This window comes from Anabrus simplex, chromosome 4, assembly GCF_040414725.1.
Source record: "Anabrus simplex isolate iqAnaSimp1 chromosome 4, ASM4041472v1, whole genome shotgun sequence".
NCBI classification, from domain to species: domain Eukaryota; kingdom Metazoa; phylum Arthropoda; class Insecta; order Orthoptera; family Tettigoniidae; genus Anabrus; species Anabrus simplex.
Window position 1 is genome coordinate 457,333,537 of NC_090268.1, and position 71,873 is coordinate 457,405,409.

The following is a 71,873-nucleotide window of genomic DNA, read 5'->3' on the forward strand; positions in this document are numbered from 1 at the left end:
CGAGGTAAAATTCCTTTGCCTGGCCGGGAATTGAACCCGGGCCCCCCAGCTACGAGGCAGGCACGCTGCCCCTGCGCTACAGCGCCGGCCCCTTCACAACCACCTTCAGTAATTATTATTATTATTATTATTATTATTATTATTATTATTATTATTATTATTATTATTATTATTATTACAACCCTAGACACTTCCCGTGTGTGTGTGCGCGCGCGCGCCAGCGCGCGCGTTTTTTTGGGGTTAGGTTACGAGAAGTGGGGTTAAGTCGAGTTAGGTTACGTTTCGCCGCGGAGCGCGACAACCACCCGCGCCCGCTCCGCGACGGCGACCTCCGAGCACACCCCTGCACCATTGCCAACGCCCCCGCGCCACAAAGACCTCCAGGAAACTCGCTTTGCGGTTCGTATGGACGTTTCAAGCTCCGTTCTCTCGCCAACGGCCATACCATGTTGAATACACCGGTTCTCGTCCGATCACCGCAGTTAAGCAACATTGGGCGTGGTCAGTACTTGGATGGGTGACCGCTTGGGAACACCACGTGCCGTTGGCTCAATTCCCTTTTTACCAAGTTTCCCAGTCCCAGTACGACAACTTACTTTCAACTTTTGCCTCAGGCCAGCAGAAATTGCTTAAATCACGTTTTTTGTTACGTCTGAAACTAGCTAGACCTTTTGCTGCTCTTCGACCCCGTGTGGCTATACAGGAACGAAGCTTAGCGTAGTATTGCATTTCCTCCTAGGTGACCGGCCTAACCTGGCGGCGGCGACATCATTATTATTATTATTATTATTATTATTATTATTATTATTATTATTATTATTATTATTATTATTATTATTATTATTCGTGTCTCTCTCTCTCTCTCTCTCTCTCTCTCTCTCTCTCTGTGTGTGTGTGTGTGTGTGTGTGTGTGTGTGTGTGTGTGTGTGTGTGTGTGTGTGTGTGTGTGTGTGTGTGTGTCGACCTAGGGGACCCTTGCTGAGCCTAGCACCGCTTCCAATTACTCGTGCCAGGATTTTAACTTTCGTACCTCCTATCGTACGTCCCTATGTCTAAACTTGCTGTTCTTATTCTTTTAGGTTAGTGTAGCTTATCCTGCAGGCCTCTTATGGCACATAACATCATTCTACGTCCTATTTCTCCCAATATTAAGATTATTAAAGGGCGGAACGAGGCTTCCAAACTCCCCGCCCACCTTGAAAATCGCGAGGAAGGTGGTTTCCATGCAACGTCATCGACACTGTCGTGATTACAATGAAAGCCATGTCCTAGCAACCGACCGCGGCATTTAGCAGCCCCTCAAAGAGTCGAACAATTTCCTTTTATGTTCTTCCAGGTAAGTAGCTATTCAAATTACGACACGGTTCGGCAATAAGTTACAAGTTTGTAGTACGCTCGTGTCTCTCCCGGGCTTCCTTACGAACGGTAGGGCACCAGTGCAGTACAGTGGCCTACACACAGCCCGCTATCTTCGAAGTGCGTGTGTTGCGATGTAACGTAGTTTTGAAGCCTAGGAACTTGTAAAACTCTTTCATTTCTATCAAAGACGAGACGCCCTTCAAATAAGACTGAGAAGGTAACCTTTTGACGACAAGGGTTAGTTCAAAGAGTCGTGACGTTTTAGGTTAGGTGAAGGGAGGAAAGCACTCGTTTTTGTTGTTTGTACGTCAGCTGACCGATCTTTTGGCAAGTGATAAATTGAGTAGAACGAATCGGAACTCCGGATAGTTACTGTTACCGTCCTAGAATTAAAATTAGACCATTCTGAGCCCTACTTGACAGGTTCGACACCGGCTCACTCGCGTGATATTTCGATGGTCTGTAGATATGGGCGCATAAAAAGAACTCCTGCGGGACAAACTTCCGGCACCTCGGCATCTACGAAAGGCGTAAGATAATAGTGAACATAACCTTACTAGTAGTACCACCACCACCATTACTGCTACTAATACGACTATTACTTAAGGCAGTGGACAATTTCGAACTCAAGCAATAATGTGTCCATTTGCTGACCACCTGATCACTGCCTCTTGCCTTACTACTACAGGCTAGCGTTCAAGGAAAGAAAGAAAGAAAGAAAGAAAGAAAGAAAGAAAGAAAGAAAGAAAGAAAGAAAGAAATAAGTTACCGTTCTTCCCAAGTCAGGTTAGGATTTCTGCATCAGACACGGCTAGGGCTGATCGTGGATCTACTAATACCTAACATGCTCAATTGTGCACCGTTATATCATCACCAGTCGTGAAGTCACAGCTGCATCTTCTAATTACAGGGTAGATGCTACATATTTTGGGCAATATATAACCCAGGTTTGGCTTGGATAACCTAAAAATATTCAGGTACTGGGTCTGGCCTGGTTATATCAAGTGTCACCCTAGATCAGCAGGGCTAAGAATCATCAGGTCTCTGTCATGAATTTAAATGGCTTAGTACCCCTCATTATGGTGTACCTCTCTTCATATTTGAGGGAAGAGGAGTAAAACTTAAAACTTTATTGCCTGTCTTAAACCAACTGCTTTCTTTGGGGTATTGTCTAGCACAAACTTCTAAGGCGACCACATCACCCAGCCCGATGCTCGAATACTGCTTGGGCAGGGGTGTAGGTGGTGGTTAGTGGTTGCAAGAAGGGTCCTGGAAGGGAGGGATAATAAGCCAGTACGCCACTTGCTCTTAAGTCTGTACCTTTCATTATACGGTTTCATTAACTATTTTTTACACCTGCCCTGTAGTATGGTACCATTTAGTAAGAGGTCTCTAGAGTTTGGCCTAGTACAACCTTCAATGAAAGTAGTTTTCAGGAGTGGTTAGGTACCCCTATACTTACTTTCTTTCTTTCTTTCTTTCTTTCTTTCTTTCTTTCTTTCTTAGATTACAAGGTGTCGGTAAAACAGCTGATCGTTGCTTATGTACAAAAAAATGTTCATACATGGGCTTTCATTCGCTGAGGTAAATGATAATGATAATAATAATAATAATAATAATAATAATAATAATAATAATAATAATAATAATGGCAAGAACACAAAGGGTCCTTTTCTCTGCAGCTGATTTTTAGCATGAAGGACAGAGGCTGTCATGATGATGATGATTACCGAGTGATACCGTTAAGCTAAAACCCAGTAGGGGATTAATATTAACAGCAGGGAACGTTGTGCAGAATCATTCAGTAAAGATGTAATGGCAGGGGGGGGGGGGAAGAGGGCGTTCAGTATAATACACCATCAACCCAAGTACAGTGCATATTTAGCTCTATGTTATGTTATGCTCTCTCTGCTCTCTGTACCTTTATTTGGCCCTACAACTTGTCTCACCAAGTGAAGGAGATCTTACACATAGTTACTGTACTGTACTTAATTTCACGCTGACTTCAACTGCTAGTAGGATACGCACGTCGAACCATGCAGAAACCTGCACGATTTCAAACGACTGCCGACTAGATAGCGACTAGGCCGAAGAAAGAAAGGGCATCTTATAAATCGAGAGCGACAATTCATTTTCGAGGTTAGGGTTACCGCATGGTTCTCTTAGCCAAAGAAATCATGAAACCATTTTGCGAGTAAAAACTGATGTTACCTGAATTTTGGATACAGTTATTACTACCATCATCATCATCATCATCATCATCATCATCATCATCATCATCATACGCTACTCTGTATGATGAAGGTGGGTAGCAAGATCGAGTCTCGGCGCGATCAGTTGGCTTCAAATTCTGCTTCACCTCGTTCAGAGTATACATATTCAAGGTAAAAACAAGAGCTTCTCTCAAAAAATAAACTCCTATTGAAGGGTCATTAAACACAACTTCTTCTTCTTCTTCTTCTTCTTCTTCTTCTTCTTCTTCTTCTTCTTCTTCTTATTATTATTATTATTATTATTATTATTATTATTATTATTATTATTATTATTATTATTATTATTATTATTATTATTTTCCTTTCTTTCTTTCTTTCTTTCTTTCTTTCTTTCTTTCTTTCTTTCTTTCTTTCAGGACCATTTAAGTGAGATGTTAGCTGTATGAGTGTTGCAGCACCTCAAACCTTTACATTTTTTCCTTGTAAGTTGTGGCAATGTCTTGCAGAGAAGTTTGTTGGGAAACCATGGTCCTTCCTTCCTTCCTTCCTTCCTTCCTTCCTTCCTTCCTTCCTTCTTTCCTTCCTTCCTTCCTTCCTTCCATCCATCCAATAAATCTGCTGAGTTGCTGTCTCAAAGGGTCTCTCATCCTAAAGAAATTTGACCGAAGGTAAGGGATGTTGCCAGGTCTATCAAACTGACAGACTTATCATCTCCTGGTACAGGAAATCTGTTCTTTGAAGAGTCTGGACTGACTGCCCCTTCCTCCGTCACGGTGTTCTCAATCCTGCCTTCGCAGCCCACTGGAGGCAGTAAGATACGACTCACAATGCCTCCATCCAGCAGGCGAGGGGTGAAGCCTCTCCTGAGGCGGTACAGGCTCTGTAGCGAACTGGAAATTTAATTATGCCCTAAGAAACATCTAGAGGTTCCCTTGGGCAGGCTGTCCCTTTTCCCAACCTGAGCTTTCGACCCCCGACAGGGGCTGAAAGCTGCTGGATGTGAGAGACTGTACAGAGTTGAGAGCCTTATAAATAGAGGCCTAAAGGCTAGGACTTTACGAGATTGGCGCTACCTGCAGGAAAGCAGGAGTCGAACGAGTCATGGAGGCTAGCTTCTAACTTATGTCCTTTATCCTGTAGGTCCTTTCAAGCAAAGCTACAAGAGGCAGATTACAGCAGGTCTGCTTCACTCTGTGGAAAACTACCTAAAGGCTGACTTGCCTTTGCTCTCACTCGGAAGGGGTTAGAGCCTGAGGATGGCCGTTCAGCTCCATTGCTAGAGGAAGGATTGGGCTTCCTTCAGGTAAGAGGGGGTCACTCCCGGGGGCGTCGCGACGACGACGGCCGCCCCTAAACGTCGGCATGGAGAGGCGGCTGGTGAAATGCTGCCCATCGAACGCACCTCCATCAGGACGCCCGAAGCAAGGTGACGAGTACTTCTGCCACCTGAGGAGCAGCGTCAAACCTTTGACTATCCCTTCCTAACCGAACCCTGATTGTAACCCACCCCTTAAAGACGCAGGGAGCACGAGAAAGGAGCTAGGAAGCACGTCCCCAACTTGTCGCCGCGCAACCCACCCGACAGCCAGCCACTGCTGTTTCCTGCGCGGTCCGAGTAGCCTGATACACTCAGATAACCAGGGGAGAGCGCGAACACATTCTGATCGTGACCATGGCTGACACAGCAACAGCATCGGCAGCATCTGCACCCGCCTCGGCTCCGGCCCAGGCGTCGCCCAAGAAGAGCAAGGCTTCTGCATCGAAGAAACCTCGCACCAAGCCTGCCCATCCGAAAACCTCCGAGATGGTGGGCAGTGCCATCAAGAGCCTAAAGGAACGAGGTGGATCTTCTCTGCAGGCTATCAAGAAGTACATCTCTGCCAACTACAAGGTGGACTCTGAGAAGCTGGCCCCTTTCATCAAGAAGTACCTGAAATCTGCCGTGGCTTCCGGAGAGCTGGTCCAGACCAAGGGGAAGGGAGCTTCAGGTTCCTTCAAGCTCGCTTCGGCTGCCAAGCCGGAGAAGGCCAGCGCAGCCCCTGTCAAGCGGTCCGCTGCCCCCAAGGAGAAGCGCATCCCCAAGGCGAAGAAGGCTGGTGGAGCCAAGGCTGCAGCCAAGAAAGCCATTTCCAAAAAGCCTGCTGAGAAGAAGAAGGCCGCTCCTGCTCCCAAACCCAAGCAGAAGGCTCCTTCCAAGGCTAAGAAGGCCGCCAAGGTGCCCACTAAGAAGCCTAAGGCACCTAAGCCTAAAAAGGCCGCTAAGCCCAAGGCCTCGCCTAAAAAGGCTCCAGCAAAAAGGAAGTGAGGACATTTCGTGTTCTTGCTTCCTTCTACACGCACCTCTTGCTCTCGTAAGAGCAGAGGAAAAACGGCCCTTATCAGGGCCATCAATTTTATTCCCCAAGAGAGCATATTATGTCAGTCACTGTCCAAGGCTGGAACCCTGGCCTCTCCTATCTCTGCCTCCTAAACAGGCTAGTTTGTCTCATTGCGGGGCGACTCACTCTTCGAATTTCATTATTATTGTACTTGACTACATTTTTCTTTATCCTTACTTACTGCACTTTTGCTGTTGCTGTTGTTGTTGTTATTATTATTATTATTATTATTATTATTATTATTATTATTATTATAACTATCACCTCCTAGATATTAATTAATGAATTATTGTACTCAGTACTCAAGATTATTATTATTATTATTATTATTATTATTATTATTATTATTATTATTATTATTTTCTGTTACTCTTAGATTTTTCCTTGAACCTAGAGGAACCACTAGCTTTTTTTTTTCTTTTCGTTTTCCTTCTATCCTAGACCAGAGAGACAATAACTACTCTTCTAGGAAATTTTGGTGGCCCTGAAAAGGGCCGTTTGGTAAAGCTCCAGCCATAAGACAAGCACCGGACTTAGGCACGTTCGCCACGGATGCGGCGGGCGAGCTGGATGTCCTTAGGCATGATGGTGACACGCTTGGCGTGGATGGCACACAAGTTGGTGTCTTCAAAAAGACCCACCAGGTAGGCCTCACTGGCCTCCTGCAAGGCCATGACAGCCGAGCTCTGGAAGCGCAGGTCGGTCTTGAAGTCCTGAGCTATCTCTCTCACCAGCCGCTGGAAGGGCAGCTTGCGGATCAGAAGCTCAGTGCTCTTCTGGTAGCGCCTGATCTCACGCAGGGCCACGGTGCCGGGCCTGTAACGATGAGGCTTCTTCACTCCTCCGGTGGCAGGCGCGCTCTTACGGGCAGCCTTGGTGGCCAGTTGCTTGCGCGGGGCCTTGCCTCCGGTAGATTTACGTGCAGTCTGCTTAGTACGGGCCATCACGTGCTCACTGTCGACTCGTCCCAGGAAGAATGGTGCGGGGGCTTGCTGCCCGGCTGTTTTATTGCTTCGCTTCCCCCACCCTCGGTAGCAGCTGCACTCCCATTGGCCGGGCGGTGCTGACGTCACCGGGGCCAGGCACTTTCAACAAAAGCGAGGGGTCGCGAGTGCCAGCCGCAGGCATTCTGCTTTTTGACTTGGAAGAGAACGCACGCATAGAACTTCGTTTTCACGGCAATTTCAGAAGGCCTTGAATCCGACTCCAGCATCCAGATCCTCGGCTACTACGGTCTCCCTTGCCGTCAGTCCAGCTGAATCCTGATTGGTCGACGTCATCGCCGGCTGTCCAATCACCATCATCCCTCTCTCACCAGCGTATAGATCTACAATTGTGCTTCTTGCCGGGGAGACACCCCTTAAAAAACTGTTGCCTGAGGCAAGTTGTATTTTTATACGCTATCATTCCTTTTCCTATTGATCTACCTTTCGGTATTTGATCCCCTCCTTCATCTATCCCCATGGCTCGAAATCCGAGAAAGACCCACCACTCTTTGGAGCACTCAACTGCCTCTTCTTCTAACTCTTCCTCCTGTACTAATTTACTTTCCTTTTCCTCTACACCTGGTGTCTTACACCCACCTGAACAGCTAGGTACAGCCTTATCTAGCCCTCACCAGACCAACACAGCCAGCACCCCTTATACGGCTGGGGTGAACCGAGTAGCTTCAGTCGGTAAGGGCTCTGTTGGTACCACACCAACACCAGGTTCACACTTAGCCTACAAACTTCAAGTTCGACAGCAGTTATTAGGTCAATTACCTAAAGATTCAAATTTAACCCCTCCTACCTCTTCTAACCAACCAAAATCTACTCCTGTTTATAAACCTAAACAAAAACCCAAACTGATTGCTTCCAAATTTGGTCCTTATAGTGCCAATAGGGCTGAACAAATTCTTGAGCACGCCAAGAGACAGACCCCTGACGAAGAAGAATTTGTGTACCCGCCTACCAAGAAAACTATTAAAAATGTCTCCCAGACTCATCAACCTTCACCTCTACCTACTACCAATGTATTTTCTCCACTACAAGCTAGTATGGAAACTGAGACTATAAATTCATCAGAAACTATTGAAGATTCAATCCCTGTATCTTCTCAAAACACCAATAGGAAAATCCCAGCCATTACTATCAGAAATGATACTGTTTCCTATCTAGAAAGAAGACAGTTTGTCAAAAATACCATCAAAGGAACATTTTCTGCGAAAATGTTACGCAATCATGTCATCCAGTTTAAAGTAAACACTATTGAAGACCATCGAGCATTAATTACAGCCTTGAAACAAAATGATGTTCAATTCTACACTTTGAGCACCGAAAAGCCTGATATCCTAACCATTATCCTTAGACAGCTACCCCTAGATACCAAAATTGAAGACATTCATTCCTCTCTTCAAGAAAAGGGCTACCATGTTCTGAAGGTTGTCCAGTTGACTAAGTCCTACCGTTCCACCACTGTTAATGAAAATGGGGAATCAACTATCACCTTTGAAAGAAGAAAAATACCGCTCTTTGCAGTGACTCTGAAAGATAATGAAATAACCCGTCAAATCTTCAAGAAGCAACTATTTCTTTTTGATCTTGAAGTCAAAATCGAAAAACCCCGAAGAACCTTAAATCCTCCCCAATGTAAGAGATGTCAGAGAACAGGGCACTCTGCCAAAAATTGTAATCTAGCACCTAGGTGCGTGAAATGCCCTGGCCCTCACGCAACCTCGGAGTGTACCGTCCTAGACGTCACCAAATTTACCTGTGTGAACTGCGGTGCTAATCACACCGCTAATTATAAAGGATGCCCTTCTATCAAGAGCGCCAAGCTGAAGAACAAAGTTTCAAGAAATGTAGAAAATGATATTTTTCAACTATATGCAAAGGACTTTCCTCCTTTACCCACTCCGAAGAAAGCCCTTCCTTTTACCGCTGTCAGTCAACCTAATTCTCAATCTTGTTCCTCTACTAAACCTCTAACCATTAACCCTATTCACAAACCAACCAACATACCTACTCAAACTTCTTCTAGTATCGATCGAAAACATGACACTTCCACTCTCTCTGTTTCTACTCTTCCTGCCACCAGAGAGGAAGCTGAAAGCTATCTTGCCACTCTACCTTTTCAACTGCAACATCAAGCTCTCATTTCTCATATCAGTTCTACTGGTATTCGCGAACATATTCTTAACATGCTTTTAGATCTTATTTACCCACCTACAACTTTAGGACAAGTTGTCTACAGCCACCTTTTTTCCAATTCTTTTATTAATTAAATTTACTTTCAATTATCTGTTGAAAATAATTCACCACCAATCAGAATAATCCTCTCCCCTTAGACATAGGCATCCTGCATCCAGGTTGCCTATGTAGCCCCTGCAGAAATACTCGCCCCCTTAGATGTAGGCAAACTGCATCCAGGTTGCCTATATTACCCCTGTAGAACTTAACATTTTCCAATCGAACATGCCGTTTACTTCATTTAAATACTGCATGTCTCCCCCTTTCTTCTCTTTCCACAATGTCTAACGAACCTAATTTAATTATTTACCTATCCAACTTTATTAGTCTACCTTTATTTATCAAAGTTGTCTGCTCCAGGAGCCTCACACAGTTGAAGAAGAATTAGAGACCAAGTAGGTCGGAGTTTCTTGAGATCTTACGCTATTCCTAGGAATAGCGGTCGCTTCAGCAGCAGCAGCAGCCAGCCGCATTCTAGCTCTGAACTCGCAGCTCTACTGATCTATCATGACCGGACGAGGCAAGGGAGGCAAGGGACTCGGCAAAGGAGGCGCCAAGCGTCACAGGAAGGTGCTCCGAGACAACATCCAGGGCATCACTAAGCCTGCCATCAGACGTCTCGCTCGCAGAGGTGGAGTCAAGCGTATTTCGGGACTTATCTACGAGGAGACCCGTGGCGTGCTCAAGGTATTCCTGGAGAACGTTATCCGGGATGCCGTCACCTACACCGAGCACGCCAAGAGGAAGACTGTGACCGCCATGGATGTCGTCTATGCTCTCAAGAGGCAGGGACGCACCCTGTACGGTTTCGGTGGTTAAGTCTCCTCCGAGCGTGCTCCCGTTTGTGAGCATGCAGTATTTAAAAAACGGCCCTTTTCAGGGCCACCACTTACCTCTCAAAAGAGCACAGAGTCCCACTTACAGTACTCCTCTAACGTAGCTTGCGCTATTCTCCCTCTCAAAACAGTCATCTCCCCGAAACCTGCACGGAAAAAAAAGCCCTCATTATCAGTTATGATGTCTACATTTTAATGCTAACAAGAGAAAACAAACATTATCTTCCTTGCCGTGCACATCTGATACACAAAGTATTGTAAATATACTACTTTAAGTATCCTTTCCTCTCTAGTTAAGTGTGTGTTCTTACATGCATAGGTCGGTAGTATCCAGCAGTCAAGAACAGAATTATACAGCATTAATGAAATGAAATCTATAATGTACTTCCTTCTTCCTTCCCTTCTGAAAATTAAATATTAAGAGGGGCCTGGAGCTACTTCACTCATTTCCCCCTTAAATAAATAACCTCAAAGGTAAGGCTATTCTTGTGCTCTCCTGGCTAATGTTACAGATGCCCTCATATTTGCAGTGTCTCATTATTGTTATTATTATCATTATTATTAGGAGAGTTGTCTGAACTGCTCTATCACTTCAGGATTTTTCCATACTTCTGTAAGATAGCTATACCAGCATGATAGACAAACAGCTCTTATCTTAAGGTGTTGGTGGCCCTGAAAAGGGCCGTTTATTTATATTTTTCCGGTGAGCCAACGCCCTGACCGAGAACAGGAACTTAAGCCTTCTTCTCAGTCTTCTTAGGCAGGAGCACTGCCTGGATGTTGGGCAGAACACCACCCTGGGCAATGGTCACTCCGGACAGCAACTTGTTCAACTCCTCGTCGTTACGGATGGCCAACTGTAAGTGACGAGGGATGATCCTGGTCTTCTTGTTGTCACGGGCTGCATTGCCCGCCAACTCAAGAACTTCAGCTGCCAGGTATTCCATGACTGCGGCCAGGTACACAGGAGCCCCAGCACCCACTCGCTCAGCGTAGTTTCCCTTGCGGAGGAGACGGTGGATACGGCCGACAGGGAACTGCAGGCCTGCACGGCTGGAGCGACTCTTGGACTTGCCCTTAACTTTTCCTCCCTTTCCTCGTCCTGACATGATGCTCTGCTGCTCTACTTCGAAAATGATACCGAATCACTCTGCGCACCAGTTTTGTAGCCTGCAAGGTTGCTCAACGTTACGAGCCAACCAATAAGGCTGCAGTAAGCTTGCGCTCATTGGCTAGTCGCATGCAGCCCTCTCGGTCTTAAAAAGAATTGCAAGGGGCCCGCAAAATTTTCTCATACGGATCAGCAGCATTCGAGAACTAACTCTGTTAGCAGACGGACGTGCAGCTTATTGCTACCCGGACTGTGTTTTGAGTGTGAGTGCGAGTGTGTGGTTGGAGATTGGAGATTGGAGTTGGACTTGGAGATTGGAGATTGCTGACCCTGCTTCCCACTGGTTTTTTGACTTGGTTCTGTGATGTCCGAGCCCCCACCTGGTGGTGGGGTCCCGACCCCCCGGCCAGCCAATCAGATGACAACCCCTGCTACTACAACTGACAACGATTGGGTAAAGTTGGCGGAGGCTGCTGGCTCACAAACCAGCTCCTCCATGATAAACTTACTCCCTGACGCCAAAACTATAGAAGAACAGGCTAAAATTCTTGCTTCCTTGCACAAACGTACCGACTCCCAGGCTTCCTGGTCAGTCGCACGCAAAGTCAAAGGCAAATCTAAACCTCGCTTTGTTTTGAAGAAAGTCTCGGCTACGTCCCCCAGCAAAATTTATAACAAACAGACTAATAAATTTGAACCTCTTTCGGCATTGCCCACCAGTGGCAGCACTGGGCCAGAGGCACTAGTGCCTGCACAGTCTCAGACACCACGGACAGAGACTGCTGCCGCCCCCTCTACGAGTGCCTCCTGTTCGGCGCCACCACGGTCTGTGAGTGACGGGAATGGGACTGCCAATGCCACCGCTCCTGGTGGGGAGGTCGAGGACATGGAAGTAGTTCAAACCACCCCCAAGAAAAAGTCGCTGCCGCCGGTAGTGGTTCATGACAAAACCAACTACCAGCAGCATTATCAATACCTTAAGAAACGATGCACTGGCGAAATTAGGGTAGTCAACACTAGGGATGCTCTTAAGTATCACGTTGACTGTGAAGAAGACCACCGGCTGTTGACCCAATATTTTGAGAATTCTAATGCTAACTTCTACACCTATCAGCTGCCTAGTCAGAGGTTGCTGAAGGTGATTATTCGAAATATCGTCTCAACAGTCGATGTTGATTGGGTTAAGGAAGAGCTGCTTGCCCTCGGGTACGACCCCAAGGACATCTATCAGTACACCAAACGGGATGCCACCACCAAAAAGGTTATCCCTATGAGTGTTTTTAGTGTCACCCTACCAAATGATGAATTTAGCAAGACCATCTACTCGGTTCGCTCCCTTTGTGGTGCCCGAGTTACGATTGAGGCTTACCGGGGCCGTGAGGGGCCTTCCCAGTGTTACCGATGCCAGCGGCTGGGCCACACCGCTAATTATTGCAAGATGTCAGTTAGGTGCGTCAAGTGTGGAGAGAACCACTTGGCGGCTGCCTGCCCGCTTAAGCCGGAGACACCCGCCAAGTGTGTTAATTGCCAAGGGGAACACCCAGCTTCGTGGCGAGGGTGCAAACTTTTTAGAGAGGCCATTGCTCAGAAGCAAACCGCACAGCAACTCAAAGCCCAGAAAAAGAGTGCTCTGCCACCCTCGCGACCTGTCACTGAGGGGATCTCGTTCGCGAGCCTCTTCGGTGGCGCTGCTGCCCCTTCGCCATCTCCCGCTGCCACCACTTCAAGTAGCACTGGGACCTCCCTTCCCGACCTGTCCGGTCTAGGTGACATCATCGGTCTGCTTCGGCAGATTGATTTTTCCAGACTCATCCCTATACTTAAGGATACCTTGACAAAATTGAGCTCGTGCACTAGCACTTTTGACAAAATCTTGGTGCTGATTGATGCCGCTATGCGGTATTTCTCAGCCCCTTAGACGACGCGACAGACGCCACGGACTATGGACTTAAAGGTTGGTGCTTGGAATTGTCAAAGTGTTGTCGGTGAGAGGTACGAGCTTGATGCTTTTATCTCTGACCATAACATAGACATCATGTTGCTGGGTGAGACGTTTCTGAAAGAGCATATGCCCTTTAGAATCAAAAATATGGTAGTCTACCGGAAAGACAGAGTCGGGATGAAGGGTGGGGGCGTGGCCGTGTTGGTTAGGTCTAGCCTTACCCATCACGTGCTCGACCCCCTCCCCCACTCCGTGCTAGAATCCCTCGGGATTGAAATCCGACATCGGGACTATCATTATAGAATTTTTTCGGCTTATTTACCACCTGATGCTCCTCTAAATCTCGTAGAACTAAATGCTCTTTTAGAAAACCCTGGCCACGTACCCACCATAGTGGCTGGTGACCTTAATTGCAAGCACCCCGACTGGAATTCTAGGGTTGCCAACCCAAAGGGGAGAATCTTAAGTGCCTATATGAGAGACAGTGACGTCAAGGTGTGCGCTCCCACGGAGCCCACGATATACCCGGCTAATGGGTTGCCTGACGTCATAGATGTGACAGTTTCAAAATATTACAGCAGAAATATTGATTTTGTTGTTCCATGTGAACTAAATTCAGACCATAATCCCATTGTTTTCAATCTTACCTGGGAGCGTCTCGAGGGGCCATCTCGTTCGACCCCTCCTTCCAACCTGGACTACCACAGGTTTACCAAACATGTGGACAGAAATTTAAAACCTTTTGATATCCGCACTCGGGATGATGTTGACCGCGCGGTTGAGCACCTTACACGTAAGATGCTCAATGCTCGGAGACACATCCATGAAGTTGCTAGAAATTCTCGTTCGGCCCGCGGTCCACAAGTTGAGGAGGGTCTTCCTGATCTCCTCAAGGATTTGATCATGATTAAGAACCGTTATCGGAAGAGATGGCAACTTTTCCGCGATCCTGCTGACCGGGCAGAATACAAGGAGCTTGCCAAGGTCGTCCGCCAACGCCTGCTGGAACACAAGATTGAAAAATGGGAGGAACTCTGTCGCACTCTCACTGAAAATGACTCAGACCGCGAATTTTGGAGGGTTACTCGTAGTCTGACTCGAACCCGGGAACCCAGTCGTGCTCTTCATGGCCGACGGGGACTCGTATTCTCCCCCTTGGAGAAAGCTGAAGCTTTCGCTGACTCTATTGAGAGTCAGTGTGTAGTACATTATACCCGCCACGATGACGACCGTACAGACAGACAGATTGAACGAAAAGCTGCAGCTTTCAGGCAAAGTAGGACACCACGTGACTCTGTGACAGACATCACACCTGCGGAGGTCCGCAAGTGTATTAAAGGACTCAGTGAGAATAAGTCTCCCGGGGCTGACAAGGTCACTACTAGGGAAATCAAGTCCCTCCCCTATAGGGCGGTGGTATTCCTTGCCACCATCTTTACAGCCTGCCTCTCCATGGGCTACTACCCGTCGGCCTGGAAGACGGCAAAGGTTTGCCTTATTCCAAAGCCGGGGAAAGACAGGCTGTTTCCTCAAAATTACCGACCTATCAGCCTTTTATCGCACCTCTCTAAGATTTTTGAGAGACTTATTCTCAAACGCCTCAACTCGTACCTCGGAGCCAATAGGATACTGAGACCGGAGCAGTTTGGTTTCCGGTCCAAACGATCCGCTCCATTGGCAGTTTTGCGCCTGGTTCAGTATGCTACGAGATCGTTCGCTCTACGGCGTAGTGTGCCAGCGGTGTTCTTTGACGTAGATAAAGCATTTGACACCGTCTGGCATGAAAATCTCATTGTGAAAATGGGGGAATTATATCAAGTCCCCCTTTATTTGGTAAAAATCATTGCGTCATATCTACGTCATAGGTACTTTTTTGTTACCTGCGAGGGTGAGAACTCCTCCCTTCGGCCCCTACTTGCAGGGGTGCCACAGGGAGGAGCACTGTCGCCAACCTTATACGCCCTATATGTGAACGATCTCCCTAGGGTAGCAGGAGTAGAGATCCAACAGTTCGCAGATGACATTGCAGTTTTTACCGCCCAGCGAAGACATTGCGATGCCATCGCGAAATTACAAGCCTGGATTAACCACTTTCTATACTGGTGTACCAAGAATAAAGTCAAAATCAATCCGGACAAAACCCAGGCTATCCTTTTCTCGAGAAGGCAGCCGAGGTTTCCTCATCTCACCATTCGGAGGACAGAGCTACCATGGCTGACCAAGGTCAAGTACCTTGGTTTGATTCTGGACAAAAAACTTACTTGGAAATGGAATATAGACCAGGCATTACAGCGTGCCAACGCCCGGACAGTGGCACTGCGCCCTCTGCTGCTGAACGGGCATCTAAGCGATAGCATTAAGAGGACTCTGTACCTTGCGTGCATTCGCCCCATTATTTTATATGGCTGTGAGGCCTGGTGCTATATTGCCAAGACGCACATTCGACGACTCCAAGTGTTCCAGAACAAGGTGCTACGGCGCATGACCCGTTCGCCATGGTACACGTCCAATAACAAGATTCTTCAGAATCTCAATTTGAGAACTGTCAATCACCAGATTAGGAGGATTGTTGGGATGACGAAATTTCGGATTACCTTAGCCCAATCAAGTGATGCGGGCATCGCCCTGCTAAAACGGGTCATCAGGACCAAGAAGCCTAATACACGTTACCGCATTCGTGGCCCTTGGCTCCTGTATAACAAATTATAAGTTTCGGCCTTTTTCCAAATTGACAACAATTTCAGGTATTCATTAATCAGGTACAAAATTCCGTCTTTACAAGTCTGACCCACTTACTAGTTGAGTATTTTTAGCCCAGCGATGAGGGGGTTTCAATTCTGCCCTACCAATCCCTGGTAGGAAAGAGTGATTTTTCCCCCGCCAGTGTAGGTAACACGCGACTTTTTCTGACTCATCAGGTAACCACGGAAACAGATGAGTAAGAGGGCATTTTTTAGCCCTGGGGCTCCCATGTACTCGATTACCTTGAAAAAAAAAAAAAAAAAACCCGCAAAATTTACTTTCTAGGAGACATCCGAGACAACCATGCCACCCAAGACAAGCGGAAAGGCAGCCAAGAAAGCCGGCAAGGCCCAGAAGAACATCTCCAAGGGAGACAAGAAGAAGAAGCGCAAGAGGAAGGAAAGCTATGCCATCTACATCTACAAGGTGCTTAAACAGGTACATCCTGATACTGGCATCTCCAGCAAGGCGATGAGCATCATGAACAGCTTTGTCAACGACATCTTCGAGCGCATCGCCGCTGAGGCTTCCCGTCTGGCCCACTACAACAAGCGCTCCACCATCACCAGTCGGGAGATCCAGACTGCCGTCCGCCTCCTGTTGCCCGGTGAGCTGGCCAAGCACGCCGTCAGTGAGGGTACCAAGGCAGTTACCAAATACACCAGCTCCAAGTAAGGTGCCAGGTTTTCTGCCTTGCTGCATTCTTAACAAACGGCCCTTTTCAGGGCCACCACACCTTTAAAAAAAAGAGCAGCATCTGTTAGCCTTGTTATCAACTCCACTCTGATTTTATCTATCTGTCCTACTTCATATACATCGAAAGACAGTGCAAAACATTCAAATCATAAGCTAACGAGGGAAGAACTACTACTACTACTACTACTACTACTGCATTACCTTATTGCTAAAAATCCTCCTGCTTTGTCCTTTACAATGAAAACCAGACCAACCCCCATGGCACTACAGCCCCTAAGCAAGCAGGCTGAGTGGACCTCAAAGCAGCCATTAGAACGAGGTAAAATTCCTTTGCCTGGCCGGGAATTGAACCCGGGCCCCCCAGCTACGAGGCAGGCACGCTGCCCCTGCGCTACAGCGCCGGCCCCTTCACAACCACCTTCAGTAATTATTATTATTATTATTATTATTATTATTATTATTATTATTATTATTATTATTATTATTATTATTATTACAACCCTAGACACTTCCCGTGTGTGTGTGCGCGCGCGCGCCAGCGCGCGCGTTTTTTTGGGGTTAGGTTACGAGAAGTGGGGTTAAGTCGAGTTAGGTTACGTTTCGCCGCGGAGCGCGACAACCACCCGCGCCCGCTCCGCGACGGCGACCTCCGAGCACACCCCTGCACCATTGCCAACGCCCCCGCGCCACAAAGACCTCCAGGAAACTCGCTTTGCGGTTCGTATGGACGTTTCAAGCTCCGTTCTCTCGCCAACGGCCATACCATGTTGAATACACCGGTTCTCGTCCGATCACCGCAGTTAAGCAACATTGGGCGTGGTCAGTACTTGGATGGGTGACCGCTTGGGAACACCACGTGCCGTTGGCTCAATTCCCTTTTTACCAAGTTTCCCAGTCCCAGTACGACAACTTACTTTCAACTTTTGCCTCAGGCCAGCAGAAATTGCTTAAATCACGTTTTTTGTTACGTCTGAAACTAGCTAGACCTTTTGCTGCTCTTCGACCCCGTGTGGCTATACAGGAACGAAGCTTAGCGTAGTATTGCATTTCCTCCTAGGTGACCGGCCTAACCTGGCGGCGGCGACATCATTATTATTATTATTATTATTATTATTATTATTATTATTATTATTATTATTATTATTATTATTCGTGTCTCTCTCTCTCTCTCTCTCTCTCTCTCTCTCTCTCTGTGTGTGTGTGTGTGTGTGTGTGTGTGTGTGTGTGTGTGTCGACCTAGGGGACCCTTGCTGAGCCTAGCACCGCTTCCAATTACTCGTGCCAGGATTTTAACTTTCGTACCTCCTATCGTACGTCCCTATGTCTAAACTTGCTGTTCTTATTCTTTTAGGTTAGTGTAGCTTATCCTGCAGGCCTCTTATGGCACATAACATCATTCTACGTCCTATTTCTCCCAATATTAAGATTATTAAAGGGCGGAACGAGGCTTCCAAACTCCCCGCCCACCTTGAAAATCGCGAGGAAGGTGGTTTCCATGCAACGTCATCGACACTGTCGTGATTACAATGAAAGCCATGTCCTAGCAACCGACCGCGGCATTTAGCAGCCCCTCAAAGAGTCGAACAATTTCCTTTTATGTTCTTCCAGGTAAGTAGCTATTCAAATTACGACACGGTTCGGCAATAAGTTACAAGTTTGTAGTACGCTCGTGTCTCTCCCGGGCTTCCTTACGAACGGTAGGGCACCAGTGCAGTACAGTGGCCTACACACAGCCCGCTATCTTCGAAGTGCGTGTGTTGCGATGTAACGTAGTTTTGAAGCCTAGGAACTTGTAAAACTCTTTCATTTCTATCAAAGACGAGACGCCCTTCAAATAAGACTGAGAAGGTAACCTTTTGACGACAAGGGTTAGTTCAAAGAGTCGTGACGTTTTAGGTTAGGTGAAGGGAGGAAAGCACTCGTTTTTGTTGTTTGTACGTCAGCTGACCGATCTTTTGGCAAGTGATAAATTGAGTAGAACGAATCGGAACTCCGGATAGTTACTGTTACCGTCCTAGAATTAAAATTAGACCATTCTGAGCCCTACTTGACAGGTTCGACACCGGCTCACTCGCGTGATATTTCGATGGTCTGTAGATATGGGCGCATAAAAAGAACTCCTGCGGGACAAACTTCCGGCACCTCGGCATCTACGAAAGGCGTAAGATAATAGTGAACATAACCTTACTAGTAGTACCACCACCACCATTACTGCTACTAATACGACTATTACTTAAGGCAGTGGACAATTTCGAACTCAAGCAATAATGTGTCCATTTGCTGACCACCTGATCACTGCCTCTTGCCTTACTACTACAGGCTAGCGTTCAAGGAAAGAAAGAAAGAAAGAAAGAAAGAAAGAAAGAAAGAAAGAAAGAAAGAAAGAAAGAAATAAGTTACCGTTCTTCCCAAGTCAGGTTAGGATTTCTGCATCAGACACGGCTAGGGCTGATCGTGGATCTACTAATACCTAACATGCTCAATTGTGCACCGTTATATCATCACCAGTCGTGAAGTCACAGCTGCATCTTCTAATTACAGGGTAGATGCTACATATTTTGGGCAATATATAACCCAGGTTTGGCTTGGATAACCTAAAAATATTCAGGTACTGGGTCTGGCCTGGTTATATCAAGTGTCACCCTAGATCAGCAGGGCTAAGAATCATCAGGTCTCTGTCATGAATTTAAATGGCTTAGTACCCCTCATTATGGTGTACCTCTCTTCATATTTGAGGGAAGAGGAGTAAAACTTAAAACTTTATTGCCTGTCTTAAACCAACTGCTTTCTTTGGGGTATTGTCTAGCACAAACTTCTAAGGCGACCACATCACCCAGCCCGATGCTCGAATACTGCTTGGGCAGGGGTGTAGGTGGTGGTTAGTGGTTGCAAGAAGGGTCCTGGAAGGGAGGGATAATAAGCCAGTACGCCACTTGCTCTTAAGTCTGTACCTTTCATTATACGGTTTCATTAACTATTTTTTACACCTGCCCTGTAGTATGGTACCATTTAGTAAGAGGTCTCTAGAGTTTGGCCTAGTACAACCTTCAATGAAAGTAGTTTTCAGGAGTGGTTAGGTACCCCTATACTTACTTTCTTTCTTTCTTTCTTTCTTTCTTTCTTTCTTTCTTTCTTAGATTACAAGGTGTCGGTAAAACAGCTGATCGTTGCTTATGTACAAAAAAATGTTCATACATGGGCTTTCATTCGCTGAGGTAAATGATAATGATAATAATAATAATAATAATAATAATAATAATAATAATAATAATAATAATGGCAAGAACACAAAGGGTCCTTTTCTCTGCAGCTGATTTTTAGCATGAAGGACAGAGGCTGTCATGATGATGATGATTACCGAGTGATACCGTTAAGCTAAAACCCAGTAGGGGATTAATATTAACAGCAGGGAACGTTGTGCAGAATCATTCAGTAAAGATGTAATGGCAGGGGGGGGGGGGAAGAGGGCGTTCAGTATAATACACCATCAACCCAAGTACAGTGCATATTTAGCTCTATGTTATGTTATGCTCTCTCTGCTCTCTGTACCTTTATTTGGCCCTACAACTTGTCTCACCAAGTGAAGGAGATCTTACACATAGTTACTGTACTGTACTTAATTTCACGCTGACTTCAACTGCTAGTAGGATACGCACGTCGAACCATGCAGAAACCTGCACGATTTCAAACGACTGCCGACTAGATAGCGACTAGGCCGAAGAAAGAAAGGGCATCTTATAAATCGAGAGCGACAATTCATTTTCGAGGTTAGGGTTACCGCATGGTTCTCTTAGCCAAAGAAATCATGAAACCATTTTGCGAGTAAAAACTGATGTTACCTGAATTTTGGATACAGTTATTACTACCATCATCATCATCATCATCATCATCATCATCATCATCATCATCATACGCTACTCTGTATGATGAAGGTGGGTAGCAAGATCGAGTCTCGGCGCGATCAGTTGGCTTCAAATTCTGCTTCACCTCGTTCAGAGTATACATATTCAAGGTAAAAACAAGAGCTTCTCTCAAAAAATAAACTCCTATTGAAGGGTCATTAAACACAACTTCTTCTTCTTCTTCTTCTTCTTCTTCTTCTTCTTCTTCTTCTTCTTCTTCTTATTATTATTATTATTATTATTATTATTATTATTATTATTATTATTATTATTATTATTATTATTATTATTTTCCTTTCTTTCTTTCTTTCTTTCTTTCTTTCTTTCTTTCTTTCTTTCTTTCTTTCAGGACCATTTAAGTGAGATGTTAGCTGTATGAGTGTTGCAGCACCTCAAACCTTTACATTTTTTCCTTGTAAGTTGTGGCAATGTCTTGCAGAGAAGTTTGTTGGGAAACCATGGTCCTTCCTTCCTTCCTTCCTTCCTTCCTTCCTTCCTTCCTTCCTTCTTTCCTTCCTTCCTTCCTTCCTTCCATCCATCCAATAAATCTGCTGAGTTGCTGTCTCAAAGGGTCTCTCATCCTAAAGAAATTTGACCGAAGGTAAGGGATGTTGCCAGGTCTATCAAACTGACAGACTTATCATCTCCTGGTACAGGAAATCTGTTCTTTGAAGAGTCTGGACTGACTGCCCCTTCCTCCGTCACGGTGTTCTCAATCCTGCCTTCGCAGCCCACTGGAGGCAGTAAGATACGACTCACAATGCCTCCATCCAGCAGGCGAGGGGTGAAGCCTCTCCTGAGGCGGTACAGGCTCTGTAGCGAACTGGAAATTTAATTATGCCCTAAGAAACATCTAGAGGTTCCCTTGGGCAGGCTGTCCCTTTTCCCAACCTGAGCTTTCGACCCCCGACAGGGGCTGAAAGCTGCTGGATGTGAGAGACTGTACAGAGTTGAGAGCCTTATAAATAGAGGCCTAAAGGCTAGGACTTTACGAGATTGGCGCTACCTGCAGGAAAGCAGGAGTCGAACGAGTCATGGAGGCTAGCTTCTAACTTATGTCCTTTATCCTGTAGGTCCTTTCAAGCAAAGCTACAAGAGGCAGATTACAGCAGGTCTGCTTCACTCTGTGGAAAACTACCTAAAGGCTGACTTGCCTTTGCTCTCACTCGGAAGGGGTTAGAGCCTGAGGATGGCCGTTCAGCTCCATTGCTAGAGGAAGGATTGGGCTTCCTTCAGGTAAGAGGGGGTCACTCCCGGGGGCGTCGCGACGACGACGGCCGCCCCTAAACGTCGGCATGGAGAGGCGGCTGGTGAAATGCTGCCCATCGAACGCACCTCCATCAGGACGCCCGAAGCAAGGTGACGAGTACTTCTGCCACCTGAGGAGCAGCGTCAAACCTTTGACTATCCCTTCCTAACCGAACCCTGATTGTAACCCACCCCTTAAAGACGCAGGGAGCACGAGAAAGGAGCTAGGAAGCACGTCCCCAACTTGTCGCCGCGCAACCCACCCGACAGCCAGCCACTGCTGTTTCCTGCGCGGTCCGAGTAGCCTGATACACTCAGATAACCAGGGGAGAGCGCGAACACATTCTGATCGTGACCATGGCTGACACAGCAACAGCATCGGCAGCATCTGCACCCGCCTCGGCTCCGGCCCAGGCGTCGCCCAAGAAGAGCAAGGCTTCTGCATCGAAGAAACCTCGCACCAAGCCTGCCCATCCGAAAACCTCCGAGATGGTGGGCAGTGCCATCAAGAGCCTAAAGGAACGAGGTGGATCTTCTCTGCAGGCTATCAAGAAGTACATCTCTGCCAACTACAAGGTGGACTCTGAGAAGCTGGCCCCTTTCATCAAGAAGTACCTGAAATCTGCCGTGGCTTCCGGAGAGCTGGTCCAGACCAAGGGGAAGGGAGCTTCAGGTTCCTTCAAGCTCGCTTCGGCTGCCAAGCCGGAGAAGGCCAGCGCAGCCCCTGTCAAGCGGTCCGCTGCCCCCAAGGAGAAGCGCATCCCCAAGGCGAAGAAGGCTGGTGGAGCCAAGGCTGCAGCCAAGAAAGCCATTTCCAAAAAGCCTGCTGAGAAGAAGAAGGCCGCTCCTGCTCCCAAACCCAAGCAGAAGGCTCCTTCCAAGGCTAAGAAGGCCGCCAAGGTGCCCACTAAGAAGCCTAAGGCACCTAAGCCTAAAAAGGCCGCTAAGCCCAAGGCCTCGCCTAAAAAGGCTCCAGCAAAAAGGAAGTGAGGACATTTCGTGTTCTTGCTTCCTTCTACACGCACCTCTTGCTCTCGTAAGAGCAGAGGAAAAACGGCCCTTATCAGGGCCATCAATTTTATTCCCCAAGAGAGCATATTATGTCAGTCACTGTCCAAGGCTGGAACCCTGGCCTCTCCTATCTCTGCCTCCTAAACAGGCTAGTTTGTCTCATTGCGGGGCGACTCACTCTTCGAATTTCATTATTATTGTACTTGACTACATTTTTCTTTATCCTTACTTACTGCACTTTTGCTGTTGCTGTTGTTGTTGTTATTATTATTATTATTATTATTATTATTATTATTATTATTATAACTATCACCTCCTAGATATTAATTAATGAATTATTGTACTCAGTACTCAAGATTATTATTATTATTATTATTATTATTATTATTATTATTATTATTATTATTTTCTGTTACTCTTAGATTTTTCCTTGAACCTAGAGGAACCACTAGCTTTTTTTTTTTCTTTTCGTTTTCCTTCTATCCTAGACCAGAGAGACAATAACTACTCTTCTAGGAAATTTTGGTGGCCCTGAAAAGGGCCGTTTGGTAAAGCTCCAGCCATAAGACAAGCACCGGACTTAGGCACGTTCGCCACGGATGCGGCGGGCGAGCTGGATGTCCTTAGGCATGATGGTGACACGCTTGGCGTGGATGGCACACAAGTTGGTGTCTTCAAAAAGACCCACCAGGTAGGCCTCACTGGCCTCCTGCAAGGCCATGACAGCCGAGCTCTGGAAGCGCAGGTCGGTCTTGAAGTCCTGAGCTATCTCTCTCACCAGCCGCTGGAAGGGCAGCTTGCGGATCAGAAGCTCAGTGCTCTTCTGGTAGCGCCTGATCTCACGCAGGGCCACGGTGCCGGGCCTGTAACGATGAGGCTTCTTCACTCCTCCGGTGGCAGGCGCGCTCTTACGGGCAGCCTTGGTGGCCAGTTGCTTGCGCGGGGCCTTGCCTCCGGTAGATTTACGTGCAGTCTGCTTAGTACGGGCCATCACGTGCTCACTGTCGACTCGTCCCAGGAAGAATGGTGCGGGGGCTTGCTGCCCGGCTGTTTTATTGCTTCGCTTCCCCCACCCTCGGTAGCAGCTGCACTCCCATTGGCCGGGCGGTGCTGACGTCACCGGGGCCAGGCACTTTCAACAAAAGCGAGGGGTCGCGAGTGCCAGCCGCATTCTAGCTCTGAACTCGCAGCTCTACTGATCTATCATGACCGGACGAGGCAAGGGAGGCAAGGGACTCGGCAAAGGAGGCGCCAAGCGTCACAGGAAGGTGCTCCGAGACAACATCCAGGGCATCACTAAGCCTGCCATCAGACGTCTCGCTCGCAGAGGTGGAGTCAAGCGTATTTCGGGACTTATCTACGAGGAGACCCGTGGCGTGCTCAAGGTATTCCTGGAGAACGTTATCCGGGATGCCGTCACCTACACCGAGCACGCCAAGAGGAAGACTGTGACCGCCATGGATGTCGTCTATGCTCTCAAGAGGCAGGGACGCACCCTGTACGGTTTCGGTGGTTAAGTCTCCTCCGAGCGTGCTCCCGTTTGTGAGCATGCAGTATTTAAAAAACGGCCCTTTTCAGGGCCACCACTTACCTCTCAAAAGAGCACAGAGTCCCACTTACAGTACTCCTCTAACGTAGCTTGCGCTATTCTCCCTCTCAAAACAGTCATCTCCCCGAAACCTGCACGGAAAAAAAAGCCCTCATTATCAGTTATGATGTCTACATTTTAATGCTAACAAGAGAAAACAAACATTATCTTCCTTGCCGTGCACATCTGATACACAAAGTATTGTAAATATACTACTTTAAGTATCCTTTCCTCTCTAGTTAAGTGTGTGTTCTTACATGCATAGGTCGGTAGTATCCAGCAGTCAAGAACAGAATTATACAGCATTAATGAAATGAAATCTATAATGTACTTCCTTCTTCCTTCCCTTCTGAAAATTAAATATTAAGAGGGGCCTGGAGCTACTTCACTCATTTCCCCCTTAAATAAATAACCTCAAAGGTAAGGCTATTCTTGTGCTCTCCTGGCTAATGTTACAGATGCCCTCATATTTGCAGTGTCTCATTATTGTTATTATTATCATTATTATTAGGAGAGTTGTCTGAACTGCTCTATCACTTCAGGATTTTTCCATACTTCTGTAAGATAGCTATACCAGCATGATAGACAAACAGCTCTTATCTTAAGGTGTTGGTGGCCCTGAAAAGGGCCGTTTATTTATATTTTTCCGGTGAGCCAACGCCCTGACCGAGAACAGGAACTTAAGCCTTCTTCTCAGTCTTCTTAGGCAGGAGCACTGCCTGGATGTTGGGCAGAACACCACCCTGGGCAATGGTCACTCCGGACAGCAACTTGTTCAACTCCTCGTCGTTACGGATGGCCAACTGTAAGTGACGAGGGATGATCCTGGTCTTCTTGTTGTCACGGGCTGCATTGCCCGCCAACTCAAGAACTTCAGCTGCCAGGTATTCCATGACTGCGGCCAGGTACACAGGAGCCCCAGCACCCACTCGCTCAGCGTAGTTTCCCTTGCGGAGGAGACGGTGGATACGGCCGACAGGGAACTGCAGGCCTGCACGGCTGGAGCGACTCTTGGACTTGCCCTTAACTTTTCCTCCCTTTCCTCGTCCTGACATGATGCTCTGCTGCTCTACTTCGAAAATGATACGCAGGACCGCCTCAATTGGTGCAGGCAGGGCCTGCACCGTGAGTATTATAGCCTATCAGCCCATTGGGGCTTTGAGTGCTTTTTCTTGAAGATTCTTCTTATTGTAGCTTGACGTTCTGTTGTTGGTGGTCGGTCTTCTTTTTACATCTGGACTGGACAGAATGTGCCCTGCGCCCTAGGGGCGAGAAGAGTAGGGTGAAGCAAGGATCGGGTTTAGCATCACTCCACAGCAAGGACAGACTGCGCCTTAAGCTTCTAAGTGGTGCCGTGCCCGATGTTGCTTAACTATCATGAAGAGTTTGAAATTGGAATCATGAGAATTGAGAAAAGTTACAGAACCAGGACGAGAGGGAGGAGAGGTGGGGGTTAATGGTTGGCGAGCAAGGCAGGTTGATGTGGTCACCCATCCACTCGTTGACCACGGCCGATGTTGCTGCAGCACTTCACGTTGCTACGCGGGGGTTTAGTGCTTCGGGAATAGGATTATGAAAAAGTGGGCTTGGTGCAGTTGGCGATATTGGCAGGGTTAGTTGACGAGGAGTTGTCTGGGCGGCATGGGGGGAGGGTTAAGGGACGAGAGAAGTCTGATAAGGAGCAAGTTGAGAAGAGTGGAGTTGTCTTGGCTTGGTGAAGGAGTGACTGGGAGGGCCTGTGGAGGAGCAGTGTGCAAATGACGTGCCTGCCTATAGTGATCTCGGATAGCCTTCTTCAAAAATGGACAACCAGGATAGGAGGCTGCGTGACTGCCTTCACAGTTCGCGCACCTCGGCTGGGTCTTTGGCACAGTGCAGACAGTGTGGTGGTGATCACCCCCACATCTGTTGCAGCGTGTATCATTAGGGCAAGAAGCCGCTGAATGATACAACTGAAGGCAGTTGTAACACTGAGTCACTAAGGCAGGGCGGGAGGGGGGACGGGTTCGAGTCTCTGTTCTGGGAGTGTGAGGTGTTGTTGTAGTGAGAGACTGTGGAGCAGGTTTTCTACGCCTACTCCGTGTCTGTGTGTACCTGGAGTGAGTGACCTTACTCGGTTGCGAGATTAAAGGAGTCTCGCTTCCGGGTTCGGTGTCAGTTTGTAGCAGGGGTGGTGAGGTGGTTTGTGTCTGTTGAGAAGCTGTAGAGGGTGGGGTGTGGGTGGTGACAGGCTCGGAAGAGATGGTGATGTCGGTTTGGTTTAGTCTGGAAATGGTAGGACGGGGTCGCATGGTTTGAGTTTGTTTGTGTTTGGATTTGGTAGGTGGTGGAGTGTAGGTGACGGTAGGTTGAGAGTGGGTTGAGAGACGGTTGACAGGAGGAGTGGTTTGGCAGGAGGCAACGGCAGTGGGAGCATCATCTGAACAGCATTGGTAGGAAATGCTGTGTTTGATGAGCTGGTCACGAATCTTGAAATATCCTTCTTCGCCATGGGAGAAGATAAGGACATAGCCGTTACTGAGTTCCTGCAACAGTTGGATATGTTCCAAAACTGGGGAGGTGGCAGAGGAAATGACAAAGCGGTGTGCATGAAGGTCCTGGAGTTGCTGGAGTGCATTGAGATCGGGATCACTCCTATACGGAAGGATAAATGGCAGGTAAACAGAATCAGGTAGGTTGGTTTGATGTAGTAATGGATGGTGATGTGCGGAGTCAGGAAGAAGAAGTTCGGAGAGGGAGGTGAAAGAGGAGTCGGAGTCGGTCATGGTGGAGGAACCGGGGTCTTGGCTACTCGATCCACCAAGGGGGTCCCGGAGGTGGATGGGTGAGTAGAGGGGGGGGGGCGGTGAAGCACTAAACGGTCAAACTCCTAGGAGGACCAGCGTAGGGGCACTCAACGGGCACCAGTCGTACCAGGTGTAGTTTTAACGGATCGCGCCGGGACAAGGCACGAACAGGTACCCGCAGAGTGCAGACAAATTGCTCTTTATCCTGAAGAGATCTTCACCGTGCTGGGCAGGACCAGTAGCTGGACGAAGAGCCGGTGGCGAAATGGCAGACCGCAGAAAGACAGGTCCCAGAGTATATCTGGGAAGTCGGACCGCGCTGGGAACTTGGCATGCTCGAACGTGATTGGCTGCCCGGGAGTGCGGGCAAGAGCTCGTGGCGATGGCGAGAGCGAGTGGGCTGGGCTGGCTCTTGGCGGGCGACGACGGTGAGCTGGCGGTTAGCAGGGTGCTGGCTCGGAGTGACGTCTGCTCAGGTCAGGTGCTGGCTCTCGAATCCGGTGGGTGGTGGTGAAAATGATACCGATTTTTTTTTTTTTTTTTTTGTTGATATCTATTTCTCGAGAGTCCCGAGGCGCACATAGGCCTCCTTACTCATCGGTCTCTGCGAAGTCTCCGAAAGTCGGAAAACATCTCTAAAATCGCGCAATACACTAGTGGGGGAAAAGCAATCTGTCGTGGAGAAAACAGGTTCGCCACGTCAGAGATGAAAAAACCCCCTCTTCGCTTAACTAATAGTGCTCAAGTTACTAATGCTTGGTAGCAGGGTTATGGTGTGGCATGTATTCAGGTGTGGGTGAAGAAGGCATGTAGTGAGGAAGGGATGACTCTTGACTGGGTCATGTGTGCTGGGTTGCATGGCCTTGGATAATTGGCAGGGAGGTGAGAGCTGGAAGAGTAGATTTAGGATTACAGGGTCTCGGCTACTCGATCCACCGAGGGGGCCCTGTAGTGGAAGCTGGGCGGATTCCTGGGCATGTGAGGATGAGAGGGATGATTATGATGGACATGGGTGACCTGCGCACCCACCCCACAAGTTGCCGTATGGGGACCGTACAACAGGGGGGGGGGACAGGTGGGATGAGAGGGATGATTATGATGGACATGAGTGACCTGCGCACCCACCCCACAAGTTGCCGTATGGTAGCCGCACAACTGCGGGGGGGGGGGACAGGGAGCGCTCAGTCCGATGATTATGAAGGACATGAGTGACCTGCGCACCTACCACGCTAGTTGCCGTATGGTAGCCGCACAACTGCGGGGGGGGGACAGGGAGCGCTCAGTCCGATGATGAGCCGAGGTTCCGTTTTCGGAGCCACAGACCACGTTTGCAGGCTTGACTTGGCTGGGCTTGGCGGTGTGGAGCCTAGACGGAAACTCTTGGCTGGGAAAAATGGGGGCCAGGTACCCCAGATTGGTTGCCAGTGGGCAGGTAGCTACAGGTTGCCATAGAGCACGTACCCTGTAGACCCCCAACCTGAGGGGAGCCAGGGAGCCCCATTGTATTTCAGGGGGACGTGATGGGGTCAAACGCACTGGGCGGACCTGGAAGCTGGTGAGCCGGCGCCTAAGTCGCAACAGGGGTAGTTTTTTAAGTGGTTAACGCCACCGACAAGTTGCGAAGTCAGGACGCACGGCTCACGGTGACAAATTTGCTCGAATGATGCCCTGGACTTGGTAGTAGGCTGCCAGACTTGCGTGAGACTTGGTGCCGGTAGCCTGGAGCAGTGATTCGTGGCTGGGTCTTGGCGGAGAGCTGTGATTGGCTGCTCGCAGTAGCGGGCGAGCGCTGAGTGATATGGCCTCTGCTGTGGCGGTGGGAGCTGGAGAGCTCCGGACTTGGCGGCCATCTTGCTGGGAGTCTTGGCTGGAGCTGCAGTGAACAACCACCCTTGGTAAGAAACGCGGAGCCGAGATGGTATGGCTCCGTCCAGGCAGAGTGCTAGGCCTGGAATGGCTCGGCTGAAATGATACCGAATCACTCTGCGCACCAGTTTTGTAGCCTGCAAGGTTGCTCAACGTTACGAGCCAACCAATAAGGCTGCAGTAAGCTTGCGCTCATTGGCTAGTCGCATGCAGCCCTCTCGGTCTTAAAAAGAATTGCAAGGGGCCCGCAAAAGCTCTCCAGCTGCAATATCCCTTTCTGCCCCGCTGACGAACTGCCTGGGTTTGACTGCGACGTAGTTGAAGAAATGGTGGAAGATGACACCGGCGAAGAAGATAAAGAAGAAGAAGAAGCCGTCGAGGTCTTCGTCGAATCTGAAGAGTCCCCTTTCGAACATCCCTTCCACTATGTTCATAAAAATTCACCTTTCCCAGTTGCACCCAAGAACAGTTTTCTCATCATCCCTCTCACCAACCCCGGCCCCATCCCCCTCACTCGTAAATCTGTCATCGAAGCAATAGAACCAGTCCTCAGCAAGCATATAGCCACCATAGAGGAAACTCACAATAACCATCTCATCCTCACCCCTCTCTACAATAAATCCATTCCCGTTATTCTCCGCAAACTTCAATATGCAGACATCCCCACCCCCATGCTCATCAATCCAGTAAGCAACACCTGCCAACCTGCCACTCTTGACCGATCCACTCAAGCCCCCTTCACAAAGCCGAAACTTACCCAGACCGACAGTATTTCATGCCAACCTCAAACCATCCAGACTGACCCCGTCCCACTTCAAACCCAGGAAGCCCAGACTGATGAATCTACTTCAACTCCTGAAACTATCCCGACTTCGACTCCCGACCCTACCTCTATACCTATTCTAAATCTTACCTCCAGCGCCACTCAGACCAGAAGAAGAAGAAGAAGAAGGAAACGCCGGTCATCAGCGCCTCAGACTTCTTCAAGCACCGAACCAGCCCCTCCCCCCCAACCCTCCCCTCCCCCCCACCCCTCCCTGGTCATCCAATGTTATAACTGCTTGCAGTTACATCACACAGCTGCGACGTGCACCAATTCCACCCGGTGCAATAGGTGTGGTGGTGATCATCACCACACTGTCTGCGAGGTACCTCGTACCCAGGCGAGATGTGTGAACTGTGAGGGGAATCATGCGGCCTCTTTCCCTGGGTGCCCGTTCATGAAGAAGGCCATTCGGTCTCACTACAAGAATGCCAGGCACCTCCGCAAACCAAGTTCTCCACCACCACATTTCAATAGCTTCACTCCTCAACTTTCTCAACCAAGCAATAGTAACCCTGCTCTACTCTATCTTCTACTCAACCTTCTCTCTTCCCAACTTTCTCATCTCCCAGCCATGCCTCCCCGACAACTCATTGTACCCTAGTCCCCTCCCCACCAAGACCAAGATAAATCGCCTGCCCTCACTACTTGCCTTCTTCTTCCTGCAATTCAAATTACATAACAAATTCCATCTCCTACCTTGCCAACTAGCACTAGCATACTTGACTTTTTAACAGCTCAGAGAAGAGGGGTTTTCAGCTCTGACGTGGCGGACTTGCTCCGCCATAGACAGATAGATTTTGCCCCGCTAGCGCTACGCCGTGAAGCTGAACCAACGTCGCTGAAACAGATAAGTAGAGTGGCCGACGTGCGCCACGGGACTTCCAGCTACTTGACATCAACAAAAGAAAAAAAAAAAAAAAAGGCCCGCAAAATTTACTTTCTAGGAGACATCCGAGACAACCATGCCACCCAAGACAAGCGGAAAGGCAGCCAAGAAAGCCGGCAAGGCCCAGAAGAACATCTCCAAGGGAGACAAGAAGAAGAAGCGCAAGAGGAAGGAAAGCTATGCCATCTACATCTACAAGGTGCTTAAACAGGTACATCCTGATACTGGCATCTCCAGCAAGGCGATGAGCATCATGAACAGCTTTGTCAACGACATCTTCGAGCGCATCGCCGCTGAGGCTTCCCGTCTGGCCCACTACAACAAGCGCTCCACCATCACCAGTCGGGAGATCCAGACTGCCGTCCGCCTCCTGTTGCCCGGTGAGCTGGCCAAGCACGCCGTCAGTGAGGGTACCAAGGCAGTTACCAAATACACCAGCTCCAAGTAAGGTGCCAGGTTTTCTGCCTTGCTGCATTCTTAACAAACGGCCCTTTTCAGGGCCACCACACCTTTAAAAAAAAGAGCAGCATCTGTTAGCCTTGTTATCAACTCCACTCTGATTTTATCTATCTGTCCTACTTCATATACATCGAAAGACAGTGCAAAACATTCAAATCATAAGCTAACGAGGGAAGAACTACTACTACTACTACTACTACTACTGCATTACCTTATTGCTAAAAATCCTCCTGCTTTGTCCTTTACAATGAAAACCAGACCAACCCCCATGGCACTACAGCCCCTAAGCAAGCAGGCTGAGTGGACCTCAAAGCAGCCATTAGAACGAGGTAAAATTCCTTTGCCTGGCCGGGAATTGAACCCGGGCCCCCCAGCTACGAGGCAGGCACGCTGCCCCTGCGCTACAGCGCCGGCCCCTTCACAACCACCTTCAGTAATTATTATTATTATTATTATTATTATTATTATTATTATTATTATTATTATTATTATTATTATTATTATTATTACAACCCTAGACACTTCCCGTGTGTGTGTGCGCGCGCGCGCCAGCGCGCGCGTTTTTTTGGGGTTAGGTTACGAGAAGTGGGGTTAAGTCGAGTTAGGTTACGTTTCGCCGCGGAGCGCGACAACCACCCGCGCCCGCTCCGCGACGGCGACCTCCGAGCACACCCCTGCACCATTGCCAACGCCCCCGCGCCACAAAGACCTCCAGGAAACTCGCTTTGCGGTTCGTATGGACGTTTCAAGCTCCGTTCTCTCGCCAACGGCCATACCATGTTGAATACACCGGTTCTCGTCCGATCACCGCAGTTAAGCAACATTGGGCGTGGTCAGTACTTGGATGGGTGACCGCTTGGGAACACCACGTGCCGTTGGCTCAATTCCCTTTTTACCAAGTTTCCCAGTCCCAGTACGACAACTTACTTTCAACTTTTGCCTCAGGCCAGCAGAAATTGCTTAAATCACGTTTTTTGTTACGTCTGAAACTAGCTAGACCTTTTGCTGCTCTTCGACCCCGTGTGGCTATACAGGAACGAAGCTTAGCGTAGTATTGCATTTCCTCCTAGGTGACCGGCCTAACCTGGCGGCGGCGACATCATTATTATTATTATTATTATTATTATTATTATTATTATTATTATTATTATTATTATTATTATTATTATTCGTGTCTCTCTCTCTCTCTCTCTCTCTCTCTCTCTCTCTCTCTGTGTGTGTGTGTGTGTGTGTGTGTGTGTGTGTGTGTGTGTGTGTCGACCTAGGGGACCCTTGCTGAGCCTAGCACCGCTTCCAATTACTCGTGCCAGGATTTTAACTTTCGTACCTCCTATCGTACGTCCCTATGTCTAAACTTGCTGTTCTTATTCTTTTAGGTTAGTGTAGCTTATCCTGCAGGCCTCTTATGGCACATAACATCATTCTACGTCCTATTTCTCCCAATATTAAGATTATTAAAGGGCGGAACGAGGCTTCCAAACTCCCCGCCCACCTTGAAAATCGCGAGGAAGGTGGTTTCCATGCAACGTCATCGACACTGTCGTGATTACAATGAAAGCCATGTCCTAGCAACCGACCGCGGCATTTAGCAGCCCCTCAAAGAGTCGAACAATTTCCTTTTATGTTCTTCCAGGTAAGTAGCTATTCAAATTACGACACGGTTCGGCAATAAGTTACAAGTTTGTAGTACGCTCGTGTCTCTCCCGGGCTTCCTTACGAACGGTAGGGCACCAGTGCAGTACAGTGGCCTACACACAGCCCGCTATCTTCGAAGTGCGTGTGTTGCGATGTAACGTAGTTTTGAAGCCTAGGAACTTGTAAAACTCTTTCATTTCTATCAAAGACGAGACGCCCTTCAAATAAGACTGAGAAGGTAACCTTTTGACGACAAGGGTTAGTTCAAAGAGTCGTGACGTTTTAGGTTAGGTGAAGGGAGGAAAGCACTCGTTTTTGTTGTTTGTACGTCAGCTGACCGATCTTTTGGCAAGTGATAAATTGAGTAGAACGAATCGGAACTCCGGATAGTTACTGTTACCGTCCTAGAATTAAAATTAGACCATTCTGAGCCCTACTTGACAGGTTCGACACCGGCTCACTCGCGTGATATTTCGATGGTCTGTAGATATGGGCGCATAAAAAGAACTCCTGCGGGACAAACTTCCGGCACCTCGGCATCTACGAAAGGCGTAAGATAATAGTGAACATAACCTTACTAGTAGTACCACCACCACCATTACTGCTACTAATACGACTATTACTTAAGGCAGTGGACAATTTCGAACTCAAGCAATAATGTGTCCATTTGCTGACCACCTGATCACTGCCTCTTGCCTTACTACTACAGGCTAGCGTTCAAGGAAAGAAAGAAAGAAAGAAAGAAAGAAAGAAAGAAAGAAAGAAAGAAAGAAAGAAAGAAATAAGTTACCGTTCTTCCCAAGTCAGGTTAGGATTTCTGCATCAGACACGGCTAGGGCTGATCGTGGATCTACTAATACCTAACATGCTCAATTGTGCACCGTTATATCATCACCAGTCGTGAAGTCACAGCTGCATCTTCTAATTACAGGGTAGATGCTACATATTTTGGGCAATATATAACCCAGGTTTGGCTTGGATAACCTAAAAATATTCAGGTACTGGGTCTGGCCTGGTTATATCAAGTGTCACCCTAGATCAGCAGGGCTAAGAATCATCAGGTCTCTGTCATGAATTTAAATGGCTTAGTACCCCTCATTATGGTGTACCTCTCTTCATATTTGAGGGAAGAGGAGTAAAACTTAAAACTTTATTGCCTGTCTTAAACCAACTGCTTTCTTTGGGGTATTGTCTAGCACAAACTTCTAAGGCGACCACATCACCCAGCCCGATGCTCGAATACTGCTTGGGCAGGGGTGTAGGTGGTGGTTAGTGGTTGCAAGAAGGGTCCTGGAAGGGAGGGATAATAAGCCAGTACGCCACTTGCTCTTAAGTCTGTACCTTTCATTATACGGTTTCATTAACTATTTTTTACACCTGCCCTGTAGTATGGTACCATTTAGTAAGAGGTCTCTAGAGTTTGGCCTAGTACAACCTTCAATGAAAGTAGTTTTCAGGAGTGGTTAGGTACCCCTATACTTACTTTCTTTCTTTCTTTCTTTCTTTCTTTCTTTCTTTCTTTCTTAGATTACAAGGTGTCGGTAAAACAGCTGATCGTTGCTTATGTACAAAAAAATGTTCATACATGGGCTTTCATTCGCTGAGGTAAATGATAATGATAATAATAATAATAATAATAATAATAATAATAATAATAATAATAATAATAATAATGGCAAGAACACAAAGGGTCCTTTTCTCTGCAGCTGATTTTTAGCATGAAGGACAGAGGCTGTCATGATGATGATGATTACCGAGTGATACCGTTAAGCTAAAACCCAGTAGGGGATTAATATTAACAGCAGGGAACGTTGTGCAGAATCATTCAGTAAAGATGTAATGGCAGGGGGGGGGGGGAAGAGGGCGTTCAGTATAATACACCATCAACCCAAGTACAGTGCATATTTAGCTCTATGTTATGTTATGCTCTCTCTGCTCTCTGTACCTTTATTTGGCCCTACAACTTGTCTCACCAAGTGAAGGAGATCTTACACATAGTTACTGTACTGTACTTAATTTCACGCTGACTTCAACTGCTAGTAGGATACGCACGTCGAACCATGCAGAAACCTGCACGATTTCAAACGACTGCCGACTAGATAGCGACTAGGCCGAAGAAAGAAAGGGCATCTTATAAATCGAGAGCGACAATTCATTTTCGAGGTTAGGGTTACCGCATGGTTCTCTTAGCCAAAGAAATCATGAAACCATTTTGCGAGTAAAAACTGATGTTACCTGAATTTTGGATACAGTTATTACTACCATCATCATCATCATCATCATCATCATCATCATCATCATCATCATACGCTACTCTGTATGATGAAGGTGGGTAGCAAGATCGAGTCTCGGCGCGATCAGTTGGCTTCAAATTCTGCTTCACCTCGTTCAGAGTATACATATTCAAGGTAAAAACAAGAGCTTCTCTCAAAAAATAAACTCCTATTGAAGGGTCATTAAACACAACTTCTTCTTCTTCTTCTTCTTCTTCTTCTTCTTCTTCTTCTTCTTCTTCTTCTTATTATTATTATTATTATTATTATTATTATTATTATTATTATTATTATTATTATTATTATTATTATTATTTTCCTTTCTTTCTTTCTTTCTTTCTTTCTTTCTTTCTTTCTTTCTTTCTTTCTTTCAGGACCATTTAAGTGAGATGTTAGCTGTATGAGTGTTGCAGCACCTCAAACCTTTACATTTTTTCCTTGTAAGTTGTGGCAATGTCTTGCAGAGAAGTTTGTTGGGAAACCATGGTCCTTCCTTCCTTCCTTCCTTCCTTCCTTCCTTCCTTCCTTCCTTCTTTCCTTCCTTCCTTCCTTCCTTCCATCCATCCAATAAATCTGCTGAGTTGCTGTCTCAAAGGGTCTCTCATCCTAAAGAAATTTGACCGAAGGTAAGGGATGTTGCCAGGTCTATCAAACTGACAGACTTATCATCTCCTGGTACAGGAAATCTGTTCTTTGAAGAGTCTGGACTGACTGCCCCTTCCTCCGTCACGGTGTTCTCAATCCTGCCTTCGCAGCCCACTGGAGGCAGTAAGATACGACTCACAATGCCTCCATCCAGCAGGCGAGGGGTGAAGCCTCTCCTGAGGCGGTACAGGCTCTGTAGCGAACTGGAAATTTAATTATGCCCTAAGAAACATCTAGAGGTTCCCTTGGGCAGGCTGTCCCTTTTCCCAACCTGAGCTTTCGACCCCCGACAGGGGCTGAAAGCTGCTGGATGTGAGAGACTGTACAGAGTTGAGAGCCTTATAAATAGAGGCCTAAAGGCTAGGACTTTACGAGATTGGCGCTACCTGCAGGAAAGCAGGAGTCGAACGAGTCATGGAGGCTAGCTTCTAACTTATGTCCTTTATCCTGTAGGTCCTTTCAAGCAAAGCTACAAGAGGCAGATTACAGCAGGTCTGCTTCACTCTGTGGAAAACTACCTAAAGGCTGACTTGCCTTTGCTCTCACTCGGAAGGGGTTAGAGCCTGAGGATGGCCGTTCAGCTCCATTGCTAGAGGAAGGATTGGGCTTCCTTCAGGTAAGAGGGGGTCACTCCCGGGGGCGTCGCGACGACGACGGCCGCCCCTAAACGTCGGCATGGAGAGGCGGCTGGTGAAATGCTGCCCATCGAACGCACCTCCATCAGGACGCCCGAAGCAAGGTGACGAGTACTTCTGCCACCTGAGGAGCAGCGTCAAACCTTTGACTATCCCTTCCTAACCGAACCCTGATTGTAACCCACCCCTTAAAGACGCAGGGAGCACGAGAAAGGAGCTAGGAAGCACGTCCCCAACTTGTCGCCGCGCAACCCACCCGACAGCCAGCCACTGCTGTTTCCTGCGCGGTCCGAGTAGCCTGATACACTCAGATAACCAGGGGAGAGCGCGAACACATTCTGATCGTGACCATGGCTGACACAGCAACAGCATCGGCAGCATCTGCACCCGCCTCGGCTCCGGCCCAGGCGTCGCCCAAGAAGAGCAAGGCTTCTGCATCGAAGAAACCTCGCACCAAGCCTGCCCATCCGAAAACCTCCGAGATGGTGGGCAGTGCCATCAAGAGCCTAAAGGAACGAGGTGGATCTTCTCTGCAGGCTATCAAGAAGTACATCTCTGCCAACTACAAGGTGGACTCTGAGAAGCTGGCCCCTTTCATCAAGAAGTACCTGAAATCTGCCGTGGCTTCCGGAGAGCTGGTCCAGACCAAGGGGAAGGGAGCTTCAGGTTCCTTCAAGCTCGCTTCGGCTGCCAAGCCGGAGAAGGCCAGCGCAGCCCCTGTCAAGCGGTCCGCTGCCCCCAAGGAGAAGCGCATCCCCAAGGCGAAGAAGGCTGGTGGAGCCAAGGCTGCAGCCAAGAAAGCCATTTCCAAAAAGCCTGCTGAGAAGAAGAAGGCCGCTCCTGCTCCCAAACCCAAGCAGAAGGCTCCTTCCAAGGCTAAGAAGGCCGCCAAGGTGCCCACTAAGAAGCCTAAGGCACCTAAGCCTAAAAAGGCCGCTAAGCCCAAGGCCTCGCCTAAAAAGGCTCCAGCAAAAAGGAAGTGAGGACATTTCGTGTTCTTGCTTCCTTCTACACGCACCTCTTGCTCTCGTAAGAGCAGAGGAAAAACGGCCCTTATCAGGGCCATCAATTTTATTCCCCAAGAGAGCATATTATGTCAGTCACTGTCCAAGGCTGGAACCCTGGCCTCTCCTATCTCTGCCTCCTAAACAGGCTAGTTTGTCTCATTGCGGGGCGACTCACTCTTCGAATTTCATTATTATTGTACTTGACTACATTTTTCTTTATCCTTACTTACTGCACTTTTGCTGTTGCTGTTGTTGTTGTTATTATTATTATTATTATTATTATTATTATTATTATTATTATTATTATAACTATCACCTCCTAGATATTAATTAATGAATTATTGTACTCAGTACTCAAGATTATTATTATTATTATTATTATTATTATTATTATTATTATTATTATTATTTTCTGTTACTCTTAGATTTTTCCTTGAACCTAGAGGAACCACTAGCTTTTTTTTTTTCTTTTCGTTTTCCTTCTATCCTAGACCAGAGAGACAATAACTACTCTTCTAGGAAATTTTGGTGGCCCTGAAAAGGGCCGTTTGGTAAAGCTCCAGCCATAAGACAAGCACCGGACTTAGGCACGTTCGCCACGGATGCGGCGGGCGAGCTGGATGTCCTTAGGCATGATGGTGACACGCTTGGCGTGGATGGCACACAAGTTGGTGTCTTCAAAAAGACCCACCAGGTAGGCCTCACTGGCCTCCTGCAAGGCCATGACAGCCGAGCTCTGGAAGCGCAGGTCGGTCTTGAAGTCCTGAGCTATCTCTCTCACCAGCCGCTGGAAGGGCAGCTTGCGGATCAGAAGCTCAGTGCTCTTCTGGTAGCGCCTGATCTCACGCAGGGCCACGGTGCCGGGCCTGTAACGATGAGGCTTCTTCACTCCTCCGGTGGCAGGCGCGCTCTTACGGGCAGCCTTGGTGGCCAGTTGCTTGCGCGGGGCCTTGCCTCCGGTAGATTTACGTGCAGTCTGCTTAGTACGGGCCATCACGTGCTCACTGTCGACTCGTCCCAGGAAGAATGGTGCGGGGGCTTGCTGCCCGGCTGTTTTATTGCTTCGCTTCCCCCACCCTCGGTAGCAGCTGCACTCCCATTGGCCGGGCGGTGCTGACGTCACCGGGGCCAGGCACTTTCAACAAAAGCGAGGGGTCGCGAGTGCCAGCCGCATTCTAGCTCTGAACTCGCAGCTCTACTGATCTATCATGACCGGACGAGGCAAGGGAGGCAAGGGACTCGGCAAAGGAGGCGCCAAGCGTCACAGGAAGGTGCTCCGAGACAACATCCAGGGCATCACTAAGCCTGCCATCAGACGTCTCGCTCGCAGAGGTGGAGTCAAGCGTATTTCGGGACTTATCTACGAGGAGACCCGTGGCGTGCTCAAGGTATTCCTGGAGAACGTTATCCGGGATGCCGTCACCTACACCGAGCACGCCAAGAGGAAGACTGTGACCGCCATGGATGTCGTCTATGCTCTCAAGAGGCAGGGACGCACCCTGTACGGTTTCGGTGGTTAAGTCTCCTCCGAGCGTGCTCCCGTTTGTGAGCATGCAGTATTTAAAAAACGGCCCTTTTCAGGGCCACCACTTACCTCTCAAAAGAGCACAGAGTCCCACTTACAGTACTCCTCTAACGTAGCTTGCGCTATTCTCCCTCTCAAAACAGTCATCTCCCCGAAACCTGCACGGAAAAAAAAGCCCTCATTATCAGTTATGATGTCTACATTTTAATGCTAACAAGAGAAAACAAACATTATCTTCCTTGCCGTGCACATCTGATACACAAAGTATTGTAAATATACTACTTTAAGTATCCTTTCCTCTCTAGTTAAGTGTGTGTTCTTACATGCATAGGTCGGTAGTATCCAGCAGTCAAGAACAGAATTATACAGCATTAATGAAATGAAATCTATAATGTACTTCCTTCTTCCTTCCCTTCTGAAAATTAAATATTAAGAGGGGCCTGGAGCTACTTCACTCATTTCCCCCTTAAATAAATAACCTCAAAGGTAAGGCTATTCTTGTGCTCTCCTGGCTAATGTTACAGATGCCCTCATATTTGCAGTGTCTCATTATTGTTATTATTATCATTATTATTAGGAGAGTTGTCTGAACTGCTCTATCACTTCAGGATTTTTCCATACTTCTGTAAGATAGCTATACCAGCATGATAGACAAACAGCTCTTATCTTAAGGTGTTGGTGGCCCTGAAAAGGGCCGTTTATTTATATTTTTCCGGTGAGCCAACGCCCTGACCGAGAACAGGAACTTAAGCCTTCTTCTCAGTCTTCTTAGGCAGGAGCACTGCCTGGATGTTGGGCAGAACACCACCCTGGGCAATGGTCACTCCGGACAGCAACTTGTTCAACTCCTCGTCGTTACGGATGGCCAACTGTAAGTGACGAGGGATGATCCTGGTCTTCTTGTTGTCACGGGCTGCATTGCCCGCCAACTCAAGAACTTCAGCTGCCAGGTATTCCATGACTGCGGCCAGGTACACAGGAGCCCCAGCACCCACTCGCTCAGCGTAGTTTCCCTTGCGGAGGAGACGGTGGATACGGCCGACAGGGAACTGCAGGCCTGCACGGCTGGAGCGACTCTTGGACTTGCCCTTAACTTTTCCTCCCTTTCCTCGTCCTGACATGATGCTCTGCTGCTCTACTTCGAAAATGATACCAGAGCCACAATTCTCATCGGTGCCGGGAAGTCCCGGTACCAGTGAGTGATTTTAGCCCATCGACCCAAGTTGGGCCTTGAGTGCTATTTCATCGTAAAGTACTAGCTAGAAACTGCATTTTTGTTGGTTGGTTGTGGACCTTGAAATTTTAAATCACGCTGACCAGGGTATGGTCTGCACCCCTCTAAGGGGTGGGGTTTAGGCTAGGATGTCCTTAGGTCTTCGGTATCGAAGACCCTCGGTATCATAATTTCCTATATTCCTGATCAGCGGATTTTTGCTCTCAGTGAGCGCGTCATAAAATTTCGCGGCAGTGTTGCGAATCCTGCTATGAATGGTGGGGAGTTGGTACCGTTCATGCAGGTCGTCATTCGATTCATACCACTGGGCACCTGTCATTCGGCGCAGCGCACGGTTTTGTACGCGCTGAACCTTTAACAGGTGCGTCTTAGCTGCTGTGCCCCAGATAGGACTGGCATACTCAAGTATTGGTCTGATAGTCGATTTGTAGAGCAGGAGCCGGTTTTCTATAGTTAGCCCTTTGTCGGCTCTAATCATCGGTAGTAATTTTGATAGGCGCACATTTGCCTGCGCAGTGATATTTGAAATATGACTTCCGAACGTTAATCCTCTGTCTAGGGTGACACCTAGATACTTAGTTTGCTTAGTCCACCTGATGGGTTGGTCGAAAAACATCAGGGGCTCGGGGGTGGGGGGGAAGCGTTTAGTAAATAGCGTGGCGCTACTCTTATCAACATTAATTTTAACTCTCCACTTTTCTAGCCATGGCTCGAGAGTGGAGAGCGCGTCTTGTAGGTAATCTTTTAGCTTAGGTGTCTGCCACGAGACAGAGGATATCGCCGTATCGTCCGCGTATAAGTGTAATTGCGCGTGCGTTGGTTTTGGCATGTCTGACATGAAAAGATTGAAAATTGTCGGCGAGATCACACTGCCCTGTGGTACCCCAGCCTCTATAGGCCGCGGGTCCGACAGAGCTGTGCCAACCTGCACCTGGAATTTTCTGTCATCTAGGTAGCTCGTTAGTAGTTGTAGTACGTAGGGCGGGAAACCTAAGGTCTTTAGTTTAAAAATAAGTCCTTGGTGCCAAACCTTGTCGAACGCACGCGCAATATCAAGAAAACAGACTCCTGTGTGTCTACGGTCATTGTACATCTTAGTAATTGTCTCAGTGAGACGGATCAGCTGGTGGGAGGTGGAGTGGCCCTGTCGGAAGCCGAACTGTTCGTCGTTCATCACTTTAAGGTCGTCAATAATTACATTTAGCCGGGAAAGGAAAAGGGTCTCAAAAAGTTTGGAAATGATACTGAGAAGGGATATCGGGCGGTAGTTCTGTGGGAACGTCTTGTCTTTTAAGGGTTTTGGGATCATAATTACTTTCGCTATTTTCCAGCAGGCCGGGAAATGGCCAAACCGGAAAATAGCGTTAAAAAGTTTAGTTAGACATGTCAGTGCCTTTCTCGGGAGATTTTTAAGAAAGGACGCTGACACGCTGTCAAGCCCAGGCGATTTCCTGTTCTTCAGTCGTTTAATAGCGGCGAACAGTTCGGACGGCGAAATGAATTTAAAGTCTGGGGGGAGGTTAGTCTCGTCAGTCTCGTGTAGTTCGTTTTCGACGAATTCTACGAAATTTTCGTCGCAAGGCTCGTCGTTGGGGGTACACGCACTCTCGAACGTGTCCGCCAGGGCGTCGGCCTTCTCTTTGTCTGAAAATGCCATTCCATTCCTACCGTGGAGGGTGGGTATGCCAGTCCTATTATTTGTGAATTTACGAGCCAGCCTGTGGAGGGAGTTGTCAGCCACGCTCGCAGGACCGCCTCAATTGGTGCAGGCAGGGCCTGCACCGTGAGTATTATAGCCTATCAGCCCATTGGGGCTTTGAGTGCTTTTTCTTGAAGATTCTTCATATTGTAGCTTGACGTTCTGTTGTTGGTGGTCGGTCTTCTTTTTACATCTGGACTGGACAGAATATGCCCTGCGCCCTAGGGGCGAGAAGAGTAGGGTGAAGCAAGGATCGGGTTTAGCGAACACTCCACAGCAAGGACAGACAGCGCCTTAAGCTTCTAAGTGGTGCCGTGCCCGATGTTGCTTAACTATCATGAAAAGTTTGAAATTGGAATCGTGAGAATTGAGAATAGTTACAGAATCAGGACGAGAGGGAGGAGAGGTGGAGGTTAATGGTTGGCGAGCGAGGCAGGTTGATGTGGTCACCCATCCACTCGTTGACCACGGCCGATGTTGCTGCAGCACTTCTCGTTGCTACGCGGGGTTTAGTGCTTCGGGAATAGGATCATGAAAAAGTGGGCTTGGTGCAGTTGGCGATATTGGCAGGGTTAGTTGACGAGGAGTTGTCTGGGCGGCATGGGGGGAGGGTTAAGGGACGAGAGAAGTCTGATAAGGAGCAAGTTGAGAAGAGTGGAGTTGTCTTGGCTTGGTGAAGGAGTGACTGGGAGGGCCTGTGGAGGAGCAGTGTGCAAATGACGTGCCTGCCTATAGTGATCTCGGATAGCCTTCTTCAAAAATGGACAACCAGGATAGGAGGCTGCGTGACTGCCTTCACAGTTCGCGCACCTCGGCTGGGTCTTTGGCACAGTGCAGACAGTGTGGTGGTGATCACCCCCACATCTGTTGCAGCGTGTATCATTAGGGCAAGAAGCCGCTGAATGATACAACTGAAGGCAGTTGTAACACTGAGTCACTAAGGCAGGTCGGGAGGGGGGACGGGTCCGAGTCTCTGTTCTGGGAGTGTGAGGTGTTGTTGTAGTGGGAGACTGTGGAGCAGGTTTTCTACGCCTACTCCGTGTCTGTGTGTACCTGGAGTGAGTGACCTTACTCGGTTGCGAGATTAAAGGAGTCTCGCTTCCGGGTTCGGTGTCAGTCTGTAGCAGGGGTGGTGAGGTGGTTTGTGTCTGTTGAGAAGCTGTAGAGGGTGGAGTGTGGGTGGTGACAGGCTCGGAAGGGATGGTGATATCGGTTTGGTTTGGTCTGGAAATGGTAGGACGGGGTCGCATGGTTTGAGTTTGTTTGTGTTTGGATTTGGTAGGTGGTGGAGTGTAGGTGACGGTAGGTTGTGAGTGGGTTGAGAGACGGTTGACAGGAGGAGTGGTTTGGCAGGAGGCAACGGCAGTGGGAGCATCATCTGAGCAGCATTGGTAAGAGATGCTGTGTTTGATGAGCTGGTCACGAATCTTGAAATATCCTTCTTTGCCATGGGAGAAGATAAGGACATAGCCGTTACTGAGTTCCTGCAACAGTTGGATATGTTCCAAGACTGGGGAGGTGGCAGAGGAAATGACAAAGCGGTGTGCATGAAGATCCTGGAGTTGCTGGAGTGCATTGAGATCGGGATCACTCCTATACGGAAGGATAAATGGCAGGTATACAGAATCAGGTAGGTTGGTTTGATGTAGTAATGGATGGTGATGTGCGGAGTCAGGAAGAAGAAGTTCTGAGAGGGAGGTGAAAGAGGAGACAGAGTCGGTCATGGTGGAGGAACCGGGGTCTTGGCTACTCGATCCACCAAGGGGGTCCCGGAGGTGGATGGGTGAGTAGAGGGGGGGGGGGCGGTGAAGCACTAAACGGTCAAACTCCTAGGAGGACCAGCGTAGGGGCACTCAACGGGCACCAGTCGTACCAGGTGTAGTTTTAACGGATCGCGCCGGGACAAGGCACGAACAGGTACCCGCAGAGTGCAGACAAATTGCTCTTTATCCTGTAGAGATCTTCACCTTGCTGGGCAGGACCAGTAGCTGGACGAAGAGCCGGTGGCGAAATGGCAGACCGCAGAAAGACAGGTCCCAGAGTATATCTGGGAAGTCGGACCGCGCTGGGAACTTGGTAGGCTCGAACGTGATTGGCTGCCCGGGAGTGCGGGCAAGAGCTCGTGGCGATGGCGAGAGCGAGTGGGCTGGGCTGGCTCTTGGCGGGCGACGACGGTGAGCTGGCGGTTAGCAGGGTGCTGGCTCGGAGTGACGTCTGAATGATGCCACGCTTAGATCATTCTGCGCACCAGTTTTGTAGCCTGCAAGGTTGCTCAACGTTACGAGCCAACCAATAAGGCTGCAGTAAGCTTGCGCTCATTGGCTAGTCGCATGCAGCCCTCTCGGTCTTAAAAAGAATTGCAAGGGGCCCGCAAAATTTACTTTCTAGGAGACATCCGAGACAACCATGCCACCCAAGACAAGCGGAAAGGCAGCCAAGAAAGCCGGCAAGGCCCAGAAGAACATCTCCAAGGGAGACAAGAAGAAGAAGCGCAAGAGGAAGGAAAGCTATGCCATCTACATCTACAAGGTGCTTAAACAGGTACATCCTGATACTGGCATCTCCAGCAAGGCGATGAGCATCATGAACAGCTTTGTCAACGACATCTTCGAGCGCATCGCCGCTGAGGCTTCCCGTCTGGCCCACTACAACAAGCGCTCCACCATCACCAGTCGGGAGATCCAGACTGCCGTCCGCCTCCTGTTGCCCGGTGAGCTGGCCAAGCACGCCGTCAGTGAGGGTACCAAGGCAGTTACCAAATACACCAGCTCCAAGTAAGGTGCCAGGTTTTCTGCCTTGCTGCATTCTTAACAAACGGCCCTTTTCAGGGCCACCACACCTTTAAAAAAAAGAGCAGCATCTGTTAGCCTTGTTATCAACTCCACTCTGATTTTATCTATCTGTCCTACTTCATATACATCGAAAGACAGTGCAAAACATTCAAATCATAAGCTAACGAGGGAAGAACTACTACTACTACTACTACTACTACTGCATTACCTTATTGCTAAAAATCCTCCTGCTTTGTCCTTTACAATGAAAACCAGACCAACCCCCATGGCACTACAGCCCCTAAGCAAGCAGGCTGAGTGGACCTCAAAGCAGCCATTAGAACGAGGTAAAATTCCTTTGCCTGGCCGGGAATTGAACCCGGGCCCCCCAGCTACGAGGCAGGCACGCTGCCCCTGCGCTACAGCGCCGGCCCCTTCACAACCACCTTCAGTAATTATTATTATTATTATTATTATTATTATTATTATTATTATTATTATTATTATTATTATTATTATTATTACAACCCTAGACACTTCCCGTGTGTGTGTGCGCGCGCGCGCCAGCGCGCGCGTTTTTTTGGGGTTAGGTTACGAGAAGTGGGGTTAAGTCGAGTTAGGTTACGTTTCGCCGCGGAGCGCGACAACCACCCGCGCCCGCTCCGCGACGGCGACCTCCGAGCACACCCCTGCACCATTGCCAACGCCCCCGCGCCACAAAGACCTCCAGGAAACTCGCTTTGCGGTTCGTATGGACGTTTCAAGCTCCGTTCTCTCGCCAACGGCCATACCATGTTGAATACACCGGTTCTCGTCCGATCACCGCAGTTAAGCAACATTGGGCGTGGTCAGTACTTGGATGGGTGACCGCTTGGGAACACCACGTGCCGTTGGCTCAATTCCCTTTTTACCAAGTTTCCCAGTCCCAGTACGACAACTTACTTTCAACTTTTGCCTCAGGCCAGCAGAAATTGCTTAAATCACGTTTTTTGTTACGTCTGAAACTAGCTAGACCTTTTGCTGCTCTTCGACCCCGTGTGGCTATACAGGAACGAAGCTTAGCGTAGTATTGCATTTCCTCCTAGGTGACCGGCCTAACCTGGCGGCGGCGACATCATTATTATTATTATTATTATTATTATTATTATTATTATTATTATTATTATTATTCGTGTCTCTCTCTCTCTCTCTCTCTCTCTCTCTCTCTCTCTGTGTGTGTGTGTGTGTGTGTGTGTGTGTGTGTGTGTGTGTGTGTGTCGACCTAGGGGACCCTTGCTGAGCCTAGCACCGCTTCCAATTACTCGTGCCAGGATTTTAACTTTCGTACCTCCTATCGTACGTCCCTATGTCTAAACTTGCTGTTCTTATTCTTTTAGGTTAGTGTAGCTTATCCTGCAGGCCTCTTATGGCACATAACATCATTCTACGTCCTATTTCTCCCAATATTAAGATTATTAAAGGGCGGAACGAGGCTTCCAAACTCCCCGCCCACCTTGAAAATCGCGAGGAAGGTGGTTTCCATGCAACGTCATCGACACTGTCGTGATTACAATGAAAGCCATGTCCTAGCAACCGACCGCGGCATTTAGCAGCCCCTCAAAGAGTCGAACAATTTCCTTTTATGTTCTTCCAGGTAAGTAGCTATTCAAATTACGACACGGTTCGGCAATAAGTTACAAGTTTGTAGTACGCTCGTGTCTCTCCCGGGCTTCCTTACGAACGGTAGGGCACCAGTGCAGTACAGTGGCCTACACACAGCCCGCTATCTTCGAAGTGCGTGTGTTGCGATGTAACGTAGTTTTGAAGCCTAGGAACTTGTAAAACTCTTTCATTTCTATCAAAGACGAGACGCCCTTCAAATAAGACTGAGAAGGTAACCTTTTGACGACAAGGGTTAGTTCAAAGAGTCGTGACGTTTTAGGTTAGGTGAAGGGAGGAAAGCACTCGTTTTTGTTGTTTGTACGTCAGCTGACCGATCTTTTGGCAAGTGATAAATTGAGTAGAACGAATCGGAACTCCGGATAGTTACTGTTACCGTCCTAGAATTAAAATTAGACCATTCTGAGCCCTACTTGACAGGTTCGACACCGGCTCACTCGCGTGATATTTCGATGGTCTGTAGATATGGGCGCATAAAAAGAACTCCTGCGGGACAAACTTCCGGCACCTCGGCATCTACGAAAGGCGTAAGATAATAGTGAACATAACCTTACTAGTAGTACCACCACCACCATTACTGCTACTAATACGACTATTACTTAAGGCAGTGGACAATTTCGAACTCAAGCAATAATGTGTCCATTTGCTGACCACCTGATCACTGCCTCTTGCCTTACTACTACAGGCTAGCGTTCAAGGAAAGAAAGAAAGAAAGAAAGAAAGAAAGAAAGAAAGAAAGAAAGAAAGAAAGAAAGAAATAAGTTACCGTTCTTCCCAAGTCAGGTTAGGATTTCTGCATCAGACACGGCTAGGGCTGATCGTGGATCTACTAATACCTAACATGCTCAATTGTGCACCGTTATATCATCACCAGTCGTGAAGTCACAGCTGCATCTTCTAATTACAGGGTAGATGCTACATATTTTGGGCAATATATAACCCAGGTTTGGCTTGGATAACCTAAAAATATTCAGGTACTGGGTCTGGCCTGGTTATATCAAGTGTCACCCTAGATCAGCAGGGCTAAGAATCATCAGGTCTCTGTCATGAATTTAAATGGCTTAGTACCCCTCATTATGGTGTACCTCTCTTCATATTTGAGGGAAGAGGAGTAAAACTTAAAACTTTATTGCCTGTCTTAAACCAACTGCTTTCTTTGGGGTATTGTCTAGCACAAACTTCTAAGGCGACCACATCACCCAGCCCGATGCTCGAATACTGCTTGGGCAGGGGTGTAGGTGGTGGTTAGTGGTTGCAAGAAGGGTCCTGGAAGGGAGGGATAATAAGCCAGTACGCCACTTGCTCTTAAGTCTGTACCTTTCATTATACGGTTTCATTAACTATTTTTTACACCTGCCCTGTAGTATGGTACCATTTAGTAAGAGGTCTCTAGAGTTTGGCCTAGTACAACCTTCAATGAAAGTAGTTTTCAGGAGTGGTTAGGTACCCCTATACTTACTTTCTTTCTTTCTTTCTTTCTTTCTTTCTTTCTTTCTTTCTTAGATTACAAGGTGTCGGTAAAACAGCTGATCGTTGCTTATGTACAAAAAAATGTTCATACATGGGCTTTCATTCGCTGAGGTAAATGATAATGATAATAATAATAATAATAATAATAATAATAATAATAATAATAATAATAATAATGGCAAGAACACAAAGGGTCCTTTTCTCTGCAGCTGATTTTTAGCATGAAGGACAGAGGCTGTCATGATGATGATGATTACCGAGTGATACCGTTAAGCTAAAACCCAGTAGGGGATTAATATTAACAGCAGGGAACGTTGTGCAGAATCATTCAGTAAAGATGTAATGGCAGGGGGGGGGGGGAAGAGGGCGTTCAGTATAATACACCATCAACCCAAGTACAGTGCATATTTAGCTCTATGTTATGTTATGCTCTCTCTGCTCTCTGTACCTTTATTTGGCCCTACAACTTGTCTCACCAAGTGAAGGAGATCTTACACATAGTTACTGTACTGTACTTAATTTCACGCTGACTTCAACTGCTAGTAGGATACGCACGTCGAACCATGCAGAAACCTGCACGATTTCAAACGACTGCCGACTAGATAGCGACTAGGCCGAAGAAAGAAAGGGCATCTTATAAATCGAGAGCGACAATTCATTTTCGAGGTTAGGGTTACCGCATGGTTCTCTTAGCCAAAGAAATCATGAAACCATTTTGCGAGTAAAAACTGATGTTACCTGAATTTTGGATACAGTTATTACTACCATCATCATCATCATCATCATCATCATCATCATCATCATCATCATACGCTACTCTGTATGATGAAGGTGGGTAGCAAGATCGAGTCTCGGCGCGATCAGTTGGCTTCAAATTCTGCTTCACCTCGTTCAGAGTATACATATTCAAGGTAAAAACAAGAGCTTCTCTCAAAAAATAAACTCCTATTGAAGGGTCATTAAACACAACTTCTTCTTCTTCTTCTTCTTCTTCTTTCTTCTTCTTCTTCTTCTTCTTCTTCTTCTTCTTATTATTATTATTATTATTATTATTATTATTATTATTATTATTATTATTATTATTTTCCTTCTTCTTTCTTTCTTTCTTTCTTTCTTTCTTTCTTTCTTTCTTTCTTTCTTTCTTTCAGGACCATTTAAGTGAGATGTTAGCTGTATGAGTGTTGCAGCACCTCAAACCTTTACATTTTTTCCTTGTAAGTTGTGGCAATGTCTTGCAGAGAAGTTTGTTGGGAAACCATGGTCCTTCCTTCCTTCCTTCCTTCCTTCCTTCCTTCCTTCCTTCCTTCTTTCCTTCCTTCCTTCCTTCCTTCCATCCATCCAATAAATCTGCTGAGTTGCTGTCTCAAAGGGTCTCTCATCCTAAAGAAATTTGACCGAAGGTAAGGGATGTTGCCAGGTCTATCAAACTGACAGACTTATCATCTCCTGGTACAGGAAATCTGTTCTTTGAAGAGTCTGGACTGACTGCCCCTTCCTCCGTCACGGTGTTCTCAATCCTGCCTTCGCAGCCCACTGGAGGCAGTAAGATACGACTCACAATGCCTCCATCCAGCAGGCGAGGGGTGAAGCCTCTCCTGAGGCGGTACAGGCTCTGTAGCGAACTGGAAATTTAATTATGCCCTAAGAAACATCTAGAGGTTCCCTTGGGCAGGCTGTCCCTTTTCCCAACCTGAGCTTTCGACCCCCGACAGGGGCTGAAAGCTGCTGGATGTGAGAGACTGTACAGAGTTGAGAGCCTTATAAATAGAGGCCTAAAGGCTAGGACTTTACGAGATTGGCGCTACCTGCAGGAAAGCAGGAGTCGAACGAGTCATGGAGGCTAGCTTCTAACTTATGTCCTTTATCCTGTAGGTCCTTTCAAGCAAAGCTACAAGAGGCAGATTACAGCAGGTCTGCTTCACTCTGTGGAAAACTACCTAAAGGCTGACTTGCCTTTGCTCTCACTCGGAAGGGGTTAGAGCCTGAGGATGGCCGTTCAGCTCCATTGCTAGAGGAAGGATTGGGCTTCCTTCAGGTAAGAGGGGGTCACTCCCGGGGGCGTCGCGACGACGACGGCCGCCCCTAAACGTCGGCATGGAGAGGCGGCTGGTGAAATGCTGCCCATCGAACGCACCTCCATCAGGACGCCCGAAGCAAGGTGACGAGTACTTCTGCCACCTGAGGAGCAGCGTCAAACCTTTGACTATCCCTTCCTAACCGAACCCTGATTGTAACCCACCCCTTAAAGACGCAGGGAGCACGAGAAAGGAGCTAGGAAGCACGTCCCCAACTTGTCGCCGCGCAACCCACCCGACAGCCAGCCACTGCTGTTTCCTGCGCGGTCCGAGTAGCCTGATACACTCAGATAACCAGGGGAGAGCGCGAACACATTCTGATCGTGACCATGGCTGACACAGCAACAGCATCGGCAGCATCTGCACCCGCCTCGGCTCCGGCCCAGGCGTCGCCCAAGAAGAGCAAGGCTTCTGCATCGAAGAAACCTCGCACCAAGCCTGCCCATCCGAAAACCTCCGAGATGGTGGGCAGTGCCATCAAGAGCCTAAAGGAACGAGGTGGATCTTCTCTGCAGGCTATCAAGAAGTACATCTCTGCCAACTACAAGGTGGACTCTGAGAAGCTGGCCCCTTTCATCAAGAAGTACCTGAAATCTGCCGTGGCTTCCGGAGAGCTGGTCCAGACCAAGGGGAAGGGAGCTTCAGGTTCCTTCAAGCTCGCTTCGGCTGCCAAGCCGGAGAAGGCCAGCGCAGCCCCTGTCAAGCGGTCCGCTGCCCCCAAGGAGAAGCGCATCCCCAAGGCGAAGAAGGCTGGTGGAGCCAAGGCTGCAGCCAAGAAAGCCATTTCCAAAAAGCCTGCTGAGAAGAAGAAGGCCGCTCCTGCTCCCAAACCCAAGCAGAAGGCTCCTTCCAAGGCTAAGAAGGCCGCCAAGGTGCCCACTAAGAAGCCTAAGGCACCTAAGCCTAAAAAGGCCGCTAAGCCCAAGGCCTCGCCTAAAAAGGCTCCAGCAAAAAGGAAGTGAGGACATTTCGTGTTCTTGCTTCCTTCTACACGCACCTCTTGCTCTCGTAAGAGCAGAGGAAAAACGGCCCTTATCAGGGCCATCAATTTTATTCCCCAAGAGAGCATATTATGTCAGTCACTGTCCAAGGCTGGAACCCTGGCCTCTCCTATCTCTGCCTCCTAAACAGGCTAGTTTGTCTCATTGCGGGGCGACTCACTCTTCGAATTTCATTATTATTGTACTTGACTACATTTTTCTTTATCCTTACTTACTGCACTTTTGCTGTTGCTGTTGTTGTTGTTATTATTATTATTATTATTATTATTATTATTATTATTATTATTATAACTATCACCTCCTAGATATTAATTAATGAATTATTGTACTCAGTACTCAAGATTATTATTATTATTATTATTATTATTATTATTATTATTATTATTATTATTTTCTGTTACTCTTAGATTTTTCCTTGAACCTAGAGGAACCACTAGCTTTTTTTTTTTCTTTTCGTTTTCCTTCTATCCTAGACCAGAGAGACAATAACTACTCTTCTAGGAAATTTTGGTGGCCCTGAAAAGGGCCGTTTGGTAAAGCTCCAGCCATAAGACAAGCACCGGACTTAGGCACGTTCGCCACGGATGCGGCGGGCGAGCTGGATGTCCTTAGGCATGATGGTGACACGCTTGGCGTGGATGGCACACAAGTTGGTGTCTTCAAAAAGACCCACCAGGTAGGCCTCACTGGCCTCCTGCAAGGCCATGACAGCCGAGCTCTGGAAGCGCAGGTCGGTCTTGAAGTCCTGAGCTATCTCTCTCACCAGCCGCTGGAAGGGCAGCTTGCGGATCAGAAGCTCAGTGCTCTTCTGGTAGCGCCTGATCTCACGCAGGGCCACGGTGCCGGGCCTGTAACGATGAGGCTTCTTCACTCCTCCGGTGGCAGGCGCGCTCTTACGGGCAGCCTTGGTGGCCAGTTGCTTGCGCGGGGCCTTGCCTCCGGTAGATTTACGTGCAGTCTGCTTAGTACGGGCCATCACGTGCTCACTGTCGACTCGTCCCAGGAAGAATGGTGCGGGGGCTTGCTGCCCGGCTGTTTTATTGCTTCGCTTCCCCCACCCTCGGTAGCAGCTGCACTCCCATTGGCCGGGCGGTGCTGACGTCACCGGGGCCAGGCACTTTCAACAAAAGCGAGGGGTCGCGAGTGCCAGCCGCATTCTAGCTCTGAACTCGCAGCTCTACTGATCTATCATGACCGGACGAGGCAAGGGAGGCAAGGGACTCGGCAAAGGAGGCGCCAAGCGTCACAGGAAGGTGCTCCGAGACAACATCCAGGGCATCACTAAGCCTGCCATCAGACGTCTCGCTCGCAGAGGTGGAGTCAAGCGTATTTCGGGACTTATCTACGAGGAGACCCGTGGCGTGCTCAAGGTATTCCTGGAGAACGTTATCCGGGATGCCGTCACCTACACCGAGCACGCCAAGAGGAAGACTGTGACCGCCATGGATGTCGTCTATGCTCTCAAGAGGCAGGGACGCACCCTGTACGGTTTCGGTGGTTAAGTCTCCTCCGAGCGTGCTCCCGTTTGTGAGCATGCAGTATTTAAAAAACGGCCCTTTTCAGGGCCACCACTTACCTCTCAAAAGAGCACAGAGTCCCACTTACAGTACTCCTCTAACGTAGCTTGCGCTATTCTCCCTCTCAAAACAGTCATCTCCCCGAAACCTGCACGGAAAAAAAAGCCCTCATTATCAGTTATGATGTCTACATTTTAATGCTAACAAGAGAAAACAAACATTATCTTCCTTGCCGTGCACATCTGATACACAAAGTATTGTAAATATACTACTTTAAGTATCCTTTCCTCTCTAGTTAAGTGTGTGTTCTTACATGCATAGGTCGGTAGTATCCAGCAGTCAAGAACAGAATTATACAGCATTAATGAAATGAAATCTATAATGTACTTCCTTCTTCCTTCCCTTCTGAAAATTAAATATTAAGAGGGGCCTGGAGCTACTTCACTCATTTCCCCCTTAAATAAATAACCTCAAAGGTAAGGCTATTCTTGTGCTCTCCTGGCTAATGTTACAGATGCCCTCATATTTGCAGTGTCTCATTATTGTTATTATTATCATTATTATTAGGAGAGTTGTCTGAACTGCTCTATCACTTCAGGATTTTTCCATACTTCTGTAAGATAGCTATACCAGCATGATAGACAAACAGCTCTTATCTTAAGGTGTTGGTGGCCCTGAAAAGGGCCGTTTATTTATATTTTTCCGGTGAGCCAACGCCCTGACCGAGAACAGGAACTTAAGCCTTCTTCTCAGTCTTCTTAGGCAGGAGCACTGCCTGGATGTTGGGCAGAACACCACCCTGGGCAATGGTCACTCCGGACAGCAACTTGTTCAACTCCTCGTCGTTACGGATGGCCAACTGTAAGTGACGAGGGATGATCCTGGTCTTCTTGTTGTCACGGGCTGCATTGCCCGCCAACTCAAGAACTTCAGCTGCCAGGTATTCCATGACTGCGGCCAGGTACACAGGAGCCCCAGCACCCACTCGCTCAGCGTAGTTTCCCTTGCGGAGGAGACGGTGGATACGGCCGACAGGGAACTGCAGGCCTGCACGGCTGGAGCGACTCTTGGACTTGCCCTTAACTTTTCCTCCCTTTCCTCGTCCTGACATGATGCTCTGCTGCTCTACTTCGAAAATGATACGCAGGACCGCCTCAATTGGTGCAGGCAGGGCCTGCACCGTGAGTATTATAGCCTATCAGCCCATTGGGGCTTTGAGTGCTTTTTCTTGAAGATTCTTCTTATTGTAGCTTGACGTTCTGTTGTTGGTGGTCGGTCTTCTTTTTACATCTGGACTGGACAGAATGTGCCCTGCGCCCTAGGGGCGAGAAGAGTAGGGTGAAGCAAGGATCGGGTTTAGCATCACTCCACAGCAAGGACAGACTGCGCCTTAAGCTTCTAAGTGGTGCCGTGCCCGATGTTGCTTAACTATCATGAAGAGTTTGAAATTGGAATCATGAGAATTGAGAAAAGTTACAGAACCAGGACGAGAGGGAGGAGAGGTGGGGGTTAATGGTTGGCGAGCAAGGCAGGTTGATGTGGTCACCCATCCACTCGTTGACCACGGCCGATGTTGCTGCAGCACTTCACGTTGCTACGCGGGGGTTTAGTGCTTCGGGAATAGGATTATGAAAAAGTGGGCTTGGTGCAGTTGGCGATATTGGCAGGGTTAGTTGACGAGGAGTTGTCTGGGCGGCATGGGGGGAGGGTTAAGGGACGAGAGAAGTCTGATAAGGAGCAAGTTGAGAAGAGTGGAGTTGTCTTGGCTTGGTGAAGGAGTGACTGGGAGGGCCTGTGGAGGAGCAGTGTGCAAATGACGTGCCTGCCTATAGTGATCTCGGATAGCCTTCTTCAAAAATGGACAACCAGGATAGGAGGCTGCGTGACTGCCTTCACAGTTCGCGCACCTCGGCTGGGTCTTTGGCACAGTGCAGACAGTGTGGTGGTGATCACCCCCACATCTGTTGCAGCGTGTATCATTAGGGCAAGAAGCCGCTGAATGATACAACTGAAGGCAGTTGTAACACTGAGTCACTAAGGCAGGGCGGGAGGGGGGACGGGTTCGAGTCTCTGTTCTGGGAGTGTGAGGTGTTGTTGTAGTGAGAGACTGTGGAGCAGGTTTTCTACGCCTACTCCGTGTCTGTGTGTACCTGGAGTGAGTGACCTTACTCGGTTGCGAGATTAAAGGAGTCTCGCTTCCGGGTTCGGTGTCAGTTTGTAGCAGGGGTGGTGAGGTGGTTTGTGTCTGTTGAGAAGCTGTAGAGGGTGGGGTGTGGGTGGTGACAGGCTCGGAAGAGATGGTGATGTCGGTTTGGTTTAGTCTGGAAATGGTAGGACGGGGTCGCATGGTTTGAGTTTGTTTGTGTTTGGATTTGGTAGGTGGTGGAGTGTAGGTGACGGTAGGTTGAGAGTGGGTTGAGAGACGGTTGACAGGAGGAGTGGTTTGGCAGGAGGCAACGGCAGTGGGAGCATCATCTGAACAGCATTGGTAGGAAATGCTGTGTTTGATGAGCTGGTCACGAATCTTGAAATATCCTTCTTCGCCATGGGAGAAGATAAGGACATAGCCGTTACTGAGTTCCTGCAACAGTTGGATATGTTCCAAAACTGGGGAGGTGGCAGAGGAAATGACAAAGCGGTGTGCATGAAGGTCCTGGAGTTGCTGGAGTGCATTGAGATCGGGATCACTCCTATACGGAAGGATAAATGGCAGGTAAACAGAATCAGGTAGGTTGGTTTGATGTAGTAATGGATGGTGATGTGCGGAGTCAGGAAGAAGAAGTTCGGAGAGGGAGGTGAAAGAGGAGTCGGAGTCGGTCATGGTGGAGGAACCGGGGTCTTGTCTACTCGATCCACCAAGGGGGTCCCGGAGGTGGATGGGTGAGTAGAGGGGGGGGGGCGGTGAAGCACTAAACGGTCAAACTCCTAGGAGGACCAGCGTAGGGGCACTCAACGGGCACCAGTCGTACCAGGTGTAGTTTTAACGGATCGCGCCGGGACAAGGCACGAACAGGTACCCGCAGAGTGCAGACAAATTGCTCTTTATCCTGAAGAGATCTTCACCGTGCTGGGCAGGACCAGTAGCTGGACGAAGAGCCGGTGGCGAAATGGCAGACCGCAGAAAGACAGGTCCCAGAGTATATCTGGGAAGTCGGACCGCGCTGGGAACTTGGCAGGCTCGAACGTGATTGGCTGCCCGGGAGTGCGGGCAAGAGCTCGTGGCGATGGCGAGAGCGAGTGGGCTGGGCTGGCTCTTGGCGGGCGACGACGGTGAGCTGGCGGTTAGCAGGGTGCTGGCTCGGAGTGACGTCTGCTCAGGTCAGGTGCTGGCTCTCGAATCCGGTGGGTGGTGGTGAAAATGATACCGAATCACTCTGCGCACCAGTTTTGTAGCCTGCAAGGTTGCTCAACGTTACGAGCCAACCAATAAGGCTGCAGTAAGCTTGCGCTCATTGGCTAGTCGCATGCAGCCCTCTCGGTCTTAAAAAGAATTGCAAGGGGCCCGCAAAATTTACTTTCTAGGAGACATCCGAGACAACCATGCCACCCAAGACAAGCGGAAAGGCAGCCAAGAAAGCCGGCAAGGCCCAGAAGAACATCTCCAAGGGAGACAAGAAGAAGAAGCGCAAGAGGAAGGAAAGCTATGCCATCTACATCTACAAGGTGCTTAAACAGGTACATCCTGATACTGGCATCTCCAGCAAGGCGATGAGCATCATGAACAGCTTTGTCAACGACATCTTCGAGCGCATCGCCGCTGAGGCTTCCCGTCTGGCCCACTACAACAAGCGCTCCACCATCACCAGTCGGGAGATCCAGACTGCCGTCCGCCTCCTGTTGCCCGGTGAGCTGGCCAAGCACGCCGTCAGTGAGGGTACCAAGGCAGTTACCAAATACACCAGCTCCAAGTAAGGTGCCAGGTTTTCTGCCTTGCTGCATTCTTAACAAACGGCCCTTTTCAGGGCCACCACACCTTTAAAAAAAAGAGCAGCATCTGTTAGCCTTGTTATCAACTCCACTCTGATTTTATCTATCTGTCCTACTTCATATACATCGAAAGACAGTGCAAAACATTCAAATCATAAGCTAACGAGGGAAGAACTACTACTACTACTACTACTACTACTGCATTACCTTATTGCTAAAAATCCTCCTGCTTTGTCCTTTACAATGAAAACCAGACCAACCCCCATGGCACTACAGCCCCTAAGCAAGCAGGCTGAGTGGACCTCAAAGCAGCCATTAGAACGAGGTAAAATTCCTTTGCCTGGCCGGGAATTGAACCCGGGCCCCCCAGCTACGAGGCAGGCACGCTGCCCCTGCGCTACAGCGCCGGCCCCTTCACAACCACCTTCAGTAATTATTATTATTATTATTATTATTATTATTATTATTATTATTATTATTATTATTATTATTATTATTATTATTACAACCCTAGACACTTCCCGTGTGTGTGTGCGCGCGCGCGCCAGCGCGCGCGTTTTTTTTGGGGTTAGGTTACGAGAAGTGGGGTTAAGTCGAGTTAGGTTACGTTTCGCCGCGGAGCGCGACAACCACCCGCGCCCGCTCCGCGACGGCGACCTCCGAGCACACCCCTGCACCATTGCCAACGCCCCCGCGCCACAAAGACCTCCAGGAAACTCGCTTTGCGGTTCGTATGGACGTTTCAAGCTCCGTTCTCTCGCCAACGGCCATACCATGTTGAATACACCGGTTCTCGTCCGATCACCGCAGTTAAGCAACATTGGGCGTGGTCAGTACTTGGATGGGTGACCGCTTGGGAACACCACGTGCCGTTGGCTCAATTCCCTTTTTACCAAGTTTCCCAGTCCCAGTACGACAACTTACTTTCAACTTTTGCCTCAGGCCAGCAGAAATTGCTTAAATCACGTTTTTTGTTACGTCTGAAACTAGCTAGACCTTTTGCTGCTCTTCGACCCCGTGTGGCTATACAGGAACGAAGCTTAGCGTAGTATTGCATTTCCTCCTAGGTGACCGGCCTAACCTGGCGGCGGCGACATTATTATTATTATTATTATTATTATTATTATTATTATTATTATTATTATTATTATTATTATTATTATTCGTGTCTCTCTCTCTCTCTCTCTCTCTCTCTCTCTCTGTGTGTGTGTGTGTGTGTGTGTGTGTGTGTGTGTGTGTGTGTGTGTGTCGACCTAGGGGACCCTTGCTGAGCCTAGCACCGCTTCCAATTACTCGTGCCAGGATTTTAACTTTCGTACCTCCTATCGTACGTCCCTATGTCTAAACTTGCTGTTCTTATTCTTTTAGGTTAGTGTAGCTTATCCTGCAGGCCTCTTATGGCACATAACATCATTCTACGTCCTATTTCTCCCAATATTAAGATTATTAAAGGGCGGAACGAGGCTTCCAAACTCCCCGCCCACCTTGAAAATCGCGAGGAAGGTGGTTTCCATGCAACGTCATCGACACTGTCGTGATTACAATGAAAGCCATGTCCTAGCAACCGACCGCGGCATTTAGCAGCCCCTCAAAGAGTCGAACAATTTCCTTTTATGTTCTTCCAGGTAAGTAGCTATTCAAATTACGACACGGTTCGGCAATAAGTTACAAGTTTGTAGTACGCTCGTGTCTCTCCCGGGCTTCCTTACGAACGGTAGGGCACCAGTGCAGTACAGTGGCCTACACACAGCCCGCTATCTTCGAAGTGCGTGTGTTGCGATGTAACGTAGTTTTGAAGCCTAGGAACTTGTAAAACTCTTTCATTTCTATCAAAGACGAGACGCCCTTCAAATAAGACTGAGAAGGTAACCTTTTGACGACAAGGGTTAGTTCAAAGAGTCGTGACGTTTTAGGTTAGGTGAAGGGAGGAAAGCACTCGTTTTTGTTGTTTGTACGTCAGCTGACCGATCTTTTGGCAAGTGATAAATTGAGTAGAACGAATCGGAACTCCGGATAGTTACTGTTACCGTCCTAGAATTAAAATTAGACCATTCTGAGCCCTACTTGACAGGTTCGACACCGGCTCACTCGCGTGATATTTCGATGGTCTGTAGATATGGGCGCATAAAAAGAACTCCTGCGGGACAAACTTCCGGCACCTCGGCATCTACGAAAGGCGTAAGATAATAGTGAACATAACCTTACTAGTAGTACCACCACCACCATTACTGCTACTAATACGACTATTACTTAAGGCAGTGGACAATTTCGAACTCAAGCAATAATGTGTCCATTTGCTGACCACCTGATCACTGCCTCTTGCCTTACTACTACAGGCTAGCGTTCAAGGAAAGAAAGAAAGAAAGAAAGAAAGAAAGAAAGAAAGAAAGAAAGAAAGAAAGAAAGAAAGAAATAAGTTACCGTTCTTCCCAAGTCAGGTTAGGATTTCTGCATCAGACACGGCTAGGGCTGATCGTGGATCTACTAATACCTAACATGCTCAATTGTGCACCGTTATATCATCACCAGTCGTGAAGTCACAGCTGCATCTTCTAATTACAGGGTAGATGCTACATATTTTGGGCAATATATAACCCAGGTTTGGCTTGGATAACCTAAAAATATTCAGGTACTGGGTCTGGCCTGGTTATATCAAGTGTCACCCTAGATCAGCAGGGCTAAGAATCATCAGGTCTCTGTCATGAATTTAAATGGCTTAGTACCCCTCATTATGGTGTACCTCTCTTCATATTTGAGGGAAGAGGAGTAAAACTTAAAACTTTATTGCCTGTCTTAAACCAACTGCTTTCTTTGGGGTATTGTCTAGCACAAACTTCTAAGGCGACCACATCACCCAGCCCGATGCTCGAATACTGCTTGGGCAGGGGTGTAGGTGGTGGTTAGTGGTTGCAAGAAGGGTCCTGGAAGGGAGGGATAATAAGCCAGTACGCCACTTGCTCTTAAGTCTGTACCTTTCATTATACGGTTTCATTAACTATTTTTTACACCTGCCCTGTAGTATGGTACCATTTAGTAAGAGGTCTCTAGAGTTTGGCCTAGTACAACCTTCAATGAAAGTAGTTTTCAGGAGTGGTTAGGTACCCCTATACTTACTTTCTTTCTTTCTTTCTTTCTTTCTTTCTTTCTTTCTTTCTTAGATTACAAGGTGTCGGTAAAACAGCTGATCGTTGCTTATGTACAAAAAAATGTTCATACATGGGCTTTCATTCGCTGAGGTAAATGATAATGATAATAATAATAATAATAATAATAATAATAATAATAATAATAATAATAATAATGGCAAGAACACAAAGGGTCCTTTTCTCTGCAGCTGATTTTTAGCATGAAGGACAGAGGCTGTCATGATGATGATGATTACCGAGTGATACCGTTAAGCTAAAACCCAGTAGGGGATTAATATTAACAGCAGGGAACGTTGTGCAGAATCATTCAGTAAAGATGTAATGGCAGGGGGGGGGGGGAAGAGGGCGTTCAGTATAATACACCATCAACCCAAGTACAGTGCATATTTAGCTCTATGTTATGTTATGCTCTCTCTGCTCTCTGTACCTTTATTTGGCCCTACAACTTGTCTCACCAAGTGAAGGAGATCTTACACATAGTTACTGTACTGTACTTAATTTCACGCTGACTTCAACTGCTAGTAGGATACGCACGTCGAACCATGCAGAAACCTGCACGATTTCAAACGACTGCCGACTAGATAGCGACTAGGCCGAAGAAAGAAAGGGCATCTTATAAATCGAGAGCGACAATTCATTTTCGAGGTTAGGGTTACCGCATGGTTCTCTTAGCCAAAGAAATCATGAAACCATTTTGCGAGTAAAAACTGATGTTACCTGAATTTTGGATACAGTTATTACTACCATCATCATCATCATCATCATCATCATCATCATCATCATCATCATACGCTACTCTGTATGATGAAGGTGGGTAGCAAGATCGAGTCTCGGCGCGATCAGTTGGCTTCAAATTCTGCTTCACCTCGTTCAGAGTATACATATTCAAGGTAAAAACAAGAGCTTCTCTCAAAAAATAAACTCCTATTGAAGGGTCATTAAACACAACTTCTTCTTCTTCTTCTTCTTCTTCTTCTTCTTCTTCTTCTTCTTCTTCTTCTTATTATTATTATTATTATTATTATTATTATTATTATTATTATTATTATTATTATTATTATTATTATTATTATTTTCCTTTCTTTCTTTCTTTCTTTCTTTCTTTCTTTCTTTCTTTCTTTCTTTCTTTCAGGACCATTTAAGTGAGATGTTAGCTGTATGAGTGTTGCAGCACCTCAAACCTTTACATTTTTTCCTTGTAAGTTGTGGCAATGTCTTGCAGAGAAGTTTGTTGGGAAACCATGGTCCTTCCTTCCTTCCTTCCTTCCTTCCTTCCTTCCTTCCTTCCTTCTTTCCTTCCTTCCTTCCTTCCTTCCATCCATCCAATAAATCTGCTGAGTTGCTGTCTCAAAGGGTCTCTCATCCTAAAGAAATTTGACCGAAGGTAAGGGATGTTGCCAGGTCTATCAAACTGACAGACTTATCATCTCCTGGTACAGGAAATCTGTTCTTTGAAGAGTCTGGACTGACTGCCCCTTCCTCCGTCACGGTGTTCTCAATCCTGCCTTCGCAGCCCACTGGAGGCAGTAAGATACGACTCACAATGCCTCCATCCAGCAGGCGAGGGGTGAAGCCTCTCCTGAGGCGGTACAGGCTCTGTAGCGAACTGGAAATTTAATTATGCCCTAAGAAACATCTAGAGGTTCCCTTGGGCAGGCTGTCCCTTTTCCCAACCTGAGCTTTCGACCCCCGACAGGGGCTGAAAGCTGCTGGATGTGAGAGACTGTACAGAGTTGAGAGCCTTATAAATAGAGGCCTAAAGGCTAGGACTTTACGAGATTGGCGCTACCTGCAGGAAAGCAGGAGTCGAACGAGTCATGGAGGCTAGCTTCTAACTTATGTCCTTTATCCTGTAGGTCCTTTCAAGCAAAGCTACAAGAGGCAGATTACAGCAGGTCTGCTTCACTCTGTGGAAAACTACCTAAAGGCTGACTTGCCTTTGCTCTCACTCGGAAGGGGTTAGAGCCTGAGGATGGCCGTTCAGCTCCATTGCTAGAGGAAGGATTGGGCTTCCTTCAGGTAAGAGGGGGTCACTCCCGGGGGCGTCGCGACGACGACGGCCGCCCCTAAACGTCGGCATGGAGAGGCGGCTGGTGAAATGCTGCCCATCGAACGCACCTCCATCAGGACGCCCGAAGCAAGGTGACGAGTACTTCTGCCACCTGAGGAGCAGCGTCAAACCTTTGACTATCCCTTCCTAACCGAACCCTGATTGTAACCCACCCCTTAAAGACGCAGGGAGCACGAGAAAGGAGCTAGGAAGCACGTCCCCAACTTGTCGCCGCGCAACCCACCCGACAGCCAGCCACTGCTGTTTCCTGCGCGGTCCGAGTAGCCTGATACACTCAGATAACCAGGGGAGAGCGCGAACACATTCTGATCGTGACCATGGCTGACACAGCAACAGCATCGGCAGCATCTGCACCCGCCTCGGCTCCGGCCCAGGCGTCGCCCAAGAAGAGCAAGGCTTCTGCATCGAAGAAACCTCGCACCAAGCCTGCCCATCCGAAAACCTCCGAGATGGTGGGCAGTGCCATCAAGAGCCTAAAGGAACGAGGTGGATCTTCTCTGCAGGCTATCAAGAAGTACATCTCTGCCAACTACAAGGTGGACTCTGAGAAGCTGGCCCCTTTCATCAAGAAGTACCTGAAATCTGCCGTGGCTTCCGGAGAGCTGGTCCAGACCAAGGGGAAGGGAGCTTCAGGTTCCTTCAAGCTCGCTTCGGCTGCCAAGCCGGAGAAGGCCAGCGCAGCCCCTGTCAAGCGGTCCGCTGCCCCCAAGGAGAAGCGCATCCCCAAGGCGAAGAAGGCTGGTGGAGCCAAGGCTGCAGCCAAGAAAGCCATTTCCAAAAAGCCTGCTGAGAAGAAGAAGGCCGCTCCTGCTCCCAAACCCAAGCAGAAGGCTCCTTCCAAGGCTAAGAAGGCCGCCAAGGTGCCCACTAAGAAGCCTAAGGCACCTAAGCCTAAAAAGGCCGCTAAGCCCAAGGCCTCGCCTAAAAAGGCTCCAGCAAAAAGGAAGTGAGGACATTTCGTGTTCTTGCTTCCTTCTACACGCACCTCTTGCTCTCGTAAGAGCAGAGGAAAAACGGCCCTTATCAGGGCCATCAATTTTATTCCCCAAGAGAGCATATTATGTCAGTCACTGTCCAAGGCTGGAACCCTGGCCTCTCCTATCTCTGCCTCCTAAACAGGCTAGTTTGTCTCATTGCGGGGCGACTCACTCTTCGAATTTCATTATTATTGTACTTGACTACATTTTTCTTTATCCTTACTTACTGCACTTTTGCTGTTGCTGTTGTTGTTGTTATTATTATTATTATTATTATTATTATTATTATTATTATTATTATAACTATCACCTCCTAGATATTAATTAATGAATTATTGTACTCAGTACTCAAGATTATTATTATTATTATTATTATTATTATTATTATTATTATTATTATTATTTTCTGTTACTCTTAGATTTTTCCTTGAACCTAGAGGAACCACTAGCTTTTTTTTTTTTTTTTTTTTTTTTTTTTTTCTTTTCGTTTTCCTTCTATCCTAGACCAGAGAGACAATAACTACTCTTCTAGGAAATTTTGGTGGCCCTGAAAAGGGCCGTTTGGTAAAGCTCCAGCCATAAGACAAGCACCGGACTTAGGCACGTTCGCCACGGATGCGGCGGGCGAGCTGGATGTCCTTAGGCATGATGGTGACACGCTTGGCGTGGATGGCACACAAGTTGGTGTCTTCAAAAAGACCCACCAGGTAGGCCTCACTGGCCTCCTGCAAGGCCATGACAGCCGAGCTCTGGAAGCGCAGGTCGGTCTTGAAGTCCTGAGCTATCTCTCTCACCAGCCGCTGGAAGGGCAGCTTGCGGATCAGAAGCTCAGTGCTCTTCTGGTAGCGCCTGATCTCACGCAGGGCCACGGTGCCGGGCCTGTAACGATGAGGCTTCTTCACTCCTCCGGTGGCAGGCGCGCTCTTACGGGCAGCCTTGGTGGCCAGTTGCTTGCGCGGGGCCTTGCCTCCGGTAGATTTACGTGCAGTCTGCTTAGTACGGGCCATCACGTGCTCACTGTCGACTCGTCCCAGGAAGAATGGTGCGGGGGCTTGCTGCCCGGCTGTTTTATTGCTTCGCTTCCCCCACCCTCGGTAGCAGCTGCACTCCCATTGGCCGGGCGGTGCTGACGTCACCGGGGCCAGGCACTTTCAACAAAAGCGAGGGGTCGCGAGTGCCAGTCATCCTTCGTCGTGCAGCCACGGTAGAGAGCACATCGGAGAGACTAGCCCCGAGGCCTGGATATCCAGCCCACAGCCAGCAAGAGGAACTCATCGCCGCTAGCACTCGCTAGCCCCATACAGCCGAGGAGAAGCCCGCCTAGACGTCAGCCTCGCCGCTAGCGCTCGCTAGCTGCGCCCCAGCCAAGAAGACAACTGCAGTCAACGGTCACTTTAGTGACCACAGAGCTTATTTGTCAATACAGCTTGGTGTCCTGTGCGCGTGTCTTGCCTGTGGCGTAATCCACGTATAAAAAACTAGCCTGACACGACACAGGCAACAAGTTGAATACCCAGCCTGGTCCGCTACTGCGTTTGACCTTTCCAGTATTTCATCCTTACCTTTCCCAGCCTTCAACCAATAAATCCCTGCCAAGAAAAATCCCGCCATGCCTAACAAGCCACGATCCAGGAACAAGTCCGGTGGACTGAGTAGCTGGACCCCTGTTCCAGACCCTCCTAGAAACTACCAAACTAGGAGCAACACGTCCCGCGCCCGTTCCACCCCTAACCGCAGCCCCGCCTCGCAGCCCTCTTACAGGCTACCGTCCCCAGCTCTATCTCCCATACCAGAGCCCCAGACAAGCTACGACCCTACGTTTGATGAGGAAGGCTATTTTTACGAAAACTCTTTCTCCTTTAGGAGGGGAGGTCGAACTCCCCCTGAAACCAAGATAATTATCATTCCCCTTTACATCTCTGGATATGTGCCCCAGAATCGCGCTACAATCCTTGGCGCAATCAAGCATATCATTGAAACCCACATAGTCACAATAGAAGAGACTGACAGCGGAATACTATTGATTAAACCATTCCCAGAACATCTCACCCTCATCTTAGACATACTACTCTCCCTAAAGGATGTCCCCAAGCCTCTGGTACTGCACCCACTTGATTCTCATCCTGACCACAAATCCGATGACCCGAAAACAGAAGAAGAAGACAACGAAGAAGTAGACAACGAAGAAGAAGAAGAAGAATCGCAGGAAGAGGAACCTAGTTTCTGCGCCTGCGCAGTGCAAACTGACCCAACTCCATCTCTAGTGGACATCAGCCTTCAAACCGACCCAGCAATCACTTACCCTTCAGCTACCACACAAGTCCAGACTGACTCTGAAACTTCCCACTCTTCGGCTACCACACATGTACAGCCTAACCTGGAAAGCGCTGAAAATAATCCAACCACACCTGCAATAGAACCGGAGGCACCCCCTCCTGCAACCACTACATCCTCCGCCCCCGCTCGAAAGAGAACCGCACCTCGCTCAAAACCTGCTACCATTATCATGTGCTATAACTGTCTTCAACTGCACCACACTGCTGCCACCTGCACAAATGAGGTCCGCTGCAACAGGTGCGGCGACCATCACCATCACTCCACCTGCCCAGTCCCTCGAAAAGAGGCCATTTGCGCTAACTGCAAGGGCAACCACGCCGCATCCTATCCTGGGTGTCCATTCCTGAAAAAGGCACTCAAAGCCCAGTATATTGCAAATAAGCATCTACGTCACCAGCAACCTGCCAACCAACCACAACAACCATCACTACTCAGCCTAAAGATCCCACCACCTCCCGCTTACAACATACCACAACAACTCAACCCTCCTGCTATTGAGCTTCTCAAATGCCTTCTAACTCTCCTCACCACTGCAACGTAAAGCCACCATCTCCCGAATTCAAACCCATCCCCCGTAAATACTGTATGCTCCTGAAATACAAATCTGTCGCACGCCTACGAACTCCTACACACCTCAACCGTCTCCAAAGCCAACACCCTACCACCCTTCGTCAGCCAAATCTGATATATAATTCCCAAATCGAACCTGCCCTACCCTCCTGAAATACTGGAATATAGGGCTGAAATTACAATGCCACAAGATGGCATAGTCGACTGCAGAGAAGAACCAACGGAAGAACGAGGACAGCAAGTTGAACCAAGCAATTTCACCAACCAGTTGGCATGGGACAAAGGACCCAGAAAGGTCGGCGGTCCCACAAAAGATTCAAAACAAAACCACGAGACCCCCCTTCGGGGGGTCACGTGGTCTCGCACTTCAGAGAGAGCGAGTGCCAGCCGCATTCTAGCTCTGAACTCGCAGCTCTACTGATCTATCATGACTGGACGAGGCAAGGGAGGCAAGGGACTCGGCAAAGGAGGCGCCAAGCGTCACAGGAAGGTGCTCCGAGACAACATCCAGGGCATCACTAAGCCTGCCATCAGACGTCTCGCTCGCAGAGGTGGAGTCAAGCGTATTTCGGGACTTATCTACGAGGAGACCCGTGGCGTGCTCAAGGTATTCCTGGAGAACGTTATCCGGGATGCCGTCACCTACACCGAGCACGCCAAGAGGAAGACTGTGACCGCCATGGATGTCGTCTATGCTCTCAAGAGGCAGGGACGCACCCTGTACGGTTTCGGTGGTTAAGTCTCCTCCGAGCGTGCTCCCGTTTGTGAGCATGCAGTATTTAAAAAACGGCCCTTTTCAGGGCCACCACTTACCTCTCAAAAGAGCACAGAGTCCCACTTACAGTACTCCTCTAACGTAGCTTGCGCTATTCTCCCTCTCAAAACAGTCATCTCCCCGAAACCTGCACGGAAAAAAAAGCCCTCATTATCAGTTATGATGTCTACATTTTAATGCTAACAAGAGAAAACAAACATTATCTTCCTTGCCGTGCACATCTGATACACAAAGTATTGTAAATATACTACTTTAAGTATCCTTTCCTCTCTAGTTAAGTGTGTGTTCTTACATGCATAGGTCGGTAGTATCCAGCAGTCAAGAACAGAATTATACAGCATTAATGAAATGAAATCTATAATGTACTTCCTTCTTCCTTCCCTTCTGAAAATTAAATATTAAGAGGGGCCTGGAGCTACTTCACTCATTTCCCCCTTAAATAAATAACCTCAAAGGTAAGGCTATTCTTGTGCTCTCCTGGCTAATGTTACAGATGCCCTCATATTTGCAGTGTCTCATTATTGTTATTATTATCATTATTATTAGGAGAGTTGTCTGAACTGCTCTATCACTTCAGGATTTTTCCATACTTCTGTAAGATAGCTATACCAGCATGATAGACAAACAGCTCTTATCTTAAGGTGTTGGTGGCCCTGAAAAGGGCCGTTTATTTATATTTTTCCGGTGAGCCAACGCCCTGACCGAGAACAGGAACTTAAGCCTTCTTCTCAGTCTTCTTAGGCAGGAGCACTGCCTGGATGTTGGGCAGAACACCACCCTGGGCAATGGTCACTCCGGACAGCAACTTGTTCAACTCCTCGTCGTTACGGATGGCCAACTGTAAGTGACGAGGGATGATCCTGGTCTTCTTGTTGTCACGGGCTGCATTGCCCGCCAACTCAAGAACTTCAGCTGCCAGGTATTCCATGACTGCGGCCAGGTACACAGGAGCCCCAGCACCCACTCGCTCAGCGTAGTTTCCCTTGCGGAGGAGACGGTGGATACGGCCGACAGGGAACTGCAGGCCTGCACGGCTGGAGCGACTCTTGGACTTGCCCTTAACTTTTCCTCCCTTTCCTCGTCCTGACATGATGCTCTGCTGCTCTACTTCGAAAATGATACCGAATCACTCTGCGCACCAGTTTTGTAGCCTGCAAGGTTGCTCAACGTTACGAGCCAACCAATAAGGCTGCAGTAAGCTTGCGCTCATTGGCTAGTCGCATGCAGCCCTCTCGGTCTTAAAAAGAATTGCAAGGGGCCCGCAAAATTTCAGCCCTTTCGAGAACAATCCTCTGGTGACAGCGGACGCTTTACTGTGTATTCTCCCGCACGTTGATTTGGAGTGAGCTTGTGCATTTTAATATATTCAAGGCATACATAAGTATATACAAGTGAAGCGCTAAAGTGGATAACAGCAATCCTTTTGGCTACTTCTCTGTATTATACTGGTAAGTGCTACATCGCTTGCTGTTGTTGCTTGCTTGGTGTACCTTACAGTGCTTGGTAGTGCATGATGGTTAAATCCCCGCCACCGGGAGGTGGTGGAGAGGACTTTCCTCCTCTGCCTGCTACTAAATCTCCTTCTGGTAGTGCTAATTCTGGCTTGCCGGCTACAAAGGCTGCTTCCGCTATTCATTTACTGCCCTCCTCCATTACCAAAGACAAGCTTGTGGAATATTCCAGAACAGGAGAGATACCGGCGCAGCTGGCTCTCCTCCTTCGCAGTGATCACCCACAAGCCAAGAAATTCCGTAGGCAATATGCTAGATATAAACAAGCAAATAGGCCACTACAACCTAAACCTGTCCCCACTTCCAACCAATATGGAGTCCTGGCTTCCTTGCCTACTGACGGTAATCTAACATTAGCTGACTTCCTGCCTAAACCGCCAGCTCCCGCAGCTGACCCCCTCCCCTCCACCAGCTCTGCCCCCTCTCAGCCTCCTAGGCCTGATGGGGTCGCGCGTTCGACCCCAAATAATATAGAGACAGGGCAGAGCTCCTCGCAAGAAAGCCAGGGCGAGGCCATGGATGTATCAGCCCCCAAAAAAGTCTCTGTTCCCCCCATAGTGGTAGCTGATAAGTCGGAGTATCAGCGCCACTATAAATACTTAAAATCGCGCTGCACTGGTAACATCAGGGTAATCAATACCAGGGATGCCCTGAAGTTTCATGCAGAAAACGAGCATGATTACCTACTGCTGAAGCAGTATTTCGAAGATAATGGAAAGAGCTTCTATACTCACCAGCTCGCGAGTAAGAGGCTTCTAAAAGTTATCATTCGAAATATTGTTTCCACAGTGGACGTAGACTGGGTTCGAGAGGAACTCATAGCACTTGGATACCAACCTCAGGACGTGTACCAGTACACACGACGTGATGCCACGTCCAAGAAGGTGGTACCTCTAAGTGTTATGAGCGTCACCCTCCCGAAGGACAAATTCTCGGAGACCATTTACTCCGTCAGGCACTTATGCGGGTGCTCTGTGAAAATTGAAGCTTTCAGGGGCCGTGAGGGCCCCTCTCAGTGCCACCGATGTCAGAGGTGGGGGCACACCGCTAACTATTGTAAAATGCCTCTGAGATGTGTGAAATGCGGTGAAAACCACTCAGCTGCTGCCTGCCCCTTAAATCCGGAGGCACCAGCTAAGTGTGCTAACTGCCTGGGTGAACACCCAGCCTCCTGGAGGGGATGCCAGCTGTTCCGCAATATTATGGAACAGAAGGTCGTCAGGGAGGTCTTGAAAACCGAGAAGCGAAAGGCTCTCCCCCCCTCCCGTGCAGTAGATCCCAACTTTTCCTATGCAGCTGCTGCTGGAGGCGCCCAGGCCGCCCCCGCCCCTGAATCGAACCCTGCCCCCTCAGTGGAAGCGTCACCCATCTCCGACTTTTCGGGCATGAGTGACATTTTGAACCTCGTGAGGCAGATTAATTTTTCAAAATTACTGCCCATTATTAAAGACACCATAACTAAACTGAGGACTTGTGAAACCGTGATTGACAAAATTGGAGTCCTGTTAAGTGCTGCTTTTCAGTACTTTTCAGAACCTTAATGAGGCAGTCACTGTTTGACAATGGACCTCAGAATTTGTGCGTGGAATTGCAAGGGTGTTTCTGCTCAGAGATACGAACTCGAGTCGTTTATCTCTGAGCATAACATCGATATCCTCCTGCTAGGGGAAACATGGCTGAAACCTCATATGCCCTTCAAAATTAAAAACTTTGCGGTATACCGCAAAGATAGAATTGACAGAGAGGGCGGGGGCGTGGCCGTGCTGATTAAGTCCAAGCTTACTCATCACGTCATAGACCCCCTCCCTCTCGGAGCTATTGAGTCTCTCGGTATCGAGATTAGACACAGTAATTATCATTATCGTATTTTTGCGGCCTATCTCCCCCCCAGTGCTCCGCTTCATACAGCGGAGCTTGATATCTTGCTTAATAATCCTAGCCATACGCCCTCTATCATCGGAGGCGACTTGAATTCCAAGCACACCGACTGGAACTCCAGGACTATAAATCCTAGGGGGAGAATACTCCAGCAACATATGGTAGATACCGACATCAGTGTATATGCTCCCACGGAGCCCACCTTCTATCCGGATAATGGTGGCCCGCCTGATGTCCTAGATGTCGCAGTCACCAAATATTACAGCAGGGCTATTGATTTTCTAGTCCCTGATGAACTAAATTCTGACCACAAGCCTATCATCTTTAATCTTACCTGGGTTAGGCTCGACGAGCCGTCTCTTCCTACTTCTAAGCTAAACCTTGACTACCACAAATTCACGTGGCATGTCAATAAAAACCTGAAAACATTTCCGATTACTAGCACGAATGATGTTGACCGCGCGATTGCGCACCTTAACAATAAGGTCTGCAACGCCCGGAAATACATCATTCGAGCTGCTAAATTTAATAACAATAATAATAATAATCATTCTCAGTACTCTCCCAGTTCTGAGGATGACACTACTCCGGATCTCCTTAAGGATTTGATCCAAATTAAAAATAGATATAGGAAGAGGTGGCAACGATTCCGGGACCCAGCTGACCGGGCGGAATACCAGGAACTAGCCCGCGAAGTCCGCAATCGCTTGCTGGAACGTAAGATTGAAAGATGGGAGGAATTCTGCCGACATCTTTCGGAGCACGAGTCAGAGCGCGACTTTTGGCGTGTAACTCGCGGTCTGACTCGAACCCAGGAACCCCGGCGTGCCATCCATGGACGGCACGGCCTGGTGTTCTCCCCCTATGATAAAGCCGAGGCTTTTGCGGATACCATTGAAAGCCAGTGCGTAACTCACAACTTAGCTGACGATGACGATGACGATGACGAACGACGGACCCGTGAGATACGCAGAAAAGCCTTGGCTTTCGAAAGACAATGGACACCAGACTTTAACGTACCTGACTTCCAGCCCCGCGAGGTTCGCAGGGTAATTAAAAATTTAAATGAGAAGAAGTCTCCCGGTGATGACAGGGTTTCTAATAAGGAAATCAAATCACTGCCATATAGAGCAGTAATCTTCCTAGCTACCATATTTTCGGCCTGTATCAAACTGGGATACTTCCCTGACGTCTGGAAGACTGGTAAAATGATAGTCTTCCCGAAGCCAGGGAAGGATAAATTATTCCCACAAAATTATCGTCCGATAACCCTGTTATCACATATCTCTAAGATATTCGAGAGACTTCTTCTCTCACGCCTTAACGGATACCTTAGCACCCGCAACATACTGCGACCTGAGCAGTTTGGGTTCAGGTCCAGGCGCAGTGCCCCCCTTGCGGTGCTGCGCCTGACACAGTATGTCACAAGGTCGTTCAATATGCGCCGTAGCGTGCCAGCAGTATTTTTCGATGTAGAGAAAGCTTTTGACACTGTCTGGCACGATAATCTCATAGTGAAACTTCTGGAACTATATAAAGTTCCTTCTTACCTTGTCAAAATTATCCAGTCATATTTGACTAACAGGAAATTTTATATTTCCTGTGAAGGGGAGCAATCCACCCCTCGGGTACTTAGAGCTGGAGTCCCACAGGGAGGAGTGCTAAGCCCCACACTCTACGGCCTATATGTGAACGATCTTCCCACACTAGATGGAGTTGAGATCCAGCAGTATGCGGATGACATAGCCATTTACATCGGCATGAAACGAAATGACTATGCCGTCCGACGACTGCAACAATGGATCGATTCCTTCCGGGAGTGGTGTCTCCGGAACAAGGTGAAAATAAATGCGGAGAAAACACAAGCAATTATTTTCACCCGGCGCCGGCCTAGCCTTGATCGCCTCACTATTAATAAAGTCCCCGTGTCTTGGACTAACAAAATTAAATACCTTGGCCTAATTCTGGACAGAACTTTGTCCTGGAGATGCAATATAGAACAGGCCAGACAGCGTGCCACAGCACGGATGAAAGCGCTGAGACCTCTGCTAGGCAATAAGTATATCTCTACCACCATCAAGAGAAATATTTACCTAGCATGTATCAGGCCCATCCTGCTGTATGGCTGCGAGGCCTGGGGCTATATTGCAAAGACTCCACTGTCAAAATTACAAACTTTTCAGAATAAGACACTACGAATGATGACCAGAGCACCTTATCTGAAATCTAACAAGAGGATACGGGCTGAGCTTCGTATCCCCACACTTAGATCTCAGATAAATAAAGTAGTGAGGATGACCAGGGCTAGGATCCTCTCGAACCTATCAGAGGACCCTGGTATTCTATTACTAAAACGGATCATGAGGACCAAGAAGCCGAGTACTCGCCTGAAGTACCGTGGCCCTTGGATCCTCTATGACCTGCCTTAATTTTTCGAACCTACCAACCCTTTCGGC

The 71,873-nt window shown here is 48.1% G+C and overlaps 5 non-coding genes across 5 annotated transcripts; all 5 read left to right on the forward strand.

Moving 5' to 3' along the window:
- The first annotated feature begins 431 nt into the window (after positions 1 to 431).
- Positions 432 to 550, forward strand: LOC137500655 (5S ribosomal RNA). Its single transcript, XR_011018163.1, has one exon. It is a non-coding gene; the product is annotated as a 5S ribosomal RNA (ribosomal RNA).
- A 16,706-nt stretch (positions 551 to 17,256) lies between these two features.
- On the forward strand, positions 17,257 to 17,375 carry LOC137500656 (5S ribosomal RNA). The gene has a single exon (XR_011018164.1). It is a non-coding gene; the product is annotated as a 5S ribosomal RNA (ribosomal RNA).
- A 14,466-nt stretch (positions 17,376 to 31,841) lies between these two features.
- On the forward strand, positions 31,842 to 31,960 carry LOC137500657 (5S ribosomal RNA). Its single transcript, XR_011018165.1, has one exon. It is a non-coding gene; the product is annotated as a 5S ribosomal RNA (ribosomal RNA).
- Positions 31,961 to 45,280: 13,320 nt separating this feature from the next.
- LOC137500659 (5S ribosomal RNA) lies at positions 45,281 to 45,399 on the forward strand. Its single transcript, XR_011018167.1, has one exon. It is a non-coding gene; the product is annotated as a 5S ribosomal RNA (ribosomal RNA).
- An 11,512-nt stretch (positions 45,400 to 56,911) lies between these two features.
- On the forward strand, positions 56,912 to 57,030 carry LOC137500660 (5S ribosomal RNA). Its single transcript, XR_011018168.1, has one exon. It is a non-coding gene; the product is annotated as a 5S ribosomal RNA (ribosomal RNA).
- The last annotated feature ends 14,843 nt before the right edge of the window (positions 57,031 to 71,873 follow it).